Genomic DNA, 72,089 nt, shown 5'->3' with positions numbered 1-72,089 from the left:
CAGGAGAGGATGTGGGATTGATGAATAATGTAGATCCAGTGAAAATTGCAGTGAAAGAGGGAATTACATATCCTAACATTCCTCAGTACAAAATGACACCAGAAATAATTGAAGGGATAACTCCTATAATTGAGAAAATGATTCAGCAGGGAGTTCTGAGAGAACTACTGAGTAGTCCGTGTAATTCACCGATAATGGGACTGAAAAAGCCTAATGGCAAGTTCAGGATCGTGCAAGATCTGAGAAAAGTTAATCAAATTGTGGTGGCATGTTGTCCCATTGTGCCAAATCCATCAGTGATTCTGTATCAAATTCCACATGATGCTGAGTGGTATACAGTGATTGATTTGTGTCATGCGTTCTTTTCAATTCCATTGCATCATGACAGCCAGCCGATTTTTGCATTTAGGTTTGGCCAGCGTATTTTAGCATGGTGTCGTATCCCACAGGGGTATACGGAGAGTCCTTCGATATTCAATCAGTTATTGAAGAAATCGTTGGAAAGTTTGATCATGCCTGAGAGCTCAGTGCTAGTACAATATATTGATGACCTACTTGTGGCATCAAAGACACGTGAAGCTTGTGAAGTGGATACCATAGCTTTACTGAATCATCTGGCAGATGGAGGGTTAAAAGTATCTCCAGCCAAATTGCAATTTTGCAAGAAAGAAGTGCATTATCTTGGACATAATATTGAAAAAGGTCTGAGAAAAGTGACTACTGACAGGATCAGAATAATCAAGGAAATGAAAGCTCCGAAAACCCAGAGAGAAGTGAGAATGTTCCTGGGTATGGTGGGATATTGTCGTCAGTGGATAATTAATTTTTCCCTGATAGCAAAGCCATTGATTAAATTGACAAAAAGTGAAATGACAGATCCGTTAGATCTGGATGCAGAACAATTGGCAGCATTTGAAGAGCTCAAAACTAAAATGTGTGAGGCTCCAGCTTTGGGTATGCCTGACTACGAAAAAGAATTTGAATTGTACTGCAGTGAGAGAAATGGATGTGCACTTTCAGTGTTAATCCAGAAACATGGGCAATTGAGAAGGCCTATTGCATACTTCTCATCGACACTTGACACTGTAGCCGTGGGGTTACCAGGTTGTTTGAAAGCTGTAGCTGCGACATGCAGAAGTCTGGAACAGAGTGAGGGGATCATAATGGGGTATCCTGTAAGGGTATTCGTACCTCACAATGTGGCAATTCTTTTGACAAGAAGCAGAACTCAGCATATGTCACATAGTCGGCTGACTAAGTATGAAAAAGTGATTCTGGGAGCATCAAATGTGACTCTTGAGAGATGTGTGAATGTAAATCCAGCGACACTCTTGCCGGATATTGAAAATGTGGGTATAAAGATGGAAGATGATCATGATTGTTTGGATGTGCTTGAGTACTGTACAAAACCGAGACCAGACATAAGGGATATTCCCTTACCTGAGAATGACCATGTGTTGTTTGTGGATGGATCATGCCTGAGAAATGATAATGGTGTGCTATGTGCAGCATATGCAGTATGCAAAGTTTCGGAGGTCATGGAAGCATCACCATTGAAAGGAGTGAAATCTGCGCAAGTTGCTGAATTAGTGGCATTGACAAAAGCTTGTGAGATTGGGAAAGACATGAGAACAACCGTGTTGACTGATAGTCAGTATGGATTTGGAGTGGTGCATGACTTTGGCCAACTGTGGCTACAAAGAGGTTTCTTGACATCGGGTGGAACTCCGATAAAGAATGCTGAGTTGATTGGAAAATTGCTTGAGGCGATACAGCTGCCTAAGGAGTTAGCGGTTGTAAAATGTGCCGCACATGGTTCAGGGGACGATTTTATCACTGTTGGTAACAGGTTTGCCAACGATGTGGCGCAATATTGCGCTAAAACCAACCAATCTATTAACAGGAGTAGGATGGAAGAAATGTCTCTCCTTTCTGTGATGTTTACTAATGTCCTAGAAACGTGGGATGAAGTAAAGCAGTTACAAGATGAGGCAGGAGAGGAAGAGAAACAGGATTGGGTTAAAGCAGGATGTGCACCAAGAGAAACAGACCATGTTTGGGTCTACAGAGATGGCAGACCAGTAATGCCAAACTCAATTTTGTCGTCAATGGCAAGGATGTATCATGGCCAGGGACATCTGGGGAGGGACGCGATGGTAAGGTCCTTTAAGCAAACATGGTACAATGCAAAGTTTAGGACAATTGCGGAGAGCATCTGTCAAAGATGTTTAATTTGTCAGCAATTCAACGCAGGGAAAAAGACAGTGGTGAGTCTAGGGACAATTGGCAGAGAAGGAGGTCCTTTTACAAGAATGCAGATTGATTTCATTGAAATGCCCCAAGTGAACAGACTGAGGTATGTTCTAGTGGTAGTCTGTTTGTTTTCAAGGTGGGTGGAAGCTTACCCGACTAGAAGAAATGATGGATTAACAGTGGCAAAGTTACTGTTAAGGGAGTTGATTCCTAGGTACGGGTTTCCAGTTACAGTTGAGTCTGACAGAGGTGGACACTTTCAAAATGAACTCATTGGTTTGATTTGTGAAGCATTAAAAATACAGCAGAAGTTACATTGTGCATACCGACCAGAGGCTTCTGGTGTGGTTGAGCAGATCAATGGCACAATCAAGAATAGGATTGGAAAAATGTGTTTAGCCACTGGCATGAAATGGCCAGATGTATTACCTCTTGTTCTGATGACAATGAGATCTACTCCAGATAGAACTACTGGTTTGAGCCCGCATGAAATAATCATGGGACGTGCTATGCGCCATGCATTCGTGCCTGTGAATAAATTGGTGTCAATAACTGATGACATGATTTTGGATTACTGTAAAGGCCTGGCTGACGCAGTTCATTCTGTGTTTCACCAGATTGGAGAAGAAGCTACCACACTTGAGAAGAAGCAAGCCCATGATCTGAGTCCAGGTGACTGGGTGAGGATTAAGGTGCACAGAAGAAGAAATTGCTTGATTCCAAGGTGGGGAAGGCCGAGACAAGTTATTCTGACTACAACGACTGCAGTGAAGTGTGCTGGAGTGAAGCACTGGGTACATGCAAGTCATACTCTGAGAGTTCCAAGCCCGAGAGAGGGAACTGGTAAAGAGTATTATGAAGAGTCAGATTCCAGTGATGGTGAAGATCCTGAAGATACGGAATCAGTGAGAAAAGAAGCAGAGAGAGCTTCAAGAGATTCACTGCGAGTATCAGAGGGAAAATCGAATTCTGTTACAGAGCCTGAAGTTTTAAGTAGCAGTGGGAGTAAAAGAAAAGAAAAGAGAAACCACATAGAACCTACTCCTGAATCAGAAGAGGAGGAGATTGAAGAACCACTTGAGATTATACTTGAAGAAACAGGGTCAGAAGAAGATAGAGAGGGACAGATTGCGGAAGACCCCCGAGGAGGTGTAGGGAACATTGATGAGGAGCTAGGTGAAGGGACAAGTAGACAGCAAGAAGATTGCGTGTCGGAGACCCGAGGAGGGACAGGAGTAGGGAAGTCTCAAACAGTGGTGGAAAAATCTGTGGAGAAAAGAAAAGCTACTGGGAAACGGAAACAAGAGGCACTTGAAACAGATGATGAAGATGAACAAACAGAAGGTCGAGTTCTGAGAAAGAGAACTTCGATTGGAAAGAAGAGTGTTAAAGAATTGAGGCCGAAAAAGGTTGTGAAAGGAGATCGTTGGCCTAACAACCGAGTGAAAAGGGTGAGATACAGAATAATAAGAGCAAATTCATCAAAAGCTGAACAAGTGAATGAAGTATCAAGTCAAACTTCAAGAGCTGAAGTAAAAGAATCAAAGAAATCAAAAGAACCAGTAGAAATAAGGAGAGTTAAAAGACCCAACCAAAAGTACAGATCACCGGAATGGTCTTATGTGACACTGTCTGAAGAAGGAAAAGAAGAAACAGTGACTCGAGATAATCCGGAAGTGGTCTTGAGAAAAGTGGTTGAGGAAGATACTGGTGAAATTCTGAAAGTACTCTTGACTGACATTGGAGAAGAGTCGAGTACTGAGGATTCCGACGTTGGAGATCTGATACAGTTTGATGTTGAAGAAATTGAAGTGAAAAATGACAAGTATCCAAACTGAGTGAAAGAAGGATTCACTTGGATCAAGTGAACGAGGAGATCATTTGGATAAACTGAAAGCTGAAGAGTTGCTGAAGAATTGAAGAATTTCAAACAGTAGTGGAGTAGTAGAAGCTAAACAAAAATGGCTAACATAGAGGAGAATAGAAATAGATGTGCCTTTTTAAAGAGGTGGTGCAAAATGTGCTGCTGTTGTACTGGATTATTAATGCTTCTATGGGGTGTTTTAATTTTATTGGTTACTTTTAGAGTAGAATTTGGAATGGACACAGAAAACATGACTAATATAGAGAAGAATTCACAAAAAGTAGTTCCAATTAGAAGTAGTAGTTACATACACAAAGATAGGTCAATTAATAATTTTTCTAGTAATGTTTTTTCTAAACTGTTATATGAATATGTGAAGACAATGGAAGTGAGGGATTGCTATGTCTGCATGCAATTGCCTGCATCCGTTTCAGAGGGTGTTACTTATCACCATTTGCCAGCTACATATGGTATTTCTTGTAGTATTTTAAGTAGTGTTTTTTATTTGTTAGGGAAAATAGATTATAAGATGTCTAACAGAGATAGTATTTTTGGGCACTTGCCAATGAACAAAGAGCTGAATCCAGCTAAAGAAGCTAACACTTTTGGTGAAATTTTTATTGAAGAAAAAGGACTAACATTAGATTACATTTTTAAGAATAATTTAACTTGCAATTTGAAAGGAGAGGAGAAAGCTTTCCTGGATATGGTTGAGGAAAGGAGAATGAACATGCATGAGAAAGGGGGAAAATATGAAGTGAGTGAGACAATTTGGGACATTGAGATCGGAAAGGAGTTGAGGAATGGGGTTAGTCCAACTTTGGCTCTAGATGCACCGCAGAAGGGTAAACTATGCATTACCAGAAGGAAATCCCAATATGATACATATTTTGTGGGAACTAGTGAGTGCTATGATACATACTTCATTGCGACAGGTTGGGGTTTCAGAGGTGGAGAAGATACGATTTTTCCAGGAGTGTACTATGTTTGTGGGAACAAGGCTTATTACAAGTTGCCTGACCATTGGTATGGCACATGTTATGTGGGCCTGGTTTTTCCTAAGATTTTTCATACGGATAAAGTAAAAGATGTAGAAGACATTAACCTATTAACACGTTTTAAGAGAGAAACTTGGTCTGAAATTGTGGGTGACATTTTTGGGGTTTTGATTCCAGCAGTGGGAATTTCTTTAAATGCTTATGGAATTCGGAAACTGTCCACAGTGGTTGATCGCTTATCGACAAATACCGCAGGAGGGTTTCTTTTGGTGAATACAGAATTAAGTGCGGTACGTGCAATGTCAATGCAAAATCGACTTGCCCTTGATATTCTTTTGGCTAAGGAGGGTGGAGTTTGTGGAATTTTGAAAGTTCAACATTGTTGCACTTACATTCCTGACGAAAGTAAAGACCTGAAGGTCTATATCAAAAATATTACTGATTTGCATGAAGAATTAGTACCACTTGAAGCTGGGAGTTTGTGGACTAAACTAGCTAATAAAATGATAGCTGTTAAGGATTTTATTGCAAAAATAGGTAGTACTATTATAGGTAGAATATTGTTTCCTTTGTCTTGTATAATTGTTGCTTTACTGATACTAAGATTGGTGTGTGTGTGTGAGAGGGAAAGAGAAATTGAAAAAGGAAAAGAAAAATAAGAAGTTGAAAAGAGAACCTCAAGAAATTGAACTAGAAGAATTGAGGGAGAGTGTTTATTTAGAGACAAAGAGAGATGATGAAAGAGTGACTGGTGTTTAATGTTGTCTAAAGGGAAGAGACATTTCTGATTTCCTAAAATGGGACTAAATTTTCACTAATTTTTTTTTGTTTTTGGGTTTATTTGGTGATAAAATCACCAAAGGGGGGATTGCTGGAGCAGAGTTTTCCTTTAGAAAATTCTGGGGCTTTTGAAGCTCTGGCATGTCTATGCGTTTTATTAATTTATTAATAATTACCAATTAATTATTTGTCTTGTGCAAGTGTGTTTTACTAATCAACCTGTTTGTCCTAACATAAGAGAAAGTTACATGAGGGTTAGCTTATTTGTGCTGTTCTTGTATTTACAATAACGTGCAAGTTTTCATGTTTAAACGTTGCTGTGTGCTATTTATTTGAGCACAAAATGCTGTCTGAATTAATGCTTTTTATGTCGCAAAGCTAGATAAATGCATACACATAAGGGTATTAGTGGGGTTAACACTGTTTAATCATTATGCTGTAGTAACGTTGTTTTTATTTCTTTTAATTGAGATGGTCTATTGTGGCCTATGGAGGCCTAATCCATGATGGCTAATTTTGAGAACCTGGCCTCGAGTGAATATTTCTGTGATGTGGCAAGAGAGACCCCTGCTGGAAAAAGGTCGAAGACAACTGACCATGGTCCTTCTATGAAATTTTCCATGAGGACGGCAGCAGCTTTGGGTGTTCTCCAAGAAAAGTGAAGGTGTCCTTGGCAATCTCGAAAGGACAAAGGAGCCTTAGAGGGAAACTCTGAACTGTGGCTCGATGGCCGAGGAGGAATCGGATTAAATGTGTTACATGTTTTATTTCCTTGGTTCCTGTTCCGTAGTTCACGTCTTGTGACTTTTCCTGAGCGGAGATTTACAGATGTAGCAATGTTACATTTCTTCCTTCTCGTTCTGCTCAGTGATACAGTTTATTCAGCCAACTTTATGTGTGTTTCTATTGTATTTTTCACTATAAAAACTGTTAGTTTAGGGAGGGCTCTCCCCACTCTTTTTGCCACCTTCACGCGTTGCTGAGGTTTGATGCTGAGGACTCTGTCTTGACAGACTTTACCGAGAGACTGGTCCTGACCCGTTCTGACACTTAGTTAGAATAGGTAACTATGAGAAATGATTAATTCTGATTTATTTGACTAATTTTAGATAAAGCAATATAACTTTTAAACATGGTGTTGAATATTCCTTCTTGTCGATTATTGAGAACATTTTGATCATTGTTGTATAGATTGTATAGAGTATAATTAAGGATAACCATTATAATTAGGTCCTATCGTCCTAGATATAGATGCAGGGTTTTCTTCCCACAGGTCTTATGCTGGTAGAGTATTTGAGCGTATGTTAGTGAAATGGGCCCTAGCGTATGATGAATGTATGTGTGTGTAACTGTGAAGTTACTCTATCCGTGGTAGTGGGTTTATTTTAGGTACCCTGATCTCTATCACACTCACTCTGTGCCACTAATTACTAACAAATCAATTACACGCACTAAATGCGTGTAGACCCGGCCCTGATAATTAAGTGCCGGTGCTAAGCACCGGCAAGCACCGGCACAAATTAAGCACTGATCACAAAATAACTAATATTAATAAATGGGTACAGGTAAACATCTGATCGTCAAGAGATGAGAACGAAAATGTTGTATATGAACATATCTCTCTCTCCCTCTCTCTCTCTCTCTCTCTCTCTCTCTCTCTCTTTCTCTCCATTTTTATATATATATATATTACCTACTGGCGGTCGCCAGTAGGTAGTTATAGTTAGGACCACGTTTCCATAGGAAAACCTCAACATTCTATTTTGAATAACTTTGGCGCCGGTCGACGAATCCTCGCGAATTTCTCAAAATAGGTGGGGCGCTACGCTCCGCTCCTACCCTGAAAGTCTCGGGGGGATTCGTCAAGCGGGGGCTGAGATAAAAGGGGGGTCCCAAAACGCGTTTTTCCCATGCATTTTTCCATAGGACCTTTAGAACGAGCTACAGCCCGAACGGCTGAACAGAATTACTAGAAATTTGGCAGAGAGGTAGTCCGTAGGTCAAGGAAGTGCCTTTTGTAGGTTTGGTGTAAATCAGTTCAGTTGATTTTGAGAAAATAGCCTTTAAATCAATATATATATCTGAGCCAGCTTACGGTACGCTTACCGTACGCTTACGGTAAGCGTACGGTGGCGTGCGCGAGCGCGATTCTGATTGGCTCTTAGATCTTAGTAAACATTCGAATCGGCCGAAACCAGGAAGCGGCGGCCGCCATTTTGTGTATTTCACTCTGAAAAAAAAGAGTGAAAACAAGGAAAGGGGGCAATGAGGAGAGTTACAGACCCCCTAACAATTGTAAGGGGGTCAAAGAAGGACAGAAAAGTACAAAGAAAACATTTATTGATTTTAAAAAAAATCACGGGGTACGCGTACGGTAAGCTCACGGTAAGCGTACGGTAAAAAAAATAAAAATAAATAAATGAAAATCAGATTTAAGAGTTTAGAAATTAGGGAGCTCTAAAAAGAGCTGTTGTGTTTATGGAGTCATTTTTTTAGTGGTACCTACAAGTAAGTACCGATGCAGAGTCTAAGGTTCAAGAGGAAGACTCTGTTCCCTTCATCATTGAAGTGCACACCATCTCCTCTATAAATGTCTTGCATGTCGTAACGCAAGTTGTTGTGGTAAATGGCACCCATACCATAGTCACGGAGGAAAGCAGAAACAGATTTGTTGACGTGCTTTCTTGCTTTGTCAATCTGTGGACAGAAATGATTGGACCAGTTCCATTTTTGCCTTTGGCATATGTTGGAAAACACAAAGGCAGTTTTAGGGAAAAGTGAAAACAGTTGTGCAAAGGTGTCCTTCATAAGCATTTCCAGACCTACCCCAGTCAAAGTGCCTAGGTCATTGCCACCACAGTGCACTATTATGAGGTCAGGGTGTTGGATTTGCATGAAGGATTTCACCAATGGCATCAATTGGTGCCACTTTAACCCTCTCTGACCAATCCATTTAATGTCTACATTTGGCAAAGCAAGGTCTCTCACCATATCTGTTTTCTCTGCAAACTTTTCACTCCAGAAGACATAGCTGTGCCCTACAATCCACACTGTGAACATCTTCAAAGGAGAACTGGATGCACTCAGGAGGTGTCTTTCAGTAGAATGGCAATATGAAAAGAAAGACAGTTTGGAAATGGAGGCATACATATTTTTTACAAAACAAAAAGAACTGATTGGCTGTTTCATACCATTCTAGAAAAAAAACTAGGCTGTATGTGAAAATTAATAGAAGCATGTTTTGTATTGGTACAAAAAAATGTGTAACCAAAGAACAGTACTATGGATTTGCAGTTAGGTTTGAAAAGTCAAGCACTCTTGCTCTGTGGAATTGAAACATTGTGTGTCGAACTTCTGACCTAACTGCACACAGCAGTGTTCCATGAGCTGTTGCTATGGTAGCAGGCAGAAGTCAAGTTGGGGGAAGGGTACTAGGCAGAAGTCAAGTTGGGGGCAGGGTACTTTTGGAAAAGGGTTGGTTTTCAACCAATAGAAATGTGTCATTACATTTGAAAAAAAGGGGGAAGCACTGAGATTTGAAACTTACATGTATATGTGTGGAAAAATAGAGGGAAAGTTTGCCATTATCTGGTTCTGCTGAGAGGAGAGAGGTGTACAGAACAGAGATCCTGGCTCTGATAATCTGCTGTTTGAGTGACACATTTCTTTCACAACTAACTAATTTTAAAGGTGAGTTTACAGTTTGAGAGGGGATGTATGTGGTAACTTAAGAAATGAATAATAGAAATGGGAATTGTTTTTGTTGTAGTTACACATGGTGGATTCATAATGTGTCAGTCTGTAAAAGAGATTTTCACTTGGCCCGAAAAAAAAAGAGCAGTAAGTGTGCTTTCAAATTGGCAAAGAAATTTCGTTTTGGCACTAATGTGAAAACATGACTCTGTGTGCATAGAAGAATTATAGGCAGAAATGTATTGCGTCTTGCTCTGGTGATTTCACAGTTGCAGTAGATGGAAAAGAGGAGCGAATATTTGGGGGAAGAAGCAGAGGTTTAGCACACACCCATGTGCTTGCCATGTATAGTCATGCACAGTAATTAGAAGCGAGTGGGGTTTTCAGGTTTAAGTCTGTAATGCAAATACATTCAGCATCACTAAGGCTGGTTGCCCCTGCTGGAGTGTAGGCAGTCACAGAGAATACACACGGTGGTGGTCTGAAAAAAAAACAGCTTGGACATGTGCATTTAAATAAATTTAAAAAAAAGGTTTCAGAATGTGTCAGTCTGTAAAAGTGATTTCAAAGTGTAAAAAGAGATTTTCACTTGCCCCCGAAAAAAAAAGAGCAGTAAGTGTGCTTTCAAATTGGCAAAGAAATTTCGTTTTGGGACTAATGTGAAAACATGACTCTGTGTGCATAGAAGAATTATAGGCAGAAATGTATTGCGTCTTGCTCTGGTGATTTCACAGTTGCAGTAGATGGAAAAGAGGAGCGAATTTTTGGGGGAAGAAGCAGAGGTTTAGCACACACCCATGTGCTTGCCATGTATAGTCATGCACAGTAATTAGAAGCGAGTGGGGTTTTCAGGTTTAAGTCTGTAATGCAAATACATTCAGCATCACTAAGGCTGGTTGCCCCTGCTGGAGTGTAGGCAGTCACAGAGAATACACACGGTGGTGGTCTGAAAAAAAAACAGCTTGGACATGTGCATTTAAATAAATTTAAAAAAAAGGTTTCAGAATGTGTCAGTCTGTAAAAGTGATTTCAAAGTGTAAAAAGAGATTTTCACTTGGCCCGAAAAAAAAAGAGCAGTAAGTGTGCTTTCAAATTGGCAAAGAAATTTCGTTTTGGCACTAATGTGAAAACATGACTCTGTGTGCATAGAAGAATTATAGGCAGAAATGTATTGCGTCTTGCTCTGGTGATTTCACAGTTGCAGTAGATGGAAAAGAGGAGCGAATTTTTGGGGGAAGAAGCAGAGGTTTAGCACACACCCATGTGCTTGCCATGTATAGTCATGCACAGTAATTAGAAGCGAGTGGGGTTTTCAGGTTTAAGTCTGTAATGCAAATACATTCAGCATCACTAAGGCTGGTTGCCCCTGCTGGAGTGTAGGCAGTCACAGAGAATGCACACGGTGGTGGTCTGAAAAAAAAACTGCTTGGACATGTGCATTTAAATAAATTTAAAAAAAAAGGTTTCAGAATGTGTCAGTCTGTAAAAGTGATTTCAAATTGAAAAAAGAGATATACACTTGCCCCCGAAAAAAAAAGAGCAGTAAGTGTGCTTTCAAATTGGCAAAGAAATTTCGTTTTGGCACTAATGTGAAAACATGACTCTGTGTGCATAGAAGAATTATAGGCAGAAATGTATTGCGTCTTGCTCTGGTGATTTCACAGTTGCAGTAGATGGAAAAGAGGAGCGAATTTTTGGGGGAAGAAGCAGAGGTTTAGCACACACCCATGTGCTTGCCATGTATAGTCATGCACAGTAATTAGAAGCGAGTGGGGTTTTCAGGTTTAAGTCTGTAATGCAAATACATTCAGCATCACTAAGGCTGGTTGCCCCTGCTGGAGTGTAGGCAGTCACAGAGAATACACACGGTGGTGGTCTGAAAAAAAAACAGCTTGGACATGTGCATTTAAATAAATTTAAAAAAAAGGTTTCAGAATGTGTCAGTCTGTAAAAGTGATTTCAAAGTGTAAAAAGAGATTTTCACTTGGCCCGAAAAAAAAAGAGCAGTAAGTGTGCTTTCAAATTGGCAAAGAAATTTCGTTTTGGCACTAATGTGAAAACATGACTCTGTGTGCATAGAAGAATTATAGGCAGAAATGTATTGCGTCTTGCTCTGGTGATTTCACAGTTGCAGTAGATGGAAAAGAGGAGCGAATTTTTGGGGGAAGAAGCAGAGGTTTAGCACACACCCATGTGCTTGCCATGTATAGTCATGCACAGTAATTAGAAGCGAGTGGGGTTTTCAGGTTTAAGTCTGTAATGCAAAAACATTCAGCATCACTAAGGCTGGTTGCCCCTGCTGGAGTGTAGGCAGTCACAGAGAATACACACGGTGGTGGTCTGAAAAAAAAACAGCTTGGACATGTGCATTTAAATAAATTTAAAAAAAAAGGTTTCAGAATGTGTCAGTCTGTAAAAGTGATTTCAAAGTGTAAAAAGAGATTTTCACTTGGCCCGAAAAAAAAAGAGCAGTAAGTGTGCTTTCAAATTGGCAAAGAAATTTCGTTTTGGCACTAATGTGAAAACATGACTGTGTGTGCATAGAAGAATTATAGGCAGAAATGTATTGCGTCTTGCTCTGGTGATTTCACAGTTGCAGTAGATGGAAAAGAGGAGCGAATTTTTGGGGGAAGAAGCAGAGGTTTAGCACACACCCATGTGCTTGCCATGTATAGTCATGCACAGTAATTAGAAGCGAGTGGGGTTTTCAGGTTTAAGTCTGTAATGCAAATACATTCAGCATCACTAAGGCTGGTTGCCCCTGCTGGAGTGTAGGCAGTCACAGAGAATACACACGGTGGTGGTCTGAAAAAAAAACAGCTTGGACATGTGCATTTAAATAAATTTAAAAAAAAGGTTTCAGAATGTGTCAGTCTGTAAAAGTGATTTCAAAGTGTAAAAAGAGATTTTCACTTGGCCCGAAAAAAAAAGAGCAGTAAGTGTGCTTTCAAATTGGCAAAGAAATTTCGTTTTGGCACTAATGTGAAAACATGACTCTGTGTGCATAGAAGAATTATAGGCAGAAATGTATTGCGTCTTGCTCTGGTGATTTCACAGTTGCAGTAGATGGAAAAGAGGAGCGAATTTTTGGGGGAAGAAGCAGAGGTTTAGCACACACCCATGTGCTTGCCATGTATAGTCATGCACAGTAATTAGAAGCGAGTGGGGTTTTCAGGTTTAAGTCTGTAATGCAAATACATTCAGCATCACTAAGGCTGGTTGCCCCTGCTGGAGTGTAGGCAGTCACAGAGAATACACACGGTGGTGGTCTGAAAAAAAAACAGCTTGGACATGTGCATTTAAATAAATTTAAAAAAAAAGGTTTCAGAATGTGTCAGTCTGTAAAAGTGATTTCAAAGTGTAAAAAGAGATTTTCACTTGGCCCGAAAAAAAAAGAGCAGTAAGTGTGCTTTCAAATTGGCAAAGAAATTTCGTTTTGGCACTAATGTGAAAACATGACTCTGTGTGCATAGAAGAATTATAGGCAGAAATGTATTGCGTCTTGCTCTGGTGATTTCACAGTTGCAGTAGATGGAAAAGAGGAGCGAATTTTTGGGGGAAGAAGCAGAGGTTTAGCACACACCCATGTGCTTGCCATGTATAGTCATGCACAGTAATTAGAAGCGAGTGGGGTTTTCAGGTTTAAGTCTGTAATGCAAATACATTCAGCATCACTAAGGCTGGTTGCCCCTGCTGGAGTGTAGGCAGTCACAGAGAATGCACACGGTGGTGGTCTGAAAAAAAAACTGCTTGGACATGTGCATTTAAATAAATTTTAAAAAAAAGGTTTCAGAATGTGTCAGTCTGTAAAAGTGATTTCAAATTGAAAAAAGAGATATACACTTGCCCCCGAAAAAAAAAGAGCAGTAAGTGTGCTTTCAAATTGGCAAAGAAATTTCGTTTTGGCACTAATGTGAAAACATGACTCTGTGTGCATAGAAGAATTATAGGCAGAAATGTATTGCGTCTTGCTCTGGTGATTTCACAGTTGCAGTAGATGGAAAAGAGGAGCGAATTTTTGGGGGAAGAAGCAGAGGTTTAGCACACACCCATGTGCTTGCCATGTATAGTCATGCACAGTAATTAGAAGCGAGTGGGGTTTTCAGGTTTAAGTCTGTAATGCAAATACATTCAGCATCACTAAGGCTGGTTGCCCCTGCTGGAGTGTAGGCAGTCACAGAGAATACACACGGTGGTGGTCTGAAAAAAAAACAGCTTGGACATGTGCATTTAAATAAATTTAAAAAAAAAGGTTTCAGAATGTGTCAGTCTGTAAAAGTGATTTCAAAGTGTAAAAAGAGATTTTCACTTGGCCCGAAAAAAAAAAGAGCAGTAAGTGTGCTTTCAAATTGGCAAAGAAATTTCGTTTTGGCACTAATGTGAAAACATGACTCTGTGTGCATAGAAGAATTATAGGCAGAAATGTATTGCGTCTTGCTCTGGTGATTTCACAGTTGCAGTAGATGGAAAAGAGGAGCGAATTTTTGGGGGAAGAAGCAGAGGTTTAGCACACACCCATGTGCTTGCCATGTATAGTCATGCACAGTAATTAGAAGCGAGTGGGGTTTTCAGGTTTAAGTCTGTAATGCAAATACATTCAGCATCACTAAGGCTGGTTGCCCCTGCTGGAGTGTAGGCAGTCACAGAGAATACACACGGTGGTGGTCTGAAAAAAAAACAGCTTGGTTTCATAATGTGACAGTTTGTTATACAGATTTTCACTTGCCCAAAAAAAAAGAGGAGTTTGTGTGCATTCAAATTGGCAAAGAAATTTCGTTTTGTGACTATTGTGAAAAGAAATGTAGTAATATATTTAAATACAATAAAGAATTTTTTTTTTAGTTTTTTTGCAGGTATTGCTGAAGAACAGTGAACAAAATTTAAGATGCCTACAAAATCTCGAGTTCAAAAAACGCTAAAAAAAAAACTATATTTGAGGACAACTGGAGGACCAAAGTTAGTAGAAGATGCTGATGTTGGGAAAAAGAAAAAATCTTCTGGTAAGCAAAAAAGACAATTCCTAAACAAAATATTGAAAACAAACAAAAATGTACAAAATGTCTGTTCTCGGAAAAATGTAACAAAACCTACAGAACAGCAAAAAATTGAGGATTTAGTTAATGCAAATATACCTTCTGCAATTGAAAAGTTTAACATAAACAGAAAAACAGCATTTAAAGAGATACGTAGAAAAATGTTTCAGAGAAGAGTTATGTCCAATTTGATAAAGGATATAAAGAAATATAAGCAAAAGGCTAAATATTATAAGAGAAAAAAAGAAATTGAAGCCATTGCAGCAAAGGCATTAGAATTAAAAAGGAAACTATTCATATTAATTTTGAATAGGATGCGTACATTAGATAAAATGGTTAATGTACTGAAATCACAAAGCAAAAGCAAAAGAGTAGTGAACAGAACAAATTTTTGTAAAGTGTTTTTAGGAAAGTGGATGCATAGCTCAAGTAGTGAACCTTTTTTTAATGAAGAGAGCTATTTTCAAAGTAATAGTTTGCTGCATGCAGTTGACACCAGAGGTCGTTCATACGAAGTAAAAAATGGTTGCATAATGGAGAAGGAGATAATGGTTCCAAGAGATGAGGTACAAGTGATGGCAGATGAGGCAATGGGGAGACGTCCTAAAGCCCCAGTGTACACTTGGAATTGTAGTAGTATTTGCACTGTGCGTCAGGAATCTATTGACATATTTCGAGAGTTTCTAAGAGAATATAGTAAAAAAAGTGTAAAACAAAAGATTAAGGTGCTTCAAAGTCTGGATCCATGCAGAGTGAGAGAGAATACTGGTTTGCAGGGTCATTCTCTTGCTTGTCTATCTAGAAAAGTGTGCAATAGTGTTTTCCATCATTTTAGGATGCTGGCTGTTCATCATACTGAAATGAGAAAGTTTGTGAGACGGTTGTATTTTGCCAAAAGTCCAGCAATAAAGTTAAATGAATTGAATAGGGCTCTGTTCCGAGGAACGGTATCAGATGTAGAGAAGGTTGTTGATGAAATTCAGTTTTGTTACTTTGGTCCTGAACAAAACAGTGCAGAGAAGGACACAGTAAATGAGGCAGAAGTGGAAGAGAATGTAGAACCTTGTGTAAGTAAGACATTTAATGATCACATAACAAAATTTGCAATAGTCTCTAATGAAAGACCAAATGTTACTTGTATTTGTTGCCGCAGAACTCATTATAGAAAACAAACTAGGAATGTTGATCTCTACAGAAAGAGTGAAAATGAAGATAATTATAAGTGGATGGATTTTGCAACATATATATTTCTTGAAAATTGTTTTGAATTGGGTGAAGATCAGCGTATTTGTAAATACTGCTACAACAAGTTAGAGGAAAATAGAATGCCGACCAGAGCTGTACATAATAATTTAGAATTGGATGCTATTCCTGCTGAACTTTCTGAATTAAATACATATGAGTCTATACTCATTCAATGTGTTCATCCGTTCCAGACCATAGTACGTATGGAGCCCAAAACTGGTAAATTACCTCCTTCAGATTTAGTGAGAGGTTTAAAAGGTAGAGTGGTGTATTTGCCCTTGGATTTGAAAAAAAATATGGAAACTATTGATGCGGATACTTTGGAAACTGAACCATTAATTATTCTGGTTAATGGTGTACCTACAAAGAATAAGAAGATTTGGCAGGAGCTGGTAGATGTGCGGAAAGTACAAAGAGCAAATTTGTATTTGAAAAAAAATAACAAATGGTATGAATCAATTTATATAGTAGAAGAAGAAGAAGAAGAAGATTTACAAGGAGATACAGAAACACCAAGTGGACAAATTGAAAAAGTGGACAAGTCAAAGGAAGAAGAAATTTATGAACATTTTAGCATACATCCTCTCCATTCGAAAGAAGTTATGGGAGACAATATTGATCTCTTTCAGATGAAGAAAGCAAAAGGAAATCCCGTGAGTGTATGGGAGGAGAGCTTGGAAGCTCGATGTTTTCCCCAGCTGTTTCCTAAAGGAAAAGGAGGACGATACGATGAACGTCCGGAACAGATTCCAGCTTCTGAGTATCGGACTACAAGACTATATGCTGAAGATCCCAGATTTCGACAAAGTATCCCTTATTTGTTCCATCTTTTATTTGAAAGCGACTTGTCTGCACTGTCTTATGCAGTAAATCACATTTTAAAAAGTGGAGTACATTTACAAAATGTGTCTGCTAAGGATTTTATGGAGAAAGTGCAGCACCGAGATGATCATTTGGAAACACAACTGATCAATCTGATGGCTTGTCAGCGTGGGACAAATGAATATTGGTACCGACGCCATGGTGAACTAAAATGCATGTTACGCAATTTAGGAACACCAACATGGTTCCTTACCCTAAGCTGCGCCGAGTACGCTTGGGATGATTTACTGGATTTTCTACGAGAGGCCAATTCAAACATTGAAAACATCGAATACAAGACAGCAGGAGAACTGTGCTCATTGGATCCGGTTAATGTTTGCAGATATTTCAATCATAGATTTGAGGCTATGATGTCCTTCATCTGCAATAAAAAAAATCCACCCCTTGGAGAAGTAGTGGATTTCTTTTGGAGAAAAGAGTACCAGGCAAGAGGTGCTCCTCATATTCATATGCTGCTGTGGATCAAGGATGCCCCAAAGTTTGGAACAGATACTGATGAAGCAGTGTTATCTTACATTGAAGAATATGCAACATGTGCTATACCTAAAAGCACAGAAGAGTACAAGTTAAAGGAGCAAGTTCTACGTTTCCAAAGTCATCGGTGTGGAAAATACTGTCGACGGAAATACAAGAGCAAAGAAAAATACTACACTAAATGTCGATTTGGATTTCCTAGACCTGTTCTTACAAATGGAAGAGTCAACAGTTTTATGTCAGCTGTGAGACATACTATCACAAGAAAATCACCTAAGAATACCTACAACCTTAAAAGAAAAGAAGAATCAAAAAATATAAATGACTACAACCCAGTCATTTTATCCATGTGGAACGCTAACATGGATATACAGTATGTTGCTGACAATTCCATTGCTGTTGCTCGATATGTAACGTCTTACATTACGAAATCAGAAAAAACAGAATTGAAGGAAATGTGGGAAGAGATTTCTCACGAGAAGACTGTCAGTAAGAAGCTGTACAGTTTCAGTTTGAAGATGTTATCGCATCGAGAAATTGGATCCTACGAATGTTCAGATAGATTATCTTCTGCAAGTCTCTACTCGAAGTCAAGAAGAATAATTTGGGCAAGTTTAGGCCTTGCAGCAATGAGAAATCGGGTACTGAAATCTGTTGGAGAAATTGAATATTTGGCACAGTTCGAACCTGAAAGTACAGATATATTGAAAACAAACATGTTGGACACATATTATCCCAAGAGAAGTCATCATCTGGAGAACATGTGTCTCTATGAAGTGCTGCAGAACTACATTTATTCACGGAAAGCTGCAGAAGACATCAATAATGGAAAATATAAAGTCGTTGGTGAAGAAGGATGTTTGGTGAAGCAAACCAAAGGAAGTTTGATAAATCACCGGAAGCTGAGTTGCGACACTACCGACAAGAAAGAATTTTACTACTTGGCTCTTTTACAGTTGTTTAAACCATGGCGTTCAGAGGATGAACTACTGGGAGAATTCCAGAGCTATGAAGATTCTTTTAATGCTTGCAAAGACAGCATACAATGCAGTACATTCTCAACTTATCTGCAAATGTTAAATGAAGAAATTGAACAGGAAACTACAATTGCAGCAGAAATTGCTAGAGACAGTTCTCAGGACAGCCAAAGTTCAGGAACATACAGTCAAGATCCCCTAGGACAACCAATCGTTGAAAATGAAGCATCAATAGCCATGAATGAAGTGGAAACGGCTATGAATCAAGCTCAAGAAGCATTTATAGACTTAGAAAATTTGGAAAGACAACTGAATCAAGAGCAGCAACAAATTTATGAAGAGATCAAAAACAAAATTGATCACGGATTTCTACATGAAAAAAAAGAGTGCTCATGCACATCATTTCATCCAATCAGGATGTATGTAAGCGGACAAGCTGGCACTGGAAAAAGTTTCCTAATTAAAGTCATCAGAAGCTACCTAAAGCAAAAAACAGATTCTACTTTGTCTTGTGTGGTTACTGCTCCAACTGGGTTAGCAGCATATAACATAAAAGGAATCACCTTACATCGTTTGCTAATGTTACCAGTGGAGCATGAGAACAAAATACAATTCAACAAGCTAACTGGAGAAGCATGCTTGGAAGTTTCAAGAGTATTGAAGAAGATGCAAGTTCTCATTATTGATGAGGTGAGCATGGTATCAAACTTAATGCTTGCCTTTGTGCATTTAAGAATGCAGCAAATTTTGAAGACAGACTATGACGTGTTATTTGGTGGAAAACACGTCATCGTTTTTGGGGATCTTTTGCAACTTACTCCGGTTAAAGGACAACCAGTGTTTAATACTGTGACACATGAAGACACGAAGAAGTCATTGGGAAGCATCGGTAATACAAATATTTGGTCCTTCTTTGAGTACAAGGAACTTACAACTAATATGAGGCAAGCAAACGATGAAGAATATGGAAGTATTCTGAAAGATATCAGGATTGGACTACTCACAGAAGCTGGCAAAAAAGCATTACAGACTCGGCTGCTACATAATTTATTTCCAAAGGAAGAAATAGTTGCAGAGAAGATATACAAGAACATTGCAGAAAACAAAAGTGTCATCTGCTTAATGCCAACTCTACGTGAATGCTCAATATTCAATGAGGAGCTTTTGAAATTGGAAAAGGAAGAGATCATGAAATTGGAAGCAGTGGACAAAATTGAGGATGGAAGAATTACTGTCACAGTAACAGGCAAACTGAAAAATAAATTGGACTCACTAGAGAAGAACATCTCCAAAACAGCAGGATTAGAAAAAAATCTATATGTTTGCATGAACTGTAGAGTGTTTTTAAGGAGAAATTTGGATGTTGAAAAAGGCTTAGTAAATGGAGCGATGGGAAGAGTTGTGGGTTTTATTAATTATCAGAAAAAAGATGGAATTGAATGGTTAAAAATAAAATTTGATCAGATAGAGGAAGTTAAAGACATTTGTCGTTGTTCAGTTCGTTTCATGCTTGTGAAAGACTTATATGTACGTAGGAAGCAGTTTCCGTTTTCTCTAGCATATGCTGTAACTATTCACAAGTCTCAAGGATTGACTGTAGATTGTGCATTTGTGAACATTGGATCTAGTGTGTTCAAAGAAGGTATGGCATATGTTGCTTTGTCACGAGTCAAAACATTATCAGGTTTATTCATGATAGACTTCGATGACTCAAAAGTTAGTGCTGATACAAACTGTGTAAAGGAGTATAATAGATTAAGAAGAAGCTATGCTCCTCATTTAGGTCAGTATCCTGTGTTGGAGAAACGTGTAGTTTCTCGTAAAAGGAGAAATGAGAATATCTGTAATGAAGATGTAGAGAAGAGGAAAAAAAAGAGGAGTGATGTAATTGCAAGCAAAAAGAATAAGGAAAATGAAGAACAGGTTGTAGGATGTCATTTTGAAAATAGCTCTGGTGTCAACTGCTACGCAAATGTAGTGCTGAATGTTGCTTTTTATCTGGAAAGTTTGCAAGAGCAGATAATAATAAATCAGGGAAAAAGATTCTGTTCAGAGCTCAGTCTCCTTTTTCAAAAGCTGAGTAAAGATAAAACTCAAATAGAAAGTGCTACTGATATTAGAAAACTTTTAGATGTATGTTCAGGACGAACACAGTTTTCTCAAAATGAACAGCAAGATGCTCACGAATTTTTGATGTATTTTCTTCAGGTAGTGGAAGAAGAAGGAGTTCCCATTGACATTTTTTTTGGTCTCTCTTATAAATGGGAACATAGTTGTGATAATTGTTATAATATAAGTGGTTCTATTGTTGATAATGAAAGGTTTATTTATTTGACATTGCCAGAGAGTAAAACAGTCACTTTTGCAAACTTAGTTAAAGATGCTAATCATAGCATGAAATGTGGTGAGTGTAATTCTGACATGTTATCAACATTAATTTTAAGGGAATACGGACAGTATGTAATTTTAATGATGCAACGATGTAGAGCTGATGGATCAAAATTGGATACTTTAATAAAGAAGTTTACAGGACAGCAATTATCAATTTCAGGAAAAACTTTTGTAACTGTTGCAATAATTTTCCATGATGGACCTACTGTTACTTCTGGACATTACACAGTTTATCTAAAATGTGAAAAAGGATGGACACTGTGTAATGATTCCCAATTGATTTTCAAACAACGTTTGCCTTTTGATTTAGCAAATTCCTATCTAATCTTCCTGAAACCTAAATTTTAGAGAGACTTGGCAAGATCTGGACAAAATAATTTTACCATTTTACAGGATTACCATTGCAATTTTGTAGAAAAAAGATTTTTAAAATTATCATTTGGCCTAAAGGAAAGATAACCAATTGTAATGTGGACTTTTTAAATTTTTAATGCAATTTTGAAAAACCAATAATTTAGAGATTATCGGTAACTTCTGCACATTTTAAATTTTGGAATGTTATTGGACTGCCACTGGAAATTTTTTCAAAAATAATTTCAAAAATTACTATTTGGCCATGTGGAAAAGTAAGCAATTCTATTGTGGACTAAATAAATTATTCGAAAAATTTTCGTGAACCAAAATGTTACAGAGAATCGGTGAGATCTGGACAGATTAAACTTTAGAATTTTAATGGTTTTCCCTTGGAAATTTATTCCAGGGAAAGAATAAAAAATACTATTTGGCCTAAAGGAAATAAAATCAGATGTATTTTGGAGTTATTTGAGATATATTATTGTGAATGTACTTCTGAAACAAAAATATCAGACGGTATTTTAAAGAAAAAAGTATTGTTTTTAGATGACATTTTTTAAGAATAATATGCATTTCTGTAATGATAAGTTTAAGTGAGAAGAGATTCTGGGCTTTTTTAATACAATCTTTGAGATTGTTATTTTTTTTTGCCCGCTGTAAAATGATGAATGCAATTGCTTTCACAATTTATAGTGAAATGCAATATATTCTGAAAACAGCAAAAATAAGGCAAAAATATTTTTGGGGAAAAAATGTAAATATGTGTACTGTATTATAAAATGTTTTAAAAATATTAATACTTTTTTCTTTTTTTTCAGATCGATATAGAAAATTTTCGTAAACTACAACCATTTTAAAAACTATTTTTTAAAAAAACAAATGAATAAATATTTTTTTCAGTGAGTATGGTAAGTCAATAGTAATAATTGTAGTCTTTCAAGGACCTTGTAATGTGAAAAATGATTTTTAGTGTTTTTTTTTAAAAATAAAAAAAAGGTACGCTTACCGTACGCGTACGGTAAAAAAAAAAAAAAAAGTTTTTTAAAAAAAATGTAAAAAAAAGATGAAAGATAAGGTTGGCTCTTAAAAGAACCGTTGTGTTCATGCAGGGACAGAGGAAAGGAACCATGGGAAAATCATTCAAAGCTACAAATGTGCTGATCTATTTTGTTATTCACTAGGGAAACACTGGTCTCCCTATAACAAATTAGAGCTTTACAAAATGTGCAATGAATATCAACCTTCCGAAATCGAGGGTTCATTTCCAGAGGGCCAGCAAAAGGAGATTCTCCCCCCACAGATGAAGGGCTCACCTGACCTGCAGAAGAAGGAGTAAGCCCTGCAGGTGATGGTCCAGGCTGAGCTGCTGTGGATGTACTGGCTCGTCTTTCTGAAGAGTTACCTCCAAAAAGATGACCATGTGTCCTTCTGTGTACATCCTGGAGGTGTCTCTTCATGGTGTGATTCCCAAAGGAATACTTCCTGTTAGGATTACCTCTAGAAAGTACACGCTGACACAGCTTGCAAGTAACTAAGGGTGCATTCACCTTTTGCTGGCCTTCTGGAAAAGTAAAATAATCCCAAACATAAGAAGGTTTTACTTTCCTCGCTCTCTGCCTCAAGACAGTGCTGCTGGTGCTAGCCTCACTCTCAGAAGAGCTCTGCTGTTCTGCCATCGTATCCCAAAGACAAACCAGCTCCTTCTCCCAAGGGATCACAAGCAGAAATGAGGGGAATGGGTGTGGTGTAGGAGAGTTCTAGAACTGAAAGTAGTTTCAACCAATCAAAAGTTGTGTTTCAAGATCACATGACCTACCGTACGCTTACGGTACGCTTACGGTGCGCTTACGGCAAAAAGTACGCGTGCGCGTAAAAAAGACACGCGCTTGCGCACATGCGCATAACAGTCATTTCCCGGCACTTCCGCGTAACGTGCGCGTGTTGCGTAAGCGCGCACGCGTCCCGCGCGCAGTACGCGCGGCTACGCAAAGTGCGTAACTATACGCAAGCAGCGTAGATAGATTACGGACGTTGCGTAAACCGTACGCTTACCGTGAGCTTACGGTACGCGTACTATAAAAAAAAAAAAATAAAAATCTGGAAATAAATTTTACATGTTTATTTTAAAAAAATATATATAAAAAAAATATTTAAGGATTTTAAAAATTAAAGCATAGTCTTTATAAAAGATAAGAAAATTAAAATAAAAATATGTTTGAAAAAAATGAAGAATATAAAAAAAAAATAGCATTTAAAAAACCTTGCAAATTCACTGAAAAAACCATGGGTTTCACACACGTTATAGTTAGGAATTAGCATTTAAAAAACCTTGCAAATTCACTGAAAAAACCATGGGTTTCACACACGTTATAGTTAGGAATTAGCATTTAAAAAACCTTAGAAATTCACTGAAAAAACCATAGGTTTCACACACGTTATAGTTAGGAATTAGCATTTAAAAAACCTTAGAAATTCAGTGAAAAAACCATAGGTTTCACACATGTTATAGTTAGCTGGACATTTTACTCGTAAAAAACCAATGAAATTGCCCCGTTATAGTTAGTTCAGCTAACTATAACTCGCGCGCCCGCAATGCACTGCTGATGACGTCACATATTACATCACTCATGACATGGTCAGTGACATCACTCATGACATCACTGATGACATCTCAAATGACATCACTGATGACATCACTGATGACATCATCTAGTGAATGTGTGTTATTCTGAAAATTAAATATGTTTTATATATGTATATCTCATGGTCGATGGAAGAATAAATGGGTATATAAGTGTCTAAATGGATGATTTGTTTTTGAAAAATTGATTGTGTAACTGACTGATTAAGTGTATCATAGTGAATACATGGCTTAGTGAATAATGTTTAAATATGTAAATATCTGTATCAGTCTCTCACTTTGTGTATAAGTGGCTGCATGGGTTGGTGAGTAGCTACATGGGTGCCTATTTAGGTTATTAGTTGTTTTTTTGAGTATCAGTCTGAGTGTCTGCATGGTTCGGTGGGGGGTATTACGTAGTGCATCGGTGCATGAATGAGTGACTCACTGTTTGTATGTGTTGAACACAGCATGTGTGCAGGACTGTATGGGTGGATGAGTGTGTGTATGGGTGTGTTAGTGAGTGAATGACTGTCTCAATAGTGTCTTCAGGAGTAACTACATACGTTTTAAACTAGTATATGTGACTATTGGTGTATATATGTGAGTATATGTGAAAGTGAGAGATTGAAAGAGTTCCTGTATGAATAAGTATGTGTTTCTATAAGTGATTGTTTAAAAGACTAAGTATGTGTAAGTTTCCGTAGAAGTAAGTGTGGTGGTGTGTGTATAACTGTATATGCAAGTAAATGTATGTTTGATTCTTTATTAGCATGAGTGACTATGTGTGTGAGTAACTCTATGGATGAGTGGCATTGTGTAACAGGATGTATAGATGTATGAGTACATATGATGAGTGAGTACATGTATGAGTGACTGTATAGGACTGTTGGTGAATGAGTGGATGTGTATGTGGATCTTAGAATTACTGAAGAGGTTGTTGTAACTGGTATTGGTATGTCCATTGTTTTGAAATTTTTAGTCTCTATTTTTGAATGTGTGTATCAAAGCTTATATTAAGGTGAGAGGAGGTCTGCCACTCTATCACAAGGATGATGTCATCAGTGATGTCATCAGTGATGTCATTTGAGATGTCATCAGTGATGTCATGAGTGATGTCACTGACCATGTCATGAGTGATGTAATATGTGACGTCATCAGCAGTGCATTGCGGGCGCGCGAGTTATAGTTAGCTGAACTAACTATAACGGGGCAATTTCATTGGTTTTTTACGAGTAAAATGTCCAGCTAACTATAACATGTGTGAAACCTATGGTTTTTTCACTGAATTTCTAAGGTTTTTTAAATGCTAATTCCTAACTATAACGTGTGTGAAACCTATGGTTTTTTCAGTGAATATATATATATATATATATATATATATATATATATATTCACTTAAAAAAACATAGGTTTCACACGTTATAGTTAGGTGGATATTTCACTCGTAAAAAACCAATGAAATTCCCCCGTTATAGTTAGTTCAGATAACTATAACTCGCACGACCACCACTCTATCACAAGGATGATGTCATCAGTGATGTCATGAGTGATGCCACTGACCATGTCATGAATGATGTAATATGTGACGTCATGAGCAGTGGATTGCGGGCGTGCGAGTTATAGTTATCTGAACTAAGTATAACGGGGGAATTTCATTGGTTTTTTACGAGTGAAATATCCACCTAACTATAACATGTGTGAAACCTATGGTTTTTTAAGTGAATTTGCAAGGTTTTTTAAATGCTAATTCCTAACTATAACGTGTGTGAAACCTATGGTTTTTTCATTGAATTTGTACAGTTTTTTAAATGCTAATTTATTTATGTATTATTATTTTTTTTATATATTTATTTTACAATAAACTACGTATTATTTTTTTTTTGTGGGGGTTTTCACCATGCGCGCACGGTGCGCGCACCCCCATGATTTAAAAAAAATATATATATATATTTTTTTTTGTTTTGTTTTTTCACCGTGCGCACCCCCGCGATTTTTAAAAAAAAAACACATTTTTTTCTCTGCCTTTGGGGTCCTTCATGGACCCCCTGACAAAGGGTAGGGGGTCCGGAACTCTCTACCCTGCCCCCTTTTCACGTTCGCCACCTTCCTTTTTCACTCTCGCACTGAAAACAAACAAAATGGCGGCCGACACTTCCTGATTTCGACCAATTCGAATGTTGACTAACATGTAACCACCAATCAGAATTACGCTCGCGCACGTTAGGGTGCTCGCACGGTGCGCGCACGGTGCGCGCACCCTGCGCGCGTATAGATGTTGATATGCTTTTAAATGCTATTTTCTCAGATAATACTGAACAGATTTACACCAGATCTGCAGAAGGCACTTCCTTGACCTTATGGCTACCTCTCTGCCAAATTTCAAGTAATTCTGTTCAGCCGTTCGGGCTGTAGCTGTGTCTAAAGGTCCTATGGGAAAATGCATGGGGAAAACGCGTTTTGGTACCCCCCTTTTTTCTCGGCCCCTACTTGACGAATCACCCCAAGTCTTTCAGGGTAGGAGCTGAACGGAGCGCCCCATTAGTTTTGAAAATTTCGCGAGGATTCGTCAATCGGCGCAAAAGTTATTCAAAATAGAATTTTCAGATTTCCTATGGAAACACGATCCGAACTATAACTATCTACTGGCGACCGCCAGTAGATAATATATATATATTATCTACTGGCGGTTATAGTTAGGTCAGATAACTATAACTCGCGCGACCGCCACTCTATCACAAGGATGATGTCATCGGTGATGTCATGAGTAATGCCACTGACCATGTCATGAGTGATGTAATATGTGACGTCATGAGCACTGGATTGAGGGCGTGCGAGTGATAGTTATCTGACCTAACTATAATGGGGATATTTCATTGGTTTTTCACGAGTGAAATGCCCAGCTAACTATAACATGTGTGAAACCTATGGTTTTTTAAGTGAATATATATATATAAATATATATATATATTACCTACTGGCGGTCGCCAGTAGGTAGTTATAGTTAGGACCCTGTTTCCATAGGAAATCCACAACATTCTATTTTGAATAACTTTGGCGCCGGTCGACGAATCCTCGCGAATTTCTCTAAATAGGTGGGGTGCTACGCTCCGCTCCTACCCTGAAAGTCTCGGGGGGATTCGTCAAGCGGGGGCTGAGATAAAAGGGGGGTCCCAAAACGCGTTTTTCCCATGCATTTTTCCATAGGACCTTTAGACAGGGCTACAGCCCGAACGGCTGAACAGAATTACTAGAAATTTGGCAGAGAGGTAGTCCTCAGGTCAAGGAAGTGCCTTTTGTAGGTTTGGTGTAAATCTGTTCAGTAGATTCTGAGAAAATAGCCTTTAAATCAATATATATATCTGAGCCAGCTTACGGTACGCTTACGGTGCGCTTACCATACGCGTACGGTGGCGTGCGCGAGCGCGATTCTGATTGGCTGTTACATCTAAGTAAACATTCGAATCGGTCGAAACCAGGAAGCGGCGGCCGCCATTTTCTCTCTCGCACTCTGAGGGGGGGGGGCTGTAAACAAAGGCAAAAAACATATAAAGGGGCTGTTTAGACAGCGCCCATGCACATAGCCATGTTAGTTGAGTCCTCAAAGATCCCCCAAGGGCAAAAACGGTAAATTTTTATTTTTTGAAAATTTCGCCGATGACGCTTACCGTACGCGTACGGTGCGCTTACGCTAAAAATTTTAATAAAAAAAAAAAAACACTCTCTGTGCATGACATATTATTGTCATCACTTACAAATTAAATTTAACAGATTACCTATCACAAGGAAGCGCATAATATGTCCTCCATGTGCGCACGGTGCGTAACGTGGGCACGCGGTGCGCGTAGCGCACTGCGTGCCCACCTTGCGTGTACGGCACTAACTGCGTAAAGTGGGCACGCGGTGCGCGAAGCGCACCGCGTGCTCACCGTGCGCGCACGGAACGACTGCGTTAAGTGGGCGTGCACGCCACGAATGGCGTAAAGTAACTTAGCATTTAAAAAACCGTACAAATTCACTGAAAAAACCATAGGTTTCACACACGTTATAGTTAGGAATTAGCATTTAAAAAACCTTGCAAATTCACTGAAAAAACCATAGGTTTCAGACATGTTATAGTTAGCGGAAATTTTACTGATAAAAAACCAATGAAATTCCCCCGTTATAGTTAGTGCAGGCAACTATAACTCACGCGACCGCAATCTTCTGCTGATGACATATGTGTCTTTATGGAAAAAAAATATTTGTCATATATGTATAGCTAAAAATTTAAGGAAGAAGACATGGGCAAATAAATGTCTAAATACAGTATTAGCATCAGCAGAGGATTGCGGTCGCGTGAGTTATAGTTGCCTGCACTAACTATAACGGGGGAATTTCATTGGTTTTTTATCAGTAAAATTTCCGCTAACTATAACATGTCTGAAACCTATGGTTTTTTCAGTGAATATATATATATATATATATATATATATATATATATATATTACCTACTGGCGGTCGCCAGTAGGTAGTTATAGTTAGGACCACGTTTCCATAGGAAAACCTCAACATTCTATTTTGAATAACTTTGGCGCCGGTCGACGAATCCTCGCGAATTTCTCAAAATAGGTGGGGCGCTACGCTCCGCTCCTACCCTGAAAGTCTCGGGGGGATTCGTCAAGCGGGGGCTGAGATAAAAGGGGGGTCCCAAAACGCGTTTTTCCCATGCATTTTTCCATAGGACCTTTAGAACGAGCTACAGCCCGAACGGCTGAACAGAATTACTAGAAATTTGGCAGAGAGGTAGTCCGTAGGTCAAGGAAGTGCCTTTTGTAGGTTTGGTGTAAATCAGTTCAGTTGATTTTGAGAAAATAGCCTTTAAATCAATATATATATCTGAGCCAGCTTACGGTACGCTTACCGTACGCTTACGGTAAGCGTACGGTGGCGTGCGCGAGCGCGATTCTGATTGGCTCTTAGATCTTAGTAAACATTCGAATCGGCCGAAACCAGGAAGCGGCGGCCGCCATTTTGTGTATTTCACTCTGAAAAAAAAGAGTGAAAACAAGGAAAGGGGGCAATGAGGAGAGTTACAGACCCCCTAACAATTGTAAGGGGGTCAAAGAAGGACAGAAAAGTACAAAGAAAACATTTATTGATTTTAAAAAAAATCACGGGGTACGCGTACGGTAAGCTCACGGTAAGCGTACGGTAAAAAAAATAAAAATAAATAAATGAAAATCAGATTTAAGAGTTTAGAAATTAGGGAGCTCTAAAAAGAGCTGTTGTGTTTATGGAGTCATTTTTTTAGTGGTACCTACAAGTAAGTACCGATGCAGAGTCTAAGGTTCAAGAGGAAGACTCTGTTCCCTTCATCATTGAAGTGCACACCATCTCCTCTATAAATGTCTTGCATGTCGTAACGCAAGTTGTTGTGGTAAATGGCACCCATACCATAGTCACGGAGGAAAGCAGAAACAGATTTGTTGACGTGCTTTCTTGCTTTGTCAATCTGTGGACAGAAATGATTGGACCAGTTCCATTTTTGCCTTTGGCATATGTTGGAAAACACAAAGGCAGTTTTAGGGAAAAGTGAAAACAGTTGTGCAAAGGTGTCCTTCATAAGCATTTCCAGACCTACCCCAGTCAAAGTGCCTAGGTCATTGCCACCACAGTGCACTATTATGAGGTCAGGGTGTTGGATTTGCATGAAGGATTTCACCAATGGCATCAATTGGTGCCACTTTAACCCTCTCTGACCAATCCATTTAATGTCTACATTTGGCAAAGCAAGGTCTCTCACCATATCTGTTTTCTCTGCAAACTTTTCACTCCAGAAGACATAGCTGTGCCCTACAATCCACACTGTGAACATCTTCAAAGGAGAACTGGATGCACTCAGGAGGTGTCTTTCAGTAGAATGGCAATATGAAAAGAAAGACAGTTTGGAAATGGAGGCATACATATTTTTTACAAAACAAAAAGAACTGATTGGCTGTTTCATACCATTCTAGAAAAAAAACTAGGCTGTATGTGAAAATTAATAGAAGCATGTTTTGTATTGGTACAAAAAAATGTGTAACCAAAGAACAGTACTATGGATTTGCAGTTAGGTTTGAAAAGTCAAGCACTCTTGCTCTGTGGAATTGAAACATTGTGTGTCGAACTTCTGACCTAACTGCACACAGCAGTGTTCCATGAGCTGTTGCTATGGTAGCAGGCAGAAGTCAAGTTGGGGGAAGGGTACTAGGCAGAAGTCAAGTTGGGGGCAGGGTACTTTTGGAAAAGGGTTGGTTTTCAACCAATAGAAATGTGTCATTACATTTGAAAAAAAGGGGGAAGCACTGAGATTTGAAACTTACATGTATATGTGTGGAAAAATAGAGGGAAAGTTTGCCATTATCTGGTTCTGCTGAGAGGAGAGAGGTGTACAGAACAGAGATCCTGGCTCTGATAATCTGCTGTTTGAGTGACACATTTCTTTCACAACTAACTAATTTTAAAGGTGAGTTTACAGTTTGAGAGGGGATGTATGTGGTAACTTAAGAAATGAATAATAGAAATGGGAATTGTTTTTGTTGTAGTTACACATGGTGGATTCATAATGTGTCAGTCTGTAAAAGAGATTTTCACTTGGCCCGAAAAAAAAAGAGCAGTAAGTGTGCTTTCAAATTGGCAAAGAAATTTCGTTTTGGCACTAATGTGAAAACATGACTCTGTGTGCATAGAAGAATTATAGGCAGAAATGTATTGCGTCTTGCTCTGGTGATTTCACAGTTGCAGTAGATGGAAAAGAGGAGCGAATATTTGGGGGAAGAAGCAGAGGTTTAGCACACACCCATGTGCTTGCCATGTATAGTCATGCACAGTAATTAGAAGCGAGTGGGGTTTTCAGGTTTAAGTCTGTAATGCAAATACATTCAGCATCACTAAGGCTGGTTGCCCCTGCTGGAGTGTAGGCAGTCACAGAGAATACACACGGTGGTGGTCTGAAAAAAAAACAGCTTGGACATGTGCATTTAAATAAATTTAAAAAAAAGGTTTCAGAATGTGTCAGTCTGTAAAAGTGATTTCAAAGTGTAAAAAGAGATTTTCACTTGCCCCCGAAAAAAAAAGAGCAGTAAGTGTGCTTTCAAATTGGCAAAGAAATTTCGTTTTGGGACTAATGTGAAAACATGACTCTGTGTGCATAGAAGAATTATAGGCAGAAATGTATTGCGTCTTGCTCTGGTGATTTCACAGTTGCAGTAGATGGAAAAGAGGAGCGAATTTTTGGGGGAAGAAGCAGAGGTTTAGCACACACCCATGTGCTTGCCATGTATAGTCATGCACAGTAATTAGAAGCGAGTGGGGTTTTCAGGTTTAAGTCTGTAATGCAAATACATTCAGCATCACTAAGGCTGGTTGCCCCTGCTGGAGTGTAGGCAGTCACAGAGAATACACACGGTGGTGGTCTGAAAAAAAAACAGCTTGGACATGTGCATTTAAATAAATTTAAAAAAAAGGTTTCAGAATGTGTCAGTCTGTAAAAGTGATTTCAAAGTGTAAAAAGAGATTTTCACTTGGCCCGAAAAAAAAAGAGCAGTAAGTGTGCTTTCAAATTGGCAAAGAAATTTCGTTTTGGCACTAATGTGAAAACATGACTCTGTGTGCATAGAAGAATTATAGGCAGAAATGTATTGCGTCTTGCTCTGGTGATTTCACAGTTGCAGTAGATGGAAAAGAGGAGCGAATTTTTGGGGGAAGAAGCAGAGGTTTAGCACACACCCATGTGCTTGCCATGTATAGTCATGCACAGTAATTAGAAGCGAGTGGGGTTTTCAGGTTTAAGTCTGTAATGCAAATACATTCAGCATCACTAAGGCTGGTTGCCCCTGCTGGAGTGTAGGCAGTCACAGAGAATGCACACGGTGGTGGTCTGAAAAAAAAACTGCTTGGACATGTGCATTTAAATAAATTTTAAAAAAAAGGTTTCAGAATGTGTCAGTCTGTAAAAGTGATTTCAAATTGAAAAAAGAGATATACACTTGCCCCCGAAAAAAAAAGAGCAGTAAGTGTGCTTTCAAATTGGCAAAGAAATTTCGTTTTGGCACTAATGTGAAAACATGACTCTGTGTGCATAGAAGAATTATAGGCAGAAATGTATTGCGTCTTGCTCTGGTGATTTCACAGTTGCAGTAGATGGAAAAGAGGAGCGAATTTTTGGGGGAAGAAGCAGAGGTTTAGCACACACCCATGTGCTTGCCATGTATAGTCATGCACAGTAATTAGAAGCGAGTGGGGTTTTCAGGTTTAAGTCTGTAATGCAAATACATTCAGCATCACTAAGGCTGGTTGCCCCTGCTGGAGTGTAGGCAGTCACAGAGAATACACACGGTGGTGGTCTGAAAAAAAAACAGCTTGGACATGTGCATTTAAATAAATTTAAAAAAAAGGTTTCAGAATGTGTCAGTCTGTAAAAGTGATTTCAAAGTGTAAAAAGAGATTTTCACTTGGCCCGAAAAAAAAAGAGCAGTAAGTGTGCTTTCAAATTGGCAAAGAAATTTCGTTTTGGCACTAATGTGAAAACATGACTCTGTGTGCATAGAAGAATTATAGGCAGAAATGTATTGCGTCTTGCTCTGGTGATTTCACAGTTGCAGTAGATGGAAAAGAGGAGCGAATTTTTGGGGGAAGAAGCAGAGGTTTAGCACACACCCATGTGCTTGCCATGTATAGTCATGCACAGTAATTAGAAGCGAGTGGGGTTTTCAGGTTTAAGTCTGTAATGCAAAAACATTCAGCATCACTAAGGCTGGTTGCCCCTGCTGGAGTGTAGGCAGTCACAGAGAATACACACGGTGGTGGTCTGAAAAAAAAACAGCTTGGACATGTGCATTTAAATAAATTTAAAAAAAAAGGTTTCAGAATGTGTCAGTCTGTAAAAGTGATTTCAAAGTGTAAAAAGAGATTTTCACTTGGCCCGAAAAAAAAAGAGCAGTAAGTGTGCTTTCAAATTGGCAAAGAAATTTCGTTTTGGCACTAATGTGAAAACATGACTGTGTGTGCATAGAAGAATTATAGGCAGAAATGTATTGCGTCTTGCTCTGGTGATTTCACAGTTGCAGTAGATGGAAAAGAGGAGCGAATTTTTGGGGGAAGAAGCAGAGGTTTAGCACACACCCATGTGCTTGCCATGTATAGTCATGCACAGTAATTAGAAGCGAGTGGGGTTTTCAGGTTTAAGTCTGTAATGCAAATACATTCAGCATCACTAAGGCTGGTTGCCCCTGCTGGAGTGTAGGCAGTCACAGAGAATACACACGGTGGTGGTCTGAAAAAAAAACAGCTTGGACATGTGCATTTAAATAAATTTAAAAAAAAGGTTTCAGAATGTGTCAGTCTGTAAAAGTGATTTCAAAGTGTAAAAAGAGATTTTCACTTGGCCCGAAAAAAAAAGAGCAGTAAGTGTGCTTTCAAATTGGCAAAGAAATTTCGTTTTGGCACTAATGTGAAAACATGACTCTGTGTGCATAGAAGAATTATAGGCAGAAATGTATTGCGTCTTGCTCTGGTGATTTCACAGTTGCAGTAGATGGAAAAGAGGAGCGAATTTTTGGGGGAAGAAGCAGAGGTTTAGCACACACCCATGTGCTTGCCATGTATAGTCATGCACAGTAATTAGAAGCGAGTGGGGTTTTCAGGTTTAAGTCTGTAATGCAAATACATTCAGCATCACTAAGGCTGGTTGCCCCTGCTGGAGTGTAGGCAGTCACAGAGAATACACACGGTGGTGGTCTGAAAAAAAAACAGCTTGGACATGTGCATTTAAATAAATTTAAAAAAAAAGGTTTCAGAATGTGTCAGTCTGTAAAAGTGATTTCAAAGTGTAAAAAGAGATTTTCACTTGGCCCGAAAAAAAAAGAGCAGTAAGTGTGCTTTCAAATTGGCAAAGAAATTTCGTTTTGGCACTAATGTGAAAACATGACTCTGTGTGCATAGAAGAATTATAGGCAGAAATGTATTGCGTCTTGCTCTGGTGATTTCACAGTTGCAGTAGATGGAAAAGAGGAGCGAATTTTTGGGGGAAGAAGCAGAGGTTTAGCACACACCCATGTGCTTGCCATGTATAGTCATGCACAGTAATTAGAAGCGAGTGGGGTTTTCAGGTTTAAGTCTGTAATGCAAATACATTCAGCATCACTAAGGCTGGTTGCCCCTGCTGGAGTGTAGGCAGTCACAGAGAATGCACACGGTGGTGGTCTGAAAAAAAAACTGCTTGGACATGTGCATTTAAATAAATTTAAAAAAAAAGGTTTCAGAATGTGTCAGTCTGTAAAAGTGATTTCAAATTGAAAAAAGAGATATACACTTGCCCCCGAAAAAAAAAGAGCAGTAAGTGTGCTTTCAAATTGGCAAAGAAATTTCGTTTTGGCACTAATGTGAAAACATGACTCTGTGTGCATAGAAGAATTATAGGCAGAAATGTATTGCGTCTTGCTCTGGTGATTTCACAGTTGCAGTAGATGGAAAAGAGGAGCGAATTTTTGGGGGAAGAAGCAGAGGTTTAGCACACACCCATGTGCTTGCCATGTATAGTCATGCACAGTAATTAGAAGCGAGTGGGGTTTTCAGGTTTAAGTCTGTAATGCAAATACATTCAGCATCACTAAGGCTGGTTGCCCCTGCTGGAGTGTAGGCAGTCACAGAGAATACACACGGTGGTGGTCTGAAAAAAAAACAGCTTGGACATGTGCATTTAAATAAATTTAAAAAAAAAGGTTTCAGAATGTGTCAGTCTGTAAAAGTGATTTCAAAGTGTAAAAAGAGATTTTCACTTGGCCCGAAAAAAAAAAGAGCAGTAAGTGTGCTTTCAAATTGGCAAAGAAATTTCGTTTTGGCACTAATGTGAAAACATGACTCTGTGTGCATAGAAGAATTATAGGCAGAAATGTATTGCGTCTTGCTCTGGTGATTTCACAGTTGCAGTAGATGGAAAAGAGGAGCGAATTTTTGGGGGAAGAAGCAGAGGTTTAGCACACACCCATGTGCTTGCCATGTATAGTCATGCACAGTAATTAGAAGCGAGTGGGGTTTTCAGGTTTAAGTCTGTAATGCAAATACATTCAGCATCACTAAGGCTGGTTGCCCCTGCTGGAGTGTAGGCAGTCACAGAGAATACACACGGTGGTGGTCTGAAAAAAAAACAGCTTGGTTTCATAATGTGACAGTTTGTTATACAGATTTTCACTTGCCCAAAAAAAAAGAGGAGTTTGTGTGCATTCAAATTGGCAAAGAAATTTCGTTTTGTGACTATTGTGAAAAGAAATGTAGTAATATATTTAAATACAATAAAGAATTTTTTTTTTAGTTTTTTTGCAGGTATTGCTGAAGAACAGTGAACAAAATTTAAGATGCCTACAAAATCTCGAGTTCAAAAAACGCTAAAAAAAAAACTATATTTGAGGACAACTGGAGGACCAAAGTTAGTAGAAGATGCTGATGTTGGGAAAAAGAAAAAATCTTCTGGTAAGCAAAAAAGACAATTCCTAAACAAAATATTGAAAACAAACAAAAATGTACAAAATGTCTGTTCTCGGAAAAATGTAACAAAACCTACAGAACAGCAAAAAATTGAGGATTTAGTTAATGCAAATATACCTTCTGCAATTGAAAAGTTTAACATAAACAGAAAAACAGCATTTAAAGAGATACGTAGAAAAATGTTTCAGAGAAGAGTTATGTCCAATTTGATAAAGGATATAAAGAAATATAAGCAAAAGGCTAAATATTATAAGAGAAAAAAAGAAATTGAAGCCATTGCAGCAAAGGCATTAGAATTAAAAAGGAAACTATTCATATTAATTTTGAATAGGATGCGTACATTAGATAAAATGGTTAATGTACTGAAATCACAAAGCAAAAGCAAAAGAGTAGTGAACAGAACAAATTTTTGTAAAGTGTTTTTAGGAAAGTGGATGCATAGCTCAAGTAGTGAACCTTTTTTTAATGAAGAGAGCTATTTTCAAAGTAATAGTTTGCTGCATGCAGTTGACACCAGAGGTCGTTCATACGAAGTAAAAAATGGTTGCATAATGGAGAAGGAGATAATGGTTCCAAGAGATGAGGTACAAGTGATGGCAGATGAGGCAATGGGGAGACGTCCTAAAGCCCCAGTGTACACTTGGAATTGTAGTAGTATTTGCACTGTGCGTCAGGAATCTATTGACAGATTTCGAGAGTTTCTAAGAGAATATAGTAAAAAAAGTGTAAAACAAAAGATTAAGGTGCTTCAAAGTCTGGATCCATGCAGAGTGAGAGAGAATACTGGTTTGCAGGGTCATTCTCTTGCTTGTCTATCTAGAAAAGTGTGCAATAGTGTTTTCCATCATTTTAGGATGCTGGCTGTTCATCATACTGAAATGAGAAAGTTTGTGAGACGGTTGTATTTTGCCAAAAGTCCAGCAATAAAGTTAAATGAATTGAATAGGGCTCTGTTCCGAGGAACGGTATCAGATGTAGAGAAGGTTGTTGATGAAATTCAGTTTTGTTACTTTGGTCCTGAACAAAACAGTGCAGAGAAGGACACAGTAAATGAGGCAGAAGTGGAAGAGAATGTAGAACCTTGTGTAAGTAAGACATTTAATGATCACATAACAAAATTTGCAATAGTCTCTAATGAAAGACCAAATGTTACTTGTATTTGTTGCCGCAGAACTCATTATAGAAAACAAACTAGGAATGTTGATCTCTACAGAAAGAGTGAAAATGAAGATAATTATAAGTGGATGGATTTTGCAACATATATATTTCTTGAAAATTGTTTTGAATTGGGTGAAGATCAGCGTATTTGTAAATACTGCTACAACAAGTTAGAGGAAAATAGAATGCCGACCAGAGCTGTACATAATAATTTAGAATTGGATGCTATTCCTGCTGAACTTTCTGAATTAAATACATATGAGTCTATACTCATTCAATGTGTTCATCCGTTCCAGACCATAGTACGTATGGAGCCCAAAACTGGTAAATTACCTCCTTCAGATTTAGTGAGAGGTTTAAAAGGTAGAGTGGTGTATTTGCCCTTGGATTTGAAAAAAAATATGGAAACTATTGATGCGGATACTTTGGAAACTGAACCATTAATTATTCTGGTTAATGGTGTACCTACAAAGAATAAGAAGATTTGGCAGGAGCTGGTAGATGTGCGGAAAGTACAAAGAGCAAATTTGTATTTGAAAAAAAATAACAAATGGTATGAATCAATTTATATAGTAGAAGAAGAAGAAGAAGAAGATTTACAAGGAGATACAGAAACACCAAGTGGACAAATTGAAAAAGTGGACAAGTCAAAGGAAGAAGAAATTTATGAACATTTTAGCATACATCCTCTCCATTCGAAAGAAGTTATGGGAGACAATATTGATCTCTTTCAGATGAAGAAAGCAAAAGGAAATCCCGTGAGTGTATGGGAGGAGAGCTTGGAAGCTCGATGTTTTCCCCAGCTGTTTCCTAAAGGAAAAGGAGGACGATACGATGAACGTCCGGAACAGATTCCAGCTTCTGAGTATCGGACTACAAGACTATATGCTGAAGATCCCAGATTTCGACAAAGTATCCCTTATTTGTTCCATCTTTTATTTGAAAGCGACTTGTCTGCACTGTCTTATGCAGTAAATCACATTTTAAAAAGTGGAGTACATTTACAAAATGTGTCTGCTAAGGATTTTATGGAGAAAGTGCAGCACCGAGATGATCATTTGGAAACACAACTGATCAATCTGATGGCTTGTCAGCGTGGGACAAATGAATATTGGTACCGACGCCATGGTGAACTAAAATGCATGTTACGCAATTTAGGAACACCAACATGGTTCCTTACCCTAAGCTGCGCCGAGTACGCTTGGGATGATTTACTGGATTTTCTACGAGAGGCCAATTCAAACATTGAAAACATCGAATACAAGACAGCAGGAGAACTGTGCTCATTGGATCCGGTTAATGTTTGCAGATATTTCAATCATAGATTTGAGGCTATGATGTCCTTCATCTGCAATAAAAAAAATCCACCCCTTGGAGAAGTAGTGGATTTCTTTTGGAGAAAAGAGTACCAGGCAAGAGGTGCTCCTCATATTCATATGCTGCTGTGGATCAAGGATGCCCCAAAGTTTGGAACAGATACTGATGAAGCAGTGTTATCTTACATTGAAGAATATGCAACATGTGCTATACCTAAAAGCACAGAAGAGTACAAGTTAAAGGAGCAAGTTCTACGTTTCCAAAGTCATCGGTGTGGAAAATACTGTCGACGGAAATACAAGAGCAAAGAAAAATACTACACTAAATGTCGATTTGGATTTCCTAGACCTGTTCTTACAAATGGAAGAGTCAACAGTTTTATGTCAGCTGTGAGACATACTATCACAAGAAAATCACCTAAGAATACCTACAACCTTAAAAGAAAAGAAGAATCAAAAAATATAAATGACTACAACCCAGTCATTTTATCCATGTGGAACGCTAACATGGATATACAGTATGTTGCTGACAATTCCATTGCTGTTGCTCGATATGTAACGTCTTACATTACGAAATCAGAAAAAACAGAATTGAAGGAAATGTGGGAAGAGATTTCTCACGAGAAGACTGTCAGTAAGAAGCTGTACAGTTTCAGTTTGAAGATGTTATCGCATCGAGAAATTGGATCCTACGAATGTTCAGATAGATTATCTTCTGCAAGTCTCTACTCGAAGTCAAGAAGAATAATTTGGGCAAGTTTAGGCCTTGCAGCAATGAGAAATCGGGTACTGAAATCTGTTGGAGAAATTGAATATTTGGCACAGTTCGAACCTGAAAGTACAGATATATTGAAAACAAACATGTTGGACACATATTATCCCAAGAGAAGTCATCATCTGGAGAACATGTGTCTCTATGAAGTGCTGCAGAACTACATTTATTCACGGAAAGCTGCAGAAGACATCAATAATGGAAAATATAAAGTCGTTGGTGAAGAAGGATGTTTGGTGAAGCAAACCAAAGGAAGTTTGATAAATCACCGGAAGCTGAGTTGCGACACTACCGACAAGAAAGAATTTTACTACTTGGCTCTTTTACAGTTGTTTAAACCATGGCGTTCAGAGGATGAACTACTGGGAGAATTCCAGAGCTATGAAGATTCTTTTAATGCTTGCAAAGACAGCATACAATGCAGTACATTCTCAACTTATCTGCAAATGTTAAATGAAGAAATTGAACAGGAAACTACAATTGCAGCAGAAATTGCTAGAGACAGTTCTCAGGACAGCCAAAGTTCAGGAACATACAGTCAAGATCCCCTAGGACAACCAATCGTTGAAAATGAAGCATCAATAGCCATGAATGAAGTGGAAACGGCTATGAATCAAGCTCAAGAAGCATTTATAGACTTAGAAAATTTGGAAAGACAACTGAATCAAGAGCAGCAACAAATTTATGAAGAGATCAAAAACAAAATTGATCACGGATTTCTACATGAAAAAAAAGAGTGCTCATGCACATCATTTCATCCAATCAGGATGTATGTAAGCGGACAAGCTGGCACTGGAAAAAGTTTCCTAATTAAAGTCATCAGAAGCTACCTAAAGCAAAAAACAGATTCTACTTTGTCTTGTGTGGTTACTGCTCCAACTGGGTTAGCAGCATATAACATAAAAGGAATCACCTTACATCGTTTGCTAATGTTACCAGTGGAGCATGAGAACAAAATACAATTCAACAAGCTAACTGGAGAAGCATGCTTGGAAGTTTCAAGAGTATTGAAGAAGATGCAAGTTCTCATTATTGATGAGGTGAGCATGGTATCAAACTTAATGCTTGCCTTTGTGCATTTAAGAATGCAGCAAATTTTGAAGACAGACTATGACGTGTTATTTGGTGGAAAACACGTCATCGTTTTTGGGGATCTTTTGCAACTTACTCCGGTTAAAGGACAACCAGTGTTTAATACTGTGACACATGAAGACACGAAGAAGTCATTGGGAAGCATCGGTAATACAAATATTTGGTCCTTCTTTGAGTACAAGGAACTTACAACTAATATGAGGCAAGCAAACGATGAAGAATATGGAAGTATTCTGAAAGATATCAGGATTGGACTACTCACAGAAGCTGGCAAAAAAGCATTACAGACTCGGCTGCTACATAATTTATTTCCAAAGGAAGAAATAGTTGCAGAGAAGATATACAAGAACATTGCAGAAAACAAAAGTGTCATCTGCTTAATGCCAACTCTACGTGAATGCTCAATATTCAATGAGGAGCTTTTGAAATTGGAAAAGGAAGAGATCATGAAATTGGAAGCAGTGGACAAAATTGAGGATGGAAGAATTACTGTCACAGTAACAGGCAAACTGAAAAATAAATTGGACTCACTAGAGAAGAACATCTCCAAAACAGCAGGATTAGAAAAAAATCTATATGTTTGCATGAACTGTAGAGTGTTTTTAAGGAGAAATTTGGATGTTGAAAAAGGCTTAGTAAATGGAGCGATGGGAAGAGTTCTGGGTTTTATTAATTATCAGAAAAAAGATGGAATTGAATGGTTAAAAATAAAATTTGATCAGATAGAGGAAGTTAAAGACATTTGTCGTTGTTCAGTTCGTTTCATGCTTGTGAAAGACTTATATGTACGTAGGAAGCAGTTTCCGTTTTCTCTAGCATATGCTGTAACTATTCACAAGTCTCAAGGATTGACTGTAGATTGTGCATTTGTGAACATTGGATCTAGTGTGTTCAAAGAAGGTATGGCATATGTTGCTTTGTCACGAGTCAAAACATTATCAGGTTTATTCATGATAGACTTCGATGACTCAAAAGTTAGTGCTGATACAAACTGTGTAAAGGAGTATAATAGATTAAGAAGAAGCTATGCTCCTCATTTAGGTCAGTATCCTGTGTTGGAGAAACGTGTAGTTTCTCGTAAAAGGAGAAATGAGAATATCTGTAATGAAGATGTAGAGAAGAGGAAAAAAAAGAGGAGTGATGTAATTGCAAGCAAAAAGAATAAGGAAAATGAAGAACAGGTTGTAGGATGTCATTTTGAAAATAGCTCTGGTGTCAACTGCTACGCAAATGTAGTGCTGAATGTTGCTTTTTATCTGGAAAGTTTGCAAGAGCAGATAATAATAAATCAGGGAAAAAGATTCTGTTCAGAGCTCAGTCTCCTTTTTCAAAAGCTGAGTAAAGATAAAACTCAAATAGAAAGTGCTACTGATATTAGAAAACTTTTAGATGTATGTTCAGGACGAACACAGTTTTCTCAAAATGAACAGCAAGATGCTCACGAATTTTTGATGTATTTTCTTCAGGTAGTGGAAGAAGAAGGAGTTCCCATTGACATTTTTTTTGGTCTCTCTTATAAATGGGAACATAGTTGTGATAATTGTTATAATATAAGTGGTTCTATTGTTGATAATGAAAGGTTTATTTATTTGACATTGCCAGAGAGTAAAACAGTCACTTTTGCAAACTTAGTTAAAGATGCTAATCATAGCATGAAATGTGGTGAGTGTAATTCTGACATGTTATCAACATTAATTTTAAGGGAATACGGACAGTATGTAATTTTAATGATGCAACGATGTAGAGCTGATGGATCAAAATTGGATACTTTAATAAAGAAGTTTACAGGACAGCAATTATCAATTTCAGGAAAAACTTTTGTAACTGTTGCAATAATTTTCCATGATGGACCTACTGTTACTTCTGGACATTACACAGTTTATCTAAAATGTGAAAAAGGATGGACACTGTGTAATGATTCCCAATTGATTTTCAAACAACGTTTGCCTTTTGATTTAGCAAATTCCTATCTAATCTTCCTGAAACCTAAATTTTAGAGAGACTTGGCAAGATCTGGACAAAATAATTTTACCATTTTACAGGATTACCATTGCAATTTTGTAGAAAAAAGATTTTTAAAATTATCATTTGGCCTAAAGGAAAGATAACCAATTGTAATGTGGACTTTTTAAATTTTTAATGCAATTTTGAAAAACCAATAATTTAGAGATTATCGGTAACTTCTGCACATTTTAAATTTTGGAATGTTATTGGACTGCCACTGGAAATTTTTTCAAAAATAATTTCAAAAATTACTATTTGGCCATGTGGAAAAGTAAGCAATTCTATTGTGGACTAAATAAATTATTCGAAAAATTTTCGTGAACCAAAATGTTACAGAGAATCGGTGAGATCTGGACAGATTAAACTTTAGAATTTTAATGGTTTTCCCTTGGAAATTTATTCCAGGGAAAGAATAAAAAATACTATTTGGCCTAAAGGAAATAAAATCAGATGTATTTTGGAGTTATTTGAGATATATTATTGTGAATGTACTTCTGAAACAAAAATATCAGACGGTATTTTAAAGAAAAAAGTATTGTTTTTAGATGACATTTTTTAAGAATAATATGCATTTCTGTAATGATAAGTTTAAGTGAGAAGAGATTCTGGGCTTTTTTAATACAATCTTTGAGATTGTTATTTTTTTTTGCCCGCTGTAAAATGATGAATGCAATTGCTTTCACAATTTATAGTGAAATGCAATATATTCTGAAAACAGCAAAAATAAGGCAAAAATATTTTTTGGGAAAAAATGTAAATATGTGTACTGTATTATAAAATGTTTTAAAAATATTAATACTTTTTTCTTTTTTTTCAGATCGATATAGAAAATTTTCGTAAACTACAACCATTTTAAAAACTATTTTTTAAAAAAACAAATGAATAAATATTTTTTTCAGTGAGTATGGTAAGTCAATAGTAATAATTGTAGTCTTTCAAGGACCTTGTAATGTGAAAAATGATTTTTAGTGTTTTTTTTAAAAAATAAAAAAAAGGTACGCTTACCGTACGCGTACGGTAAAAAAAAAAAAAAAAGTTTTTTAAAAAAAATGTAAAAAAAAGATGAAAGATAAGGTTGGCTCTTAAAAGAACCGTTGTGTTCATGCAGGGACAGAGGAAAGGAACCATGGGAAAATCATTCAAAGCTACAAATGTGCTGATCTATTTTGTTATTCACTAGGGAAACACTGGTCTCCCTATAACAAATTAGAGCTTTACAAAATGTGCAATGAATATCAACCTTCCGAAATCGAGGGTTCATTTCCAGAGGGCCAGCAAAAGGAGATTCTCCCCCCACAGATGAAGGGCTCACCTGACCTGCAGAAGAAGGAGTAAGCCCTGCAGGTGATGGTCCAGGCTGAGCTGCTGTGGATGTACTGGCTCGTCTTTCTGAAGAGTTACCTCCAAAAAGATGACCATGTGTCCTTCTGTGTACATCCTGGAGGTGTCTCTTCATGGTGTGATTCCCAAAGGAATACTTCCTGTTAGGATTACCTCTAGAAAGTACACGCTGACACAGCTTGCAAGTAACTAAGGGTGCATTCACCTTTTGCTGGCCTTCTGGAAAAGTAAAATAATCCCAAACATAAGAAGGTTTTACTTTCCTCGCTCTCTGCCTCAAGACAGTGCTGCTGGTGCTAGCCTCACTCTCAGAAGAGCTCTGCTGTTCTGCCATCGTATCCCAAAGACAAACCAGCTCCTTCTCCCAAGGGATCACAAGCAGAAATGAGGGGAATGGGTGTGGTGTAGGAGAGTTCTAGAACTGAAAGTAGTTTCAACCAATCAAAAGTTGTGTTTCAAGATCACATGACCTACCGTACGCTTACGGTACGCTTACGGTGCGCTTACGGCAAAAAGTACGCGTGCGCGTAAAAAAGACACGCGCTTGCGCACATGCGCATAACAGTCATTTCCCGGCACTTCCGCGTAACGTGCGCGTGTTGCGTAAGCGCGCACGCGTCCCGCGCGCAGTACGCGCGGCTACGCAAAGTGCGTAACTATACGCAAGCAGCGTAGATAGATTACGGACGTTGCGTAAACCGTACGCTTACCGTGAGCTTACGGTACGCGTACTATAAAAAAAAAAAAAAAAAAATCTGGAAATAAATTTTACATGTTTATTTTAAAAAAATATATATAAAAAAAATATTTAAGGATTTTAAAAATTAAAGCATAGTCTTTATAAAAGATAAGAAAATTAAAATAAAAATATGTTTGAAAAAAATGAAGAATATAAAAAAAAAATAGCATTTAAAAAACCTTGCAAATTCACTGAAAAAACCATGGGTTTCACACACGTTATAGTTAGGAATTAGCATTTAAAAAACCTTGCAAATTCACTGAAAAAACCATGGGTTTCACACACGTTATAGTTAGGAATTAGCATTTAAAAAACCTTAGAAATTCACTGAAAAAACCATAGGTTTCACACACGTTATAGTTAGGAATTAGCATTTAAAAAACCTTAGAAATTCAGTGAAAAAACCATAGGTTTCACACATGTTATAGTTAGCTGGACATTTTACTCGTAAAAAACCAATGAAATTGCCCCGTTATAGTTAGTTCAGCTAACTATAACTCGCGCGCCCGCAATGCACTGCTGATGACGTCACATATTACATCACTCATGACATGGTCAGTGACATCACTCATGACATCACTGATGACATCTCAAATGACATCACTGATGACATCACTGATGACATCATCTAGTGAATGTGTGTTATTCTGAAAATTAAATATGTTTTATATATGTATATCTCATGGTCGATGGAAGAATAAATGGGTATATAAGTGTCTAAATGGATGATTTGTTTTTGAAAAATTGATTGTGTAACTGACTGATTAAGTGTATCATAGTGAATACATGGCTTAGTGAATAATGTTTAAATATGTAAATATCTGTATCAGTCTCTCACTTTGTGTATAAGTGGCTGCATGGGTTGGTGAGTAGCTACATGGGTGCCTATTTAGGTTATTAGTTGTTTTTTTGAGTATCAGTCTGAGTGTCTGCATGGTTCGGTGGGGGGTATTACGTAGTGCATCGGTGCATGAATGAGTGACTCACTGTTTGTATGTGTTGAACACAGCATGTGTGCAGGACTGTATGGGTGGATGAGTGTGTGTATGGGTGTGTTAGTGAGTGAATGACTGTCTCAATAGTGTCTTCAGGAGTAACTACATACGTTTTAAACTAGTATATGTGACTATTGGTGTATATATGTGAGTATATGTGAAAGTGAGAGATTGAAAGAGTTCCTGTATGAATAAGTATGTGTTTCTATAAGTGATTGTTTAAAAGACTAAGTATGTGTAAGTTTCCGTAGAAGTAAGTGTGGTGGTGTGTGTATAACTGTATATGCAAGTAAATGTATGTTTGATTCTTTATTAGCATGAGTGACTATGTGTGTGAGTAACTCTATGGATGAGTGGCATTGTGTAACAGGATGTATAGATGTATGAGTACATATGATGAGTGAGTACATGTATGAGTGACTGTATAGGACTGTTGGTGAATGAGTGGATGTGTATGTGGATCTTAGAATTACTGAAGAGGTTGTTGTAACTGGTATTGGTATGTCCATTGTTTTGAAATTTTTAGTCTCTATTTTTGAATGTGTGTATCAAAGCTTATATTAAGGTGAGAGGAGGTCTGCCACTCTATCACAAGGATGATGTCATCAGTGATGTCATCAGTGATGTCATTTGAGATGTCATCAGTGATGTCATGAGTGATGTCACTGACCATGTCATGAGTGATGTAATATGTGACGTCATCAGCAGTGCATTGCGGGCGCGCGAGTTATAGTTAGCTGAACTAACTATAACGGGGCAATTTCATTGGTTTTTTACGAGTAAAATGTCCAGCTAACTATAACATGTGTGAAACCTATGGTTTTTTCACTGAATTTCTAAGGTTTTTTAAATGCTAATTCCTAACTATAACGTGTGTGAAACCTATGTTTTTTTCAGTGAATTTCTAAGGTTTTTTAAATGCTAATTCCTAACTATAACGTGTGTGAAACCCATGGTTTTTTCAGTGAATATATATATATATATATATATATATATATATATTCTGCAAAGCGACCCACTTCGGAAATCTTTGGGCGCTCTCAGGCGGTGCGTTCAGAGACGGCAGGGTCAAGCCGTAATGAAATTATCCTTCGTTTCCCCGCAGGGCTGGGTTCTCGCGCACTCACGGAAGGAACACAGCGTCACCAATTCGTATCGTCAAGTTTCTTTCTTTATTTACAGCATGCCAGTTAGAAAAGCTCTACGCGTTTCAGTCCCACCAGGGACCTTGTTCACGAGACTGGTCTTTACTAAAACTTTTTTTGTTTGTTTTAAATCCACCTCTACAATCAAAAGTGACATCACTTCCTTTAGGGAGCAGCTAGGCATTCTGGTAAATGAAGTCCTAACAATTTTAACTTAATGGATTATGCTGTTGCAAATTAAGTTAAACAAAAAGCGACTGGGAATTTCTGCCCTTTGTGAAAACGCAATGTGAGGATGGCAGTATGCACTTAAATACGACCTTCGATAAGCTTTCATGTATCTGAATTACAATTCATTTTACATTGCATATGGCCCTCTAGTGGGTCCTCATTTTTAAACAATTTGATACACTCATAATTTAATTTGAATATATGAGTCCCAGCTTTATGTCGAATTTGCCCTCTGGTGGGCCCTCATTTATCAGGCATGTTTTGTGTCTTGATTTGCCCCCAGTCTGTTTTCCATTCCATTAGGATTATTACTATTCAACCCAGTGCTCCCAAGTCCACCCAAACTGTGATTAAACCTAAATGAAAAAATAAAAAATAAAAAGGTACAATTCATTGACAGTCAAGGATAATGTCACTCATAATAAAAAGTTAATTCTGCAGTTTATAGATGGTAATGGAGTTCTTCGTCTTGATTTAGACCATCAGGGGTCAAAGTTCTGAAATTCAGAATATGCTTCGATTCTTTTTGCCTCATCACTCTTTCACGGTCTCCTCCTCTGGGATGTGTTCCCACTGCTTCAATGGCATAGAATTTGAGATCTTTCCAGTTTCATTTGTGTGCCTTCTCCATGTGTTTGGCCACCGCATTACTCCTGTCGGTGTTAATTGTGGCCCTTACGTGTTCCAAGATGCGTTTTTTCAATTCGCATTTTGTACTCCCCACATATTTCATTGAGCAGGGACATTCAATAATGTAGATCACAAATTGGCTCTTGCAGTTGATCAACTGTTGGATTTGCCACATGCGTTTATTAGCCATGGGTACTTCCTTGGTGTTTTGGGCGATTTCACAGACTTTGCAACATGTGCATTTAAAGAACCCTTTGGGTTTAAGCCAAGTGTCTTGTTTCTTTGGATTCCTGAAGTGACTGTGAACCAATTGATCTCTTAGATTTTTAGCCCGTCTATACGTTATGTTTGGGTGATCCCCCATTATTGCTGCTGTAGTTGCATCCATATGCAGGATATGCCAGTTTTTACGAAGTATTTTCATCACTTTTGCATTTTCCGTGGAGTGAGTTGTTATGAACCTTATTTTGTTTTCTTCGTTTGTTTCTTTTTGTTTTTCTTTTAACAGATCCAGTCTATTGATGGTCGTCGTTTTTTGCAATGAGGTTTGAATCGTCTTAGAGCTATAGTTTCTTTGTTTGAATCTTGTTATAGCTTGATTTCGATGTTTTACCCACTCCTCATCTTTTGAGCAAATTCTTTTAATCCTCAGGAATTCACCGTAAGGAATGTTGTCTATTAGACTTTTTTGGACGAAGCTCCCAGCGTGTAGAACTGCATTTGTTGCTGTGTTTTTACGGTGTAAGGTCGTATGAACAGTATTTTCCAAGATGTAGATTTCAGTGTCTAGGAATATCACTCTCTGGTCACTGATGTTATATGTGAATTTCAAATTGAAATACGAGTTGTTCAAAATTTCAAAGTAATCCGCAAATTCCTGCTCTGTTCCTTCCCAGATAATCAATAAGTCGTCGATATATCTGAACCAGGCTATGGTTTTATTGACAAAGATATCATTTTCCATGCTCCATGCCCAGGTTTTCTCCCATTGACCCATAGTTAGACAGGCGTACGATGGGCTAAAGGAAAATCCCATAGCCGTACCCTTACGTTGGCGAAAAATTTCCTCCCCAAACATGAACGAATTCTGTTCTAAGCACATCTGGATCATTTCCAGCAACATGTTGTTGTGATTGGTAAATTGGATGTTTCTCTCCGACAGGAAGTGTTTGCATGCGTTGAGACCGATGTCATTCTGGATGTTGGAGTACAATGATATAACATCCATAGTTACTAGCTTGTATGTCGGGTGCCATGGGGTATCTTGTAGGTGTCTCAGTAGATCTCCTGTGTCTTGTAGATATGAAGGGAGACCTTTGACGAATGGTAAAAGGAACACGTCCAAAAAATTAGCCATTGGTTCCAATAAGGCGTCCTTAGCTGAGATTATTGGCCTTCCAGGGGGATGTTTTGAGTTCTTGTGTATTTTCGGCAGAAAATAAATTGTGGCCATTTTGGGATATTCCGTTTTGAGGTATTTCACTTCATCCTCATCTAGCAGTTTTTGCTTGCTCCATGTGTCCAATTTAATGTCAAGTTCTTCTTTCCATTTTTTTGTGGGATTGGTTTTCAATTTTTCATAATATTCTTCATTTCTTAGTTGTAAATATGCTTCTTTCATATATGCCTCTTTGTCTAAAACAATGACGTTTCCTCCCTTATCTGCCATTTTTATTTCGATGGTATCATCATTTTTTAAAACGGACAACGCCTTTCGTTCTTCATGTGTTAAATTGTCTCGTTTTTTTGAGTGGTTAAGTTGATAAAGATCCCGTATCACACATTCATGAAACAAATCAATTTTGTTTCCGTGTGGCAATTGCGGATAGAATTTGGATTGCGATTTCTTTTGGCTGCTTCCTGCTCCCAATTGGTCACAATAAGCTTGTAAGTCCCCTCTCTCCTCTTCCGGATTTTTGTCCAATTCCATTAGGGTAATGAAGTGTTCTGCATCTTGTGCAATTAGATCCATATTCGGTGTTGTGGTGGTTCTGCTGAATTTGGCCATTTTCGGATTTTCAGTGAACAGTTTCGCTAGTTTGATTTTTCTAACAAACTTGTATAGGTCTATTCTTGTTTCCGCTAGGTCCAGGCCGCTAGAGGGACAGAAATTAAGGCCGCGTTTAAGAAGTTCCATTTCAGTTTCTGTGAGAACTTTCTTTGAGAGGTTGATAACTTGTAATTCATGTGTGTCTTTAGTGACAGTGTTATCCAGGTTTTTTAAGTCCATTTCTGTCGCATGCTCCGTGTCATCGTTCCCACTCGGTTTGCGCTGAAACTTTGTTTTGTGCTGTCGCTTGCCTCTTCTTGTTGGTTTCTGCGGGCGTTGCCACGTCCCCTGCCTCTTCCTCGATTGTTGGAGGGTAGTCCCCCGTGGTCTTTTCCTAATTCTTTTGTTGCAGAGCCAGCCTCATTTCCCCTAAAAAAGAACGCTTTGTTCTTGCTTCGGTTGGATCCCCTTCTAGATCACTGAAATCCGTTGATGTGAGGGAAGACAGACTGCTGCTTTTGGTTGCCAAGTCTGATTTTTCATATTGTTTGAAACGGTCGTATTTCCTCGCATAAGTAAAAATGCGGCCTTCCAAATAATCCTCTTTATCGCGTTGAAATTTTGATTGTTTTCTGCTTCGCACAATTACTTCGTGTTTTTCAATATAGTGTTCCAATTCCTCTTTGAATTTGATTAAATCCGAGTTCATTTCCGCAGTTGCAAGCTCTTTTTCAATTTCTTTTAGCTGAGAGGTGGTTTTCTCTAAGGCAATGGCAATGTGTTTGACTAAAATTTCCATAAGTCCTAACGAGGATTTTAGAATGAATTCGCCCCATTCATTTAGTAATTCATTACTTGTGTCAACATGATTGGGCATCAAACCAATGCGAAGTCCACGTGGCACTCGTTTAACTTCCAGATATTTCTTAAGAGATGCCACCTCCCACCACTTGTTTATTTCTTTTTTAGACAATTTTTCCCATGTTCTTAGTTTCTTTTTAATGTCAGGCTTGTTAGAGCCGCTCGTTGCTCCTTCGCCAGCATTGGCGATAACTTCTTCGTCGAAAAACGTGTCAATGAGTGCATTTCTATTGACTGCTCTTTTATCCATGTTTTAACTGGCTGGTTGCATACGACGTTTTCGCTGAGTTTATAGATCAAAACAATCTTATTTGGTTGTTCCTTCCGCCTTGGTGCATACTGACATTCCTCTATTTCAATGGAATTGGTTTCCGAGTTTAGGATTAACTCTTGTATGTTGAAGGGGAATATGCACTTCAAAGACCAACCGGCTTACGTTCCTCAATTGGATACATTGTGTAAAGGAAAGCAATACAAAGTAGCTTGCTTACCGATTCCAGCTTTCCCGGGCTCCACGTTTCCCTCCGGACTCGCGTCTCCCGTACAGCCTTTCCCGGTAAGTCTTTGTCAGCAATCCAATGTTTATCTCCTGGCCGGCGTTCACCCGATTTCCACGTAAATTCTGCAAAGCGACCCACTTCGGAAATCTTTGGGCGCTCTCAGGCGGTGCGTTCAGAGACGGCAGGGTCAAGCCGTAATGAAATTATCCTTCGTTTCCCCGCAGTGCTGGGTTCTCGCGCACTCACGGAAGGAACACAGCGTCACCAATTCGTATCGTCAAGTTTCTTTCTTTATTTACAGCATGCCAGTTAGAAAAGCTCTACGCGTTTCAGTCCCACCAGGGACCTTGTTCACGAGACTGGTCTTTACTAAAACTTTTTTTGTTTGTTTTAAATCCACCTCTACAATCAAAAGTGACATCACTTCCTTTAGGGAGCAGCTAGGCATTCTGGTAAATGAAGTCCTAACAATTTTAACTTAATGGATTATGCTGTTGCAAATTAAGTTAAACAAAAAGCGACTGGGAATTTCTGCCCTTTGTGAAAACGCAATGTGAGGATGGCAGTATGCACTTAAATACGACCTTCGATAAGCTTTCATGTATCTGAATTACAATTCATTTTACATTGCATATGGCCCTCTAGTGGGTCCTCATTTTTAAACAATTTGATACACTCATAATTTAATTTGAACATATGAGTCCCAGCTTTATGTCGAATTTGCCCTCAGTATGCACCAAGGCGGAAGGAACAACCAAATAAGATTGTTTTGATCTATAAACTCAGCGAAAACGTCGTATGCAACCAGCCAGTTAAAACATGGATAAAAGAGCAGTCAATAGAAATGCACTCATTGACACGTTTTTCGACGAAGAAGTTATCGCCAATGCTGGCGAAGGAGCAACGAGCGGCTCTAACAAGCCTGACATTAAAAAGAAACTAAGAACATGGGAAAAATTGTCTAAAAAAGAAATAAACAAGTGGTGGGAGGTGGCATCTCTTAAGAAATATCTGGAAGTTAAACGAGTGCCACGTGGACTTCGCATTGGTTTGATGCCCAATCATGTTGACACAAGTAATGAATTACTAAATGAATGGGGCGAATTCATTCTAAAATCCTCGTTAGGACTTATGGAAATTTTAGTCAAACACATTGCCATTGCCTTAGAGAAAACCACCTCTCAGCTAAAAGAAATTGAAAAAGAGCTTGCAACTGCGGAGATGAACTCGGATTTAATCAAATTCAAAGAGGAATTGGAACACTATATTGAAAAACACGAAGTAATTGTGCGAAGCAGAAAACAATCAAAATTTCAACGCGATAAAGAGGATTATTTGGAAGGCCGCATTTTTACTTATGCGAGGAAATACGACCGTTTCAAACAATATGAAAAATCAGACTTGGCAACCAACAGCAGCAGTCTGTCTTCCCTCACATCAACGGATTTAAGTGATCTAGAAGGGGATCCAACCGAAGCAAGAACAAAGCGTTCTTTTTTAGGGGAAATGAGGCTGGCTCTGCAACAAAAGAATTGGGAAAAGACCACGGGAGGACTACCCTCCAACAATCGAGGAAGAGGCAGGGGACGTGGCAACGCCCGCAGAAACCAACAAGAAGAGGCAAGCGACAGCACAAAACAAAGTTTCAGCGCAAACCGAGTGGGAACGATGACACGGAGCATGCGACAGAAATGGACTTAAAAAACCTGGATAACACTGTCACTAAAGACACACATGAATTACAAGTTATCAACCTCTCAAAGAAAGTTCTCACAGAAACTGAAATGGAACTTCTTAAACGCGGCCTTAATTTCTGTCCCACTAGCGGCCTGGACCTAGCGGAAACAAGAATAGACCTATACAAGTTTGTTAGAAAAATCAAACTAGCGAAACTGTTCACTGAAAATCCGAAAATTGCCAAATTCAGCAGAACCACCACAACACCGAATATGGATCTAATTCCACAAGATGCAGAACACTTCATTACCCTAATGGAATTGGACAAAAATCCGGAAGAGGAGAGAGGGGACTTACAAGCTTATTGTGACCAATTGGGAGCAGGAAGCAGCCAAAAGAAATCGCAATCCAAATTCTATCCGCAATTGCCACACGGAAACAAAATTGATTTGTTTCATGAATGTGTGATACGGGATCTTTATCAACTTAACCACTCAAAAAAACGAGACAATTTAACACATGAAGAACGAAAGGCGTTGTCCGTTTTAAAAAATGATGATACCATCGAAATAAAAATGGCAGATAAGGGAGGAAACGTCATTGTTTTAGACAAAGAGGCATATATGAAAGAAGCATATTTACAACTAAGAAATGAAGAATATTATGAAAAATTGAAAACCAATCCCACAAAAAAATGGAAAGAAGAACTTGACATTAAATTGGACACATGGAGCAAGCAAAAACTGCTAGATGAGGATGAAGTGAAATACCTCAAAACGGAATATCCCAAAATGGCCACAATTTATTTTCTGCCGAAAATACACAAGAACTCAAAACATCCCCCTGGAAGGCCAATAATCTCAGCTAAGGACGCCTTATTGGAACCAATTGCTAATTTTTTGGACGTGTTCCTTTTACCATTCGTCAAAGGTCTCCCTTCATATCTACAAGACACAGGAGATCTACTGAGACACCTACAAGATACCCCATGGCACCCGACATACAAGCTAGTAACTATGGATGTTATATCATTGTACTCCAACATCCAGAATGACATCGGTCTCAACGCATGCAAACACTTCCTGTCGGAGAGAAACATCCAATTTACCAATCACAACAACATGTTGCTGGAAATGATCCAGATGTGCTTAGAACAGAATTCGTTCATGTTTGGGGAGGAAATTTTTCGCCAACGTAAGGGTACGGCTATGGGATTTTCCTTTAGCCCATCGTACGCCTGTCTAACTATGGGTCAATGGGAGAAAACCTGGGCATGGAGCATGGAAAATGATATCTTTGTCAATAAAACCATAGCCTGGTTCAGATATATCGACGACTTATTGATTATCTGGGAAGGAACAGAGCAGGAATTTGCGGATTACTTTGAAATTTTGAACAACTCGTATTTCAATTTGAAATTCACATATAACATCAGTGACCAGAGAGTGATATTCCTAGACACTGAAATCTACATCTTGGAAAATACTGTTCATACGACCTTACACCGTAAAAACACAGCAACAAATGCAGTTCTACACGCTGGGAGCTTCCACCAAAAAAGTCTAATAGACAACATTCCTTACGGTGAATTCCTGAGGATTAAAAGAATTTGCTCAAAAGATGAGGAGTGGGTAAAACATCGAAATCAAGCTATAACAAGATTCAAACAAAGAAACTATAGCTCGAAGACGATTCAAACCTCATTGCAAAAAACGACGACCATCAATAGACTGGATCTGTTAAAAGAAAAACAAAAAGAAACAAACGAAGAAAACAAAATAAGGTTCATAACAACTCACTCCACGGAAAATGCAAAAGTGATGAAAATACTTCGTAAAAACTGGCATATCCTGCATATGGATGCAACTACAGCAGCAATAATGGGGGATCACCCAAACATAACGTATAGACGGGCTAAAAATCTAAGAGATCAATTGGTTCACAGTCACTTCAGGAATCCAAAGAAACAAGACACTTGGCTTAAACCCAAAGGGTTCTTTAAATGCACATGTTGCAAAGTCTGTGCAATCGTCCAAAACACCAAGGAAGTACCCATGGCTAATAAACGCATGTGGCAAATCCAACAGTTGATCAACTGCAAGAGCCAATTTGTGATCTACATTATTGAATGTCCCTGCTCAATGAAATATGTGGGGAGTACAAAATGCGAATTGAAAAAACGCATCTTGGAACACGTAAGGGCCACAATTAACACCGACAGGAGTAATGCGGTGGCCAAACACATGGAGAAGGCACACAAATGAAACTGGAAAGATCTCAAATTCTATGCCATTGAAGCAGTGGGAACACATCCCAGAGGAGGAGACCATGAAAGAGTGATGAGGCAAAAAGAATCGAAGCATATTCTGAATTTCAGAACTTTGACCCCTGATGGTCTAAATCAAGACGAAGAACTCCATTACCATCTATAAACTGCAGAATTAACTTTTTATTATGAGTGACATTATCCTTGACTGTCAATGAATTGTACCTTTTTATTTTTTATTTTTTCATTTAAGTTTAATCACAGTTTGGGTGGACTTGGGAGCACTGGGTTGAATAGTAATAATCCTAATGGAATGGAAAACAGACTGGGGGCAAATCAAGACACAAAACATGCCTGATAAATGAGGGCCCACCAGAGGGCAAATTCGACATAAAGCTGGGACTCATATGTTCAAATTAAATTATGAGTGTATCAAATTGTTTAAAAATGAGGACCCACTAGAGGGCCATATGCAATGTAAAATGAATTGTAATTCAGATACATGAAAGCTTATCGAAGGTCGTATTTAAGTGCATACTGCCATCCTCACATTGCGTTTTCACAAAGGGCAGAAATTCCCAGTCGTTTTTTGTTTAACTTAATTTGCAACAGCATAATCCATTAAGTTAAAATTGTTAGGACTTCATTTACCAGAATGCCTAGCTACTCCCTAAAGGAAGTGATGTCACTTTTGATTGTAGAGGTGGATTTAAAACAAACCAAAAAAGTTTTAGTAAAGACCAGTCTCGTGAACAAGGTCCCTGGTGGGACTGAACGCGTAGAGCTTTTCTAACTGGCATGCTGTAAATAAAGAAAGAAACTTGACGATACGAATTGGTGACGCTGTGTTCCTTCCGTGAGTGCGCGAGAACCCAGCCCTGCGGGGAAACGAAGGATAATATATATACATATATCAAAGAAATACCCTTTCAGGCATAGAGTGACGAATAAATTATGCAAAAAAGAAGCAGAGAACTCTGGGTAGTTCTCAAGTTTAGGTGGAAAGCAGCTCCTGTATGGAGCACTCTCAACACCAGCGACACTGTAGATCTGCTCACCTCAAATGTCTGTTTTTCTATCAAAATCTTTAAGCATAGGATTTGCACAGTGCCATCCACGCCGAGATAGAAAAGGACAAAGTCTTTTGCCATTTGTACAGCAAAGTCTTTAAGCATAGGACTGGCACAGTGCTGTGCTTGCCGAGCTGTAAAATGACAAAAGCCAATTACCACTCCAGGCACAGTGCAAATCCTATGAGAGGAGGTCTGCCACTCTATCACAAGGATGATGTCATCAGTGATGTCATCAGTGATGTCATTTGAGATGTCATCAGTGATGTCATGAGTGATGTCACTGACCATGTCATGAGTGATGTAATATGTGACGTCATCAGCAGTGCATTGCGGGCACGCGAGTTATAGTTAGCTGAACTAACTATAATGGGGGAATTTCAATGGTTTTGTACAAGTGAAAAGTCCAGCTAACTATAACACCCCTGAAACTATGTTTTTTTCAGTGAATATATATATGTCATGTGATCAAGGCTCCACGGAGCCGAAACGTTATGGCCGTCGCTCTGGGCAAATAAAAGAAACCAGCACCAATTCCAGGCTCGTGTACTCTTTCCTTTGGCAGTTGAAGGATCTTCAAGGCTGTTGGGAGTAGTCTTCTTGATTGATATATATATATATATATATATATATATATATATATATATATATATATATATATATATATATATATATATATATATATATATATCAAACAGCAAGGTTTGTCCACAAAAGAAGAACCACGCAACAGGTAAGTATGGTTTCAGCGTTTTACTTGGAAAAGCTGCAGCACACCAGTGGGGGCACCCATCAAATTCAAAGTCAATATGCCAACGCGTTTCGTGCGCTGTGCGCACTTCTTCATGGGCTGACAGGAGTGAAAACGCCAAGCAATCCAAAGCACCTGAAATACTCGTGACGTTGGCCCATGTGGGCGGAAACAGCCAAACTGCTTGCTGGTCTACGTAGTGCCTTGTGGTATTGTTCCAGTGAACTCGCTTGCACGTTATCACCAATAGTCCAAATGAATCCCAAGTGGGTCGATGTGAACTCACAGCATGGGGGCTGCCCCATGCGACTTTTCTCACGCCCTTCCTGCTCTTCAATGCTAACGCCGGTTGGCGCCAGCACAGACCGTGGGGCACGGCGGGGCTCTTCTCGCGGAAGGACTGGCCGCAAAACATCAAACAGCAAGGTTTGTCCACAAAAGAAGAACCACGCAACAGGTAAGTATGGTTTCAGCGTTTTACTTGGAAAAGCTGCAGCACACCAGTGGGGGCACCCATCAAATTCAAAGTCAATATGCCAACGCGTTTCGTGCGCAGTGCGCACTTCTTCATGGGCTGACAGGAGTGAAAACGCCAAGCAATCCAAAGCACCTGAAATACTCGTGACGTTGGCTCATGTGGCCCATGGGCTGACAGGAGTCATATATATGTATATATATATATATATATATATATATATATATATATATATATATATATATATATATATATATATATATGTCTTTCCTTCAAAGAATCAATAATAACAAAGGGAGCCCTAAATCCTAAATTGACTTTACAATACACTAAGGAACGCAATGACTTTCTAAACATAAGATTGACTCTTAGGTAAGGCAATTTGCATAAAGAACTTTTCGTTGGAGTATACCTTAGAGCGAATTTCTAAGAGCCAAAAGGAATGAAAGTACAGATGAAGGCTACAGAAAAACAAAAAGGGAGAAGACTGATCTTCTTGTAGCAAGTAAGTACCCCAGAAAGTCTCTTCTTAAGGCTAGTGAGTGGGCAGATGAGAAACTAGGGAGGAAACACTACAACACAAACCACTTAGGCAACAGGAATACGGAAATTAGTCAATATGTTTCATCACCAAATTTTGTAGCCAGTCAACACATTTGAGAAAGATCTTGAGAAGCAGGTGGACCATATTAACACAAGGCACACTACTGAAGGAAATATTAGGAGAAACACCTAACATTACCTTCCAATGCAGCATCTCCTTTAAAGATATGCAGGTACAAAGTTACCTATCATTGAGGGAGACCAGTTGGCTCCATCAGAGTAGGGATTTTAAACAATGTGGACACTGCAAGGCAGGCAAATACAGCACAAATGTCCAGGAAGTCATCTTGAAGAGAGTAAAGAAAAATGCCATATCTCCAAATTAATAACATGTAAAACTGACCTCGTTGTCTATGTTATCATTTGTCCTTGTGGCAGATGTTACATAGGCTCAACCACATTTCCAGTGCAGAAACGCATATTAGAACATTGGGCAGCAATCAATAATCCTGACATGAGTTATCACACAGAGAGACACTTCCAGGAACATCATAATGGGGATTGGCCTAAAGCCAAATATTTTGGGATTGATACTGTACCTAGACACCCAAGAGGTGGAAAAAGGATTTCTGCACTACGCAGATTAGAATCACGTTACATTCTACAGGCAGGCTGTCTGAGCCCCCAAAGAGTGAATAGTGAAGAAGAACTATATACACACTAATATAAATTGAAGAGGGTCTTCCCGTTAACCCACAAAGTTCGTAAGACTTTTAAATGTTATGGTATTTTTTCCTCCTCCCCCTTCTGTTTTTTGTTCTATGGATTCTCCCATAGTTTCAGATCTTCTATGTATAGTTACTGATGATACCATGTATGTGCAGTAGAGTGAAATTTCCTTCATTAATAGTTGTCTGCTCTCTCTCTTCTTACAGAATAAAGAAAGGTTCCATAGGAACGACGTGTTGGCAAGATTACATCCATAGAGTACTTTGGTAGTAAGAAGGCTATCGCTATGTGGAAACACCTTTACTTCATTTTTAGCATTCCTTGGAATAATTTTCCTTGTGGTACCAGTTTAGCTTGGGGAGCTAAACCCCAAAGCAATTCAGTAACGATAAGTGATATAATTGAATCATGGGTATCTTGAAACAGATACATTTGGTGTTTACTGATTGCTTAATGCCTTATTTATTGGGATGAATATAATATTTCTAGTGAAGCGATTATGTGTAGCTATTTGAAGTGGGTACTTTACTCAAGATATAACCTTCTTGAATATCTTGATCCATTTCAGGGGTGTTTCCATATTTTTCTAAATTATTTAAGCTCTGTATATTCAGGGTACTATTATCCAGAATCTACATAATTCACCTCACATCCGGATGGGATGTGAGAGTCTTGCCAAACACTATTATTACGGGCTTGATCTCATTTGAATGTTGCTAATAAGACTAGGGGCACACAAGACCACTATAAATTAAATAAAAAGAATATCTAGGTATTGGGAAAAAAACCTGCACATAATCACGGGTATTAAATTTAAATTCTGAGATAGCAATACCATTTCTACAAGTATGTACTTGACTATAAAGAAATCATGTGAACATCCTGTTATTTTGCTCAGAATACAACTGAATTTAGTGTTCTCTATCGAATTGTATAAATCTTTGAGAATCCATACACAAGGTAAAATGAAATGCGCAAATTGACAAATAGGTTTTTAATTTGGAAATACAATGAACTTTGAAGAAAGGATAAACCATCAATAAAGTGTGATTCGTTTTGAATGTGGGAAGAGGAATGAACTACTTTCACCTCTAAAGTATTTTGTTTATGTTTATCTGATGCGTCCTGTGTGACAGGGTATATATGCTGGTTAAAAGAATTTTGGGTCATGTGACCAAGACCAAGACAGGTCAAAACACGTCTGTTTCTTTGCCAATAAAAGAACATTGATGGAATTTTGAGCTTCGCTGGTGTGGCTGATTTTTCCTTTCTTTGTGGAGGAGAAATGCCTTGGAATATTTAGCAGTGGCGACTGCCGTACCAGTCTCGACTCGTGAGGCGAGGCAACCTCATTACGTGACTTTGTCTGTGCCACTTATATAAACAAAGGGTTTATGCCAAACAGTTTGCATCACAGCTATAAACACAGTTCAGGAATGAATCAAAATTTGCATGTGAAACTGCATTAGCTGCCATATGGTAATCAGGGCCTGAGTGAGCTAACAACTAAAAGACCATAGGTCATTTTGAATCCATTACTGTGTTAGTGAGAATACAGAAAGCAAACAAGAGAGATTTATAATAAGTAAAAGACGGAATCTAAGGAATTGAGTGAAATTAGAAGCATGTCATATAGTTAGCGAACTAAGGCAGCTCTTAAAATGTATGGGAGTATCATCAGCAATTTTAAACAGGTTAAGCACCAAGATCACACATGCATCTCAGCAATACCTAATCTGAGTTGGTGATGCCACTTACTTATGGTGATCAGGACACTTTAAGTTTGTCCTGCAGGTAGTGGTCCAGATTGTTAAAAATTAAAAATATTTTGCTAGTTTGGCGAGAACAAAACTTCTGAGAGCTGCCTGTCAGCCAGCATTGGGTTTAAATGCATATATGCATTCCACAGGAGAAAAAAGACCAATAACCAAGCTGCACTGGTTTCTTATTTCCTCTCAGAGGCCCAGACCATTGTTCCCCTGCCCTCAAAAGTACGAACACGAAAGTGCCCTTTAAAGTGATCTTTGTGAGCATAGATTTTTTTTGGTAAATATTTGTCAAAATTGGGTTTAAGATGCCCTATTGGACATTAAGTTTTCAAAATTTCTTGGGGCAAGGCAATCTCACTGGGTTTGTTTGCTGAAATCCAGCTTTGGGCTTTGTCCATGCAGGCAGCAAGCAGTGCCATTGGGATAAGTAGTCTGTGTCAATAGGAGAAGTGGCCAGGGTGTCTTGAAACAATGTGGACATTTGCACCCACATACATAAATATTTTTTGTTTACAAATTAAGCATGGCATCTAGGGTTGAGTTTGGACCCTGGAAATGCTGCTCACGGTACCTGGTTGGTAGACAGTGTAGAGGGTTATTGAGAGAAGAGCATGAGAAGCTGAACCTGGGGGTGTCAGCAGAAAGAAGCCTGGGCAGGAGACACGCTGCAGTGAATTAGGAATGGAGGATGTTCAAATTTAGCAACACTTCTCTTTGCAGCTTCTGTTGGACTGGCAAGATTGGATTATTGCAGGAGCTGCACCACACCCTCTCCGAAATTTCACCAGTACCTATTTACTTTTAGACAATACAGTTTGAATAATATCAATTAAAAACATAATTTACCATTCTGTTTTTTTGTGTAAAAAGTTAAACTGTTCTTTCACCTGATCACCCAAGAGGTAGCAGGCTCATTGGCATAAAGGCTCATGGGAAGTTCCATTTGCGCACACAACACAGAATAGTGTGCACAAAGACACTGCATTGCCGTTCACCAAACAAAAAAATTGGAGGGAACATTGGTCCAAACCCCTACTACTCACAGTCAAAACTATGCTCAGTGACAGAGTTGGGTGAATATAATCATTACATTTAAACAAGTATGTTCCTTTTTGATAGGTATCCCTGAAAGCAGTATTTATAATAGCTTTCCTAATTATTTTCAAAGCTTAGTGTTTTTATTATTTAGCAGTGCATTCCACAGGAAGTTTTTTATTTATCGTTATTGTTTTCTTGGTACTTTTCAGTATATATGTTGTACATACATAATATATCTTAAGCAATGTGGAGGGAAAAAGAAGCTCTGATCCATTCAACTTCCAATGGTTAGTACAAAATCAGAGAGAAGGGAAGGATCACTTGTCCTGTGTAACCAGGGTCTTTGCTCATCTGGGAACCTTCATAAAAACCCCTCATATACGTATACAGGCATTGGGCGGTATATCATGGTTCTCCGTCTCAGTGTACTGTAGCAGCATTATCATCGGGTCTTTGCTTTTGTAAATATGCTGTACCTCCACCTGGAGGAAGACCGGCTGGCTTGCCAGTAGTGTCCAGAAATGAAAAAACAAGAGGGTGTATGTGTGCTCTAGTGCAGTTTGGAATAAGGTGCCCAGGTTCTATGTTATCAGGTCAATCAGGTAGATATTTGATCAGAAGCAGCTGAATGCTGTTTCTAGCATGCGTTTCATGTGGCTACGAATGAAGATGTATGAATAAGTACTAATCGTTACTGTGCTCGATTTTCAGGTATTTACGATCAAAAGCGGCAACACGTAAAGTAAAGGCGGCAAAGCATAAAACACATCATGCATAGATTGTGGCCCTCCACGAAATGCGATCATAGTGAATAATAACATCGTTACCTCTTATTAGTTGTAATGGTCTTCCTCGGGATGCCGTGGAGAAAAATAGAAACCACATTCTGTGGAAATAATCAAAGGTTAGTTACATCTTACTTGCGGTGTGTTCTGTATATATCAGTGCTCCTCGTGGCCACTCACCGGGTTCATCAAGTCACTTGCTTGCTCTAGCTCTGCATACGGTCTCCTGTGTGACGCGGGAACTAACCGAGACAAAAAAAGAACAAGTGAGACCAGCTATCCATGGCATCATCATGAAAGAATATTTACGTGCTAACACTGCCGCAAGGGCCTGTGGGTAAAGAACGCACCACGTATCTTCCTGCAAGACGTTGCTTTCCAGGAAAAACTGGTCTTCCATATCTTGGAAGTGCACCAGAGACTATCTGGTATTAATAATAAGAAGAGCTACAAGGCTGGTGGAGGCACTAACAATTAAGATACAAGTCAGTGAAGCAAAACTGAAAACAACAGTCCAAATCTCTGTATACAAAAAGAGACTTAAAGAGATAAACAGGGAGATGAATGAAACCAAAGATTACATTACCCAAAACAAAATCCAGAAGTTGGGTAAAGATTTGAAACGATTCTCAATAGAGAAAATGCACCCCTACACAAAGGATGACTATGTTATACCGGACCACCAGGGTGATGAAGACTCAACTAGAGATACCTCCAGCAACAATTCTGATTGGAGTGGTGATGAAGGAACAAACCCTAGATGAGGAAGAGGGCAGTACAGACAAAACCAACTTTGTAGAGCCAATAATTGGCAGATGCCCAGACACTACGATCAACCACAAACCAACTTTCAACCGTACATACCAAACTTCCACGGAAGGCTGAATCCGTACTTCCCAGGACCACACACGATGGGACCAATGATAAACATGCAACCACCTCCTTTTTTAGGGAGAGGCCCAGGCACCCAAAGAGGGAGAAGAAAAGGAGTGACGTGGAGCGAACAGGAAAGACAGAAACACACCCGCAGCATGACCAAAGAACAACCAGGAACCAGCACAACGAATAATTGGTAGTCAGTTTAAGTGATATTACCCTTACAGCTGACCAAGAAAATATATTGAATAAAGGACTCGGCTTCGTCCCCACACCTCCATTGGACATTTTCAAATTATGGTGTGAGATGTCAGAGTTCTGCAGAAAAAGCAAACTAAAAGCCTTCTTCATGAACAAAGAGAACCAGGTCTCAGAAAGCGACACCAATTTAAGACCGAAATCAACTTTTTGCCCTCCAAATCACATGGTTCCTATAGAAATACAGACATTTGAGCAAGCAATAATGAAAGAGGTGGAAAACACAAAACCCACAGAGAAGAAAACCTACATCATCATCACCAAACGAGAACAACAAGCTATGAATGATCTACGCCAGAATGAAAATCTAATCATCAAACCAGCGGACAAGAGGAGATCAATTGTCCTCCTCAGTAAACAAGGATATGACAAGCAATGCCTACAGCCACTTTCAGACGACAAATTCTACAAAAAGATCACAGCTGACCCAACCAAGAGACTACAAAGAACTGTCGAACTTATGGTTCAAGAAGCCGAATTAAATCAATGGATCTCAAAACATGAGGCAAACTTCCTCAGGACGAAATCACCAAGAGTACCCTATTTCTAATCCATACCTAAGGCCCACAAAAACAGAACTCCACCACCTGGGTGCCCGATTGTGTTGGGCATTGGGTCAGTAGTAGAACCCTTGTCACAATTCGCAGATCAATTCCTAAGACCCCTGGTACAAAATAAACCCACATACCTTACAAACACACAAGTCCTCCTGAACTTACTGGAAGGACAAACCTATGATGAGAACACCATGCTCCTAGTAGGACTCGATGTAGAGAGTCTCTACACAAACCTACCACAACAGAAAACTCTTGACACCTTGGAAGATATTCTATTTTCTGAGGACTGGAATTACAGGACACCCAGACACTTTGTACTGCAGTGCAGCAGACTTGCTCTTACTGAGAACTATTTTGAATACAAAGGCACACTGTATGAACAATGCCACAGCACTTCTATGGGCAGCACATTCACCCCCAGTGTTGCCGGACTATACGTGAGTGATTTTGAACAACAACATATACAAAATCAAGATAATCCCTATCGTACTCAAGTGAGACTCTGGCGGCGCTATATTAACGATGTCTTTATGATCTGGGAGGATGCCCAAGAAACACTACAACAGTTCCTCAAATGGATAAACACCAGAGACAATTGTCTGAGATTCACATGCACGTCAGACAAGAAGCAACTAGACTTTCTGGACGTCACTATTTACACTGAGAACAACATCCTCATGACCAAGAATTTCTTTAAACCTACTGCTAGAAAGAGTATACTTTCCTAGAACAGCTTTCACCCACGCCCCCTGAGGGAGAACTTGCCGTACAGTCAGTTCTTAAGCTTGAAACTGAACTGCAGTTCACTGAAGGTCTACAAAGCACAAGCCAAAGAACTGGAACAGAAACTTGAGATGACAGATTACCCCAAAAAAATCATAAGGACATGCCAGAAAAGAGCCTGCAACCAGCCTAGGGAGTGTCTACTTGAAACCATTCCACGAGAGACACAGAAGAAAGCAGCTAGGTTATAGATGAATGCACTGCCTAGACATGTCACTCTATAGTAATGAGGTTAATGCCCACCTCAGATGGCCAGCTGCCTGAAGGACCATGAAATAAGTTCACATTCTCATACCCTTGCGAATATTCCACGAGAGACACCTAATGACCTACTGACATGTGTGACAACATATGGTACATCATTGAACACAGTGAAGAAAATCATAAACAGGAACTGGAGGATCCTCACATCCAATAACCTCAAATTGCCGAAACCCGTTTTGCGAACAAGAGGACGTGAAACATCAAGGATTTTCTAGTACACACTAGACCAGAACCAATCGTGAAGAGAGACACGATACCAGCAGCATAGAACATGAACCCAGTTGTTGGACACCATCCATGTGGTTCCTCCCTGGTCTGCAAATCAACAAAAGTGACCAAGAGTCTACAACTCCTACCAAACCTCGCCTGGACATTACGCCAACATACAAACTGCAACACCACATATGTAGTATACATGATTGTGTGCCCCTGTAATCTGAGATACATTGGGATGACATGCCTCAAAATAGAACAGCGCATATGTGAACACAAAAGTAATGTGAACTGTAAAATGTCAACCATGAGGATGAGTGAACACTATATAGAGAGCAACCACAGTGCGGATGATCTTAACTGGGTAATTCTGGAAACATTACTGTCAAAGACCAACAATGCTAAGCGAATCCTTTTTGAAAAGGAACAGCGTTGGATCCATTGTCTTAAGACAGATGTGGAGGGATTGAACGATAACATCCCCTGGCATACCTTAACATGAAGACTACATAAGATTTAACACCAATCATCTCGTCTAGAGGTGGTATCATGCATTCCACTCGCCAGCTCCCACAACTCTACTCATCATCCAAATGGATACCCACTAACACCTCCTTGGGTTTGAGAAGAGCACCCCCACAACATGATACAAATCTATTATGTTGATAACAACAGCGATATTAAACTAACAAAAACAGCACACTTTTGTGGAAGTGTTCCCACTATATTAATCACCACCGATGCCAACCATCAGTGCCAACCATAACCACTTAAGAGGTTTTCCCTATAGTGAACTACTTTTAACATCACTTATAGAACCATCCCCTGTGTTAACTGTAAAACAGCCCATAGCAACATAAATGCTAAACTAACATAACCGGCACTTCGCAATGGAAGTCTTTCTAATGTTCGACTTTCCGTTAAATGCCAACCATTGCTGCCAACCAACACACACAGGACAGTCCTTCATCCATTTTTACCGACTGCCATATGTAAATAGAAGCTCAATACGGGCCAGCGTCATCCGGGAGACCGTATGCAGAGCTAGAACAAGCAAGTGACGATGAAACCGGTGAGCGGCCACGAGGAGCGCTGACATATGCAGAACACATCGCAAGTAAGATGTAACTAAGCTTTGATTATTTCCACAGAAGGTGGCTTCTAATTGCTCCACGGCATCCAGAGGAAGCCCATAATAAGAGGTAACGATGTTATTATTCACTACGATCACATTTCGTTGAGGGCCACAATCTACGCATGATGTGTTTTACGCTTTGCCACCTTTACTTTACGTATTGCCGCTTTTGATCGTAAATACCTGAAAATCGAGCACAGTAACGATTAGTACTTATTCATACATCCTCATTCATAGCCACATGAAACGCATGCTAGAAACAGCATTCTGCCGCTTCTGATCAAATATCTACCAGATGACTTTAAGCACATTAACAGCTAGCGCTTATTAACACCGGAGCGCAGACATTAAAACACGAATATACTAATATATATTTTTTTACATTGATTGACCTGATAAGATAGAACCTGAGCACCTTATTCCAATGCTATTCCTTTGGTCAACTGAAGCACCTATTTTAATCTTATCTAGTCTAATTGCTGTGTATTCACCTATTATGTGAACACGACGCATTATAAATTCATGCCAAATTGGAGAATTGAGATAAAAATTACTGTTCCAGCATTTCCCATGCACAAAAAAAGATGGAATGGGTAACGATGAAGGAAATATATCACTGTATATTTCTCTCCCTGTCCATAGGTACAGATACAAGTGGTCTGACCTCTCCACGCATGAGTGGTAAGTTTACTACTTAATAAGAAGCCACAAGGTGCTCTTACATACACCACGGTCCGGACGAAAGCCTCTAGAATTAAGCACGAGGCTCAAACATGGTGACCAACACCAGTGCGGTGGATTAGTAGCTGGATCCACACACGCACCACCTCTCTTTTTTAATTTCCCACATCACGATCCTTTTAAAAAAATACTAGCCATAAAGTGATGTAGGGAATTTTAACTCACTGCACTAGAACACGCATACGCCCTCTTGTTTTTTCATTTCTGGACACTACTGGCAAGCCAGCCAGTCTTCCTCCAGGTGGAAGTACAGCATATTTACGAAAACAAAGACCCAATGATAATGCTGCTACAGTACACTGAGACGGAGAACCAAGATATACCGCCCAATGCCTGTGTACGTATATGAGGGTTTTTTACGAAGGTTCCCTGAAGAGCAAAGACCCTGGTTACACAGGACAACTAATCCATTCTCCCCTCTCTGATTTTGCACATGCATAATAGGAAACATTATGTGTACATTCAGCACTCAGCAATGAGTCCCCGAGGGAGGTTACATTTCTAGTGTATTATCTACTTCTGGCGATGCTATCACTTCAGGGTGTTCAGGCCTCGTTGGCACACAAGTATGAGTCTGTGTGTATCGGCACTATCACCCAGTAGATTGTGCATGCCTAGCGTGTCCCAACCGTACGAAGATTAATAACAAAAACATTGTAACTTCAAACATAACTTTACCCAGTGTTGTCTACAGCACCTGTCATTTAGCTCTACTTAAGTCACTACTATGAGTAGTTCAAGGTGGGGTCGACAAGGCTTGGGCCGACAGGTCCAAGGAAGAAGGAGGCCAGGGGATCCAGTCACCGCTCCCTCACCCGGCAACCCCAGATACACTCCAAACACACAACATAGCCAGCTCTAACATGACTCCCTAGATAGTGGGGTGGAAATCAAGAGATCGCCCACCTCGCTTTAAACTGCATGTTGCTGCTCCAAGAAGCTAGCAACCAACTTACCCAAAGGTCTGGCAATGGTTGTTTGCGTAGTCCTCTGTAGTCCTTGGCACAAAGCACCTCTCCCTCAGCGGTAGCCCAGGCTTTCACCTAGGCATGCCACCAGCTATGAAGCAGACCATGGGGGTACTTCCAGTGACAAGCAATACCTCTAAATGCTACTTCCAGGGCCAAGTCCAAGACTCATTTACCACTTTCAACTTAGGTCGCTGTTTATACAGCCCATTCATGCAGATTTCTGCTGTCTGGAACTGCCCACGATTGAGGGTGCACTCTAAATCCATTGTCATTTGCAACCAGAAGAGCATTTTGATTGGGGAGCTCCAAACCATGTGAATAAAATCTATGATGATCTGAGAGCATCTAGGGCAGCTCAGATCAGCAGCCCGTAGAATAATGCTGAGTCTGTGAGGAGTGAGGTACGTACAGGGAAGATAGGTAAATTGTGTGCATTTGAATCCAGTGTTGCGAGTGGAGGAGTAAGTGCGTCCCAGTGTTCGTGCCCATTCCTTTCCACAGAAAAGTCTGCCTATATTGGCCTCCCATCTATTCTTAAGACTCGGCAAGTCATCCGTCCTCATTGACAGCACAGACTTTTGTAGCCAGGATACCGGATGTGTGCTCCAGCCAAATGGAAATAGGATGTCGTGGGTAGGCAGCTCTAGTTTAAGTCCCCCAGATAAGTGGCTCACAGCTCAGGCTATCACTCCCAGGTCAACAACTGGGTACCAGGCAAGCTTTCCTTAGTCATTAAGTCCTCCAAGGACTAAAAGGGCCCTCAATGTGGCAGTCTCCCACAGTTTCCACTCCAGTTTATGCCCAAGGCAAGATTCGTCGGGAAGTTGGAGAGGAGTTGACCTAATGGCTAGGGCGGTCAACCTCAAATCTGGAGAACTGGGTTCGAGTCTCGGCAATGATGCTGAATATCCTATGATCTGGGCAAATCACTTAATCTCCCCGTGCCTAACAAAAATGAATGAGTGTCCTCATGTAACGCAACTGGTGCTATGTAAGTGCTCTGATACCCAATACTGGGTCCAGTTTGAGCTATATAAAACTCAGTAAAAGAAAAAAAAAGAAATAAAAAGCAGAGTATGAACCTCGAGTAGTTAGCCAACCCACCTGGTGCATCACCAGTGCATAGAGACCGGCCAACCCCATCCGGCAACGGACCACCCCCCAACACCTAAGGGCGACATGCAGAAGTCTGAGCTTACAGGTTGGGTGAGCTCAACCCCACTAGCAAAGTCAGCAGAGCTCCTTGTCTGCTCGCATCTCCAAATTCCACCAGTTCTGCCAGGTTGATCCCTGCCAGCCAATAGGCAAGCCATTGCAACTAGGATGTGAGGCAATATAATTTCTATAGATGAGAATCTCTGTAAAGTGCGTAGTGAGACCCGAGGGCTTAGTCTTTCCCATATCAGTATCCTGATCAGGATATCAAGGGATCTAAGCCAAGCTCTTGGTACCCAGACTGGGAGAATTACAAAGTAGTAGAGGTCAACACTGTGTGGGCCATGATGGTAAGTTATAAGACCTGCCAAAAGACCACACTATTTCTCAGGCCATAAATCACCCCCCAAGATTTCACTCCCTAAGGTTAGCATCAGTGTGGTGCATCTTTAGTCCCAGGCATTTATAAAATGTGGGCTTCTACTGAATCCCAAAATTAGTCATCAACCTTAGTGGTCTCTCAAGCCCCACCAACACAAGGAATGCATGAATGCGCACAACTTCTGCCAATGCATGCGGAGGCCCGAGACTTGCCCGAAGTCCGCCCGAGGAAGGGCAGAACGCCACAGGATTCCAGGTCATGTGTTTCTCAGTTAGAGGAACATGTCATCCGCATACAGCAAGACAACATGCTCTCTGCCATTCCCTGGGATTCTTTTATCCTGGCTCTCCAAGCATATCACACAAGTAAACCACTTGATTTCCAGTGCATACAACATGGGGGAAAAGGAGTTGCCCTGTTGTGTGCCCAGGCCAAGCTCAAAAGCTTCAGAAATGCACCTGCCTGTATGCAATCGCACCTGTGATCCTGGACAGAGTACAGTGACTCATTTAGTCTATTTATTCCCCCGTATAATCTTGGCAATGACAGCCTCCAAGAAGTCCCAACAAATGGTGTCAAAGGCCTTCCTTATATCTATGGAGAGAACAAGTGCCTCAGGGAATCGCATCCTATCTGTGGCTTCCAGTACACGGAACAGTCACCTAATGTTGTGAGAAGTTTTGTGATTGGGAATGAAGGCATTTTAGTCTTCAAGTATGAGCCTGCAGAGATGGGGCTGTAGTTGATTGGTCAGGACCTTACTAAGGATTTTATAATCTAGTTTTAACATAAATAAGGGTCACCTGAGGGCTTAGGGATGGACACTGTTAAGGCTTCGCTGGTGATGTCAGGGACGTAACTATGGTCCAAGATGCCCACATACATTGCGGCCAACCTCAGGACCAGCTGCAGAGCACGGGTTTGGCAGAATTTACTGGGGAGGCCATCTGTTCTGATCATCTTGCCCTGTGCCATACTTTTAATTGCTTCTCTAATTTCCTCTTTCAAAATTGGGGTACCCAGCATGTCCCTATCTATCTCAGGGAGCCATGGCAAGGTTGCTTTGTCCAGGAAGTGGTCTAAGATGTCTCCCGGCAAAGGAGCTCCAGGTTAATATAACCTCCTATAGTGAGCTGTAAAGATTTTGTATATTCTCACTTGGGTATAAAGCATTTCTCCTATTGGCCCCACTATTTGAGTGATATTAGCCCCTCAGCATCGGATTGAGTCAGCCATGCCAGAAGCCGGCCTGCACAGCTGCCCTCAGTGTGTATGGGGGAAAGGTAATCTCTTCTGCTTATGGAGTAAAGCTTCTCTAACACCTCCTAGTGTTTGGGTTGCTTCTCCTAGGGTGGATTGAGTTTCAAGGTGCCCGGGACCTTATTCTCCAGCCACTCGGAGTGAACGGCCCACCCCCGCTGACTGGCTAATGCAGTACCCTCTAATGACCGCCTTAAAGGTGTCCCACTCTATGATGGTGTGAGAGGCAGTGTGTTCATACATAGTGAAGTAATCCATTATCACATCATCAAGGGGGTCCCAGAAGGTTGGCTTGTACAAGAGAGTGGGCAAGAATCTAAAAGTGAGGAGCATCCACCCCAGTGGACCTCTACCTGTACATTCTGACAATGTGCACCCCAGATACTCAGCTCACATGGTCAGGGCTGCCAGGCCCATCGAGCACAGCACCTTATCCAGTCTAATATGAAAGTCATACTGAAAGTCAAATGAAGGAACATGCCGCTCAGACAGCTGGCCTCTGCTTCCAAGTGCTGGGCCTGTTACGCCACATTTTCCCTATGCTTTCTGATTCGATCCGGAAAACCGTGACACAGGCTCTTGCTTTTTTAAGCTGCGTGGATTACTGCAACGGCCTGTTGGCTTCTGCCAATGAGGCCGTTTTTGACAGATTGCAGGTTGTCCAGAACACTGCGGCACGCCTGATTGTCAATGCCCCACCAAGGACTGTATCGCACCCTTTGCTTTATAAGCTACATTGGCTCCCCATATGGGAGCGGGTGAAGTTCAAGGTTTGCTGTATTGTTCATAAGGCTCTGGTGAATTCTGGCCCTACTTACCTCAGGGATAAATTTACTCTTTATAAGCCCGGAGGACCTGGCTTTTGAATCCAAATCCTTACTCGAAACTCCGGAAATTAAAAGAGTCCGATTGGGGGGCATGTCCCTTTCCTATCTGGGACCTCGTTATTGGAATTCTCTCCCCTTACAGCTGCGTCATTGTATGGATCATCCTCTCTTTAGGAAACAGCTTAAGACTTGTCTTTTCTGTTTCTAGTCCATAATTGGACTACCTTCTTAAAGTGTTTGCCCCAGCGCAGAGATACTCCTTCGGGGGTCGATTCTGGAGCTTAACAAATAAATAAATAAATACCCTCAGGGACATACCGCCATATGTCCCTGAGGGTCCAGTGGCTCATCCAGTCTCAGAAAACATGTGCTATACTATATAGTCCCCCCATTAACATAGGAAGGTGAGAGTCATGTGACATGATGTAGGAGAGGCAGACAGGAATGTTAGTTGCCCTACTTTCGGGGCATAGATGCTGCCAATTAGCAATCAAAGCCAATCAAGCCTACCCACCACAATGACATAATGGCCTTCATCTTCAATGTGCATCTGTTCTACGTCCAAAGGGACTCCCAGCCAGACCCAAATATGTGTCCCTCTAGAGAACGCTGAGCTCCCTGTCACAAATCCGGCCTCTCCAGTGTCTCTAAAGTTTGGTCATCTTCCCTTTCGTCAAATGGATTTCCTGTACTAGAGCTATATCCATGCCTCTGCGCTTCAAGTAAGCTAAGACTTTATATTGTTTGCCAATTGATCCCAGCCCTTGGACATTCCAGGTTAGGAAGGAATAGCACTTCAGCCTCTCAATTGCAGAATCATGCCTTAAGCACTTTATCTGACTTTTTGTACTATTGTGGGCTTTGGAAAGCATTTGTACTTTATTATAAATCTTATTTTGCACAACAATCAACAATCTAAAAGAATTGCTACTTAAAGTAGGGAAGGGTAAGGATGGTCTTGCAACTGTAATTGAAGAAAAATGTCCTTATGGCATTGAACTACTTTGTATATGCTTTTTATTTTTGTGTTTTAACCCCTTCAGTGCCACGCCCTTTCCCCCTCCTGTGCCGGGCGTTGCACTAGTGGGTGGGGTTCATGACGAGATAGTCTCGTCATGGGCACAGCGCAATCGTGCTCCATGACGAGACTATCTCGTCATGGGCACTGAAGAGGTTAAAAACTGAGTTTGTGTTGCATAATGTGTGGCTTAAATCTGTAAGCTGAAACAATGAAGTTGATTGATTGATTGATTGATTGAATATGATTAAAAAAACACATATTCACTGAAAACAAATAAAGGTCAAACTCACATTATAGTTAGGTATGGTAATAATATCTTACTTTATGTAATAGAACAAGCATCATTAAATAACTACAAAAAAGGTTATAATGACAAATATAGTTAGGTAAGGGTCTAAGATTTTAGCTTACATTAAAAAATCCTAGAAATCCACTGAAAAACACAAAGGTTAAAGTTATGTTATAGTTAGGCATTGTAATAATATCAAAACTATTGTTTTAAATCCAAAAACGGAAATTTGCCAGTTGTAGTGTATTAAGCAAACTGACATCACTGACAAATGATATTAATGATGACATCACTGATAACATCATACAATAACTGCGACAACGTTCTTTAATGTAAGCTAAAATCTTAGTACCTTACCTAACTATAACGTCACTTTAAGCTTCGGTTTATTTCATTGAATTTCTGAGTTTT

General features: G+C 39.3%; 1 protein-coding gene across 1 annotated transcript; it reads left to right on the top strand.

Annotated features, from left to right (window-relative positions):
* The first annotated feature begins 29,597 nt into the window (after positions 1 to 29,597).
* On the top strand, positions 29,598 to 47,014 carry LOC146867759 (uncharacterized). Its single transcript, XM_085623746.1, has 3 exons — positions 29,598 to 30,051; positions 34,897 to 38,570; positions 47,001 to 47,014. The coding sequence occupies exons 2-3, from the start codon at positions 34,940 to 34,942 to the stop codon at positions 47,012 to 47,014; spliced, it is 3,645 nt and encodes a 1,214-aa protein (XP_085479872.1). The 5' UTR covers positions 29,598 to 30,051; positions 34,897 to 34,939.
* Positions 47,015 to 72,089: the final 25,075 nt, after the last annotated feature.

The sequence above is a fragment of the Triturus cristatus genome, chromosome 1_2 (assembly GCF_964204655.1).
Source record: "Triturus cristatus chromosome 1_2, aTriCri1.1, whole genome shotgun sequence".
In the NCBI taxonomy this organism is placed as follows: Eukaryota; Metazoa; Chordata; class Amphibia; order Caudata; family Salamandridae; genus Triturus; species Triturus cristatus.
This window is presented reverse-complemented; position numbering and strand designations above follow the sequence as displayed.

What these genes read in the sequence shown, in the direction of transcription:
- LOC146867759 (XM_085623746.1), top strand. Translation starts at nt 34,940, where the DNA reads ATGCCTACAAAATCTCGAGTTCAAAAAACGCTAAAAAAAAAACTATAT.